The following is a 72,089-nucleotide window of genomic DNA, read 5'->3' on the forward strand; positions in this document are numbered from 1 at the left end:
TCCATATCTCTCATAGGGACATCTTGAACCAGGAGGAGTCGTATACTTCAGACAGGAAGTCCTATGTCAGACAGCTACACTCTTCAGACAGGAAGTCCTATGTCAGACAGATACATCTTCAGACAGGAAATCCTATGTCAGACAGATACATCTTCAGACAGGAAATCCTATGTCAGACAGATACATCTTCAGACAGGAAGTCCTAGGTCAGACAGATACATCTTCAGACAGGAAGTCCTATGTCAGACAGATACATCATCAGACAGGAAGTCCTGTGTCAGACAGATACATCTTCAGACAGGAAATCACATGTCAGACAGATACATCTTCAGACAGGAAATCCTATGTCAGATACACCTTCAGACAGGAAGTTCTAGGTCAGACAGATACATCTTCAGACAGGAAGTCCTATGTCAGACAGATACATCATCAGACAGGAAGTCACATGTCAGACAGATACATAATCAGACAGGAAGTCACATGTCAGACAGATACATCATCAGACAGGAAGTCACATGTCAGACAGATACATCATCAGACAGGAAGTCACATGTCAGAGTTACATCATCAGACAGGAAGTCACATGTCAGACAGAAGTATCAGACAGATACATCATCAGACAGGAAGTCACATGTCAGACAGATACATCTTCAGACAGGAAGTCACATGTCAGACAGATACATCTTCAGACAGGAAGTCACATGTCAGACAGATACATCTTCAGACAGGAAGTCCTATGTCAGACAGATACATCTTCAGACAGGAAGTCCTGTGTCAGACAGATACATCATCAGACACCGTGTCAGCTAGCAGTTACTGTCTTCCTCCAATGTATCATCATCGTCCATGTTGAGTAGCTGTTGCTCTATTGCCTGCTGTCTCAGCTCATTGGACCTCAACCTCTCCTGCAGCTCCAGCATACTGAAACCAACAGATACATATTTATACCTTTTCATTTCTCAATGTCTCTTGACTTTCTTGATTGGAATGGTGACCTCGATGAACAAAGATGTCATCAGGGTATGAATCTCCTAAAAAATGTCAGCTAGACAACAGGGCTGGTTAGACATAAAACTTGCCAGCACTGACCAAAACTTACCTGCCCACAAAATAACTTCATACTACATGTCTAAATTTTAACCCGACCGTCGGGCAGGTGAATTTGAGAATCTGGCAGTCTGTGTTGAAAATAACCCATCCCAGCGGGCGGGCAGGCAGGTATTTCGAATGCTGATTATATGGATGTTTTCAGAATATCTAGCAACTATAATCCCCTGAGTGAGTGAGTGAGTAAGTGAGGAAAGGTGGTCTTATCACAGCTTTATCAAAGCACTCTGTATGTGTAAACGATCTACTTCTAAGTTAGGCAGAGCAGTGGCTGAGAGCATGGGGCTAGACTGGGGGTAGAATGACACACACTTAGCCGGGCAACACATCGTAACCACCCAATCCTCATTTCAGTGGGCTCAAACAAGTGAGTCCTTTGCCCTCAGAGAAAAGCTTGTCAGATGTTCGCCATCATGGCTGCTTCGAATGATTTGCTATAGGTAGTCATGACAACAAGAACCTATGCTGCTGACTGTGTGTACTGACCATTGTTCTGGGTCTGGCCCCGTGGTGTCCGCCTCCGAGTCCTCGTCCCCACCGTCATGGTCGTACATCCCCACCACCGTCACAGGGTCTGCAACAGGGAGTGAACTTGAGGTATGGTGCGGTGAAAGTGAGCTCAATGCTGCATCCAAGAGCACTGAGCTTATACAGCAACATACATGCATGTGTGTGTGTGAGTGCGTGTGCGTCAGTGAGTGAATTTTAGTTCAGTATTCCAGCTATAGGGCGACAGTCCGTAAATAATCGAATCTGGACCAGACAATCCGGTGATCAATAGCATGGGCATCGATCTATGCTATTGGAATAAGATGACGTCAACCAAGTCAGCGAGCCTGACCACCCGATCCTGTTAGTTGTCTCTTACTAAAAGCATGGGCTACTGAAGATTCTTACCCGGAATTTGTCACGGGAGTATGTGTGCATGCATGTCTGTGGTGGATTTACTTGACTGGTTTCATAGTGCTAGCCCACTGACATACCATGCTGGAGTTTAACATTTATACACCACTCACACACTGTACATTGACTCCAGATTGTCTTGTACAAATGTACAAAAGTAAGTATCACCTTTAAAGCCCTTTGGTACGAGGTGACTGTGGATCAAACTACGAACCTTCCACTGTCTTGTCCAATGTTCTAACCACAAAGGAGGCGGTCTCTCTATTACGACTACAAGGCATTGATCTATGCAATTGGGATACAATGACATGTGTCAACCAAGTCAGACCACTTGATCCTGTTAGTCGCCTCTTGCGCTAGCATAGGCCACTTAAGACCAATTCTAACCTAGATCTTCACAGGCCATGTGGGTAGGGCCAGACAATCAAGTGACTCGTCTGCAAAATATCAAGCTAACTGACCAGTCACAGTCTTGTAACAGTTAATGTTAGGCTGGCCAGTCCATCCTATTCAAGTGCTGGTTTCTCAATGCTGCACTTGTTCTAGCTGTACCAACTAACAACTACATAGTCTTGTCAGATGTTCTAACCACAAGACAAAGGGGGCGGTCTCCCTCTTACGACTACAAGATATGCATTACAGTGGATATGATACCTTCTTTTGATGCAGTGTCCGATTGTTTTAGCCTCAATGAATAAAACAACCATTATTAAATAATTTTACTTCATCAACGCAATTTTGCAGATACTTGAAGCAAAATGCAATGGCGATAATTTGCAATCAAAATCGACCCTTCTGACAACTCACCATCATGAACAACAGGAAAGTCTCCCATCTGTTTTCGCCCTTTCTGCTGAATCACTGATGGCTTATTATTTCCTCGATAATTTTGGCCTGTGATGTTGGCATCATTTTCTGAAATATTATCAAAATTTAACGTCCGAACAGCTCCGTTAAAGGAATTCTGGGATGACACCATCTGTCCAGTCACTGCCTCCAAATACAGTCCTTGAAACACATTGGAGTCGGTGCCATTGGAATGTCCGGTTCCGTTCTGGAACTGTAAGGTATCAAACATAACCGAGGAACCATGAACAGCTTTAACTTGACGATAACCTTGAGATTCATCAGCTGGGACAGAATTGTTCACAAATGCATTTTCTGGAATCACTGTCATTTTCTGTGGTATGAGTTGATCGGCATGGTGTCCATTCATTGGCTGCATGACTTTACCACCAGATGGAAGCATTCTGTGACCGGTTTCAACCAGTGGTTGGTGAAGAAAACTCTTCCCAGATTGCATCTGGGCCAGTGCTGCCCTCTCGAACCCAGACACCCTTGCCTGGAGTCTTGCAATCTCTGACTCCTTGGGACATGGAAAGTCATATCTTAGCAATGTGCTTAAAACATCGACAGCAATATTGCAAATCAAACAATAGTTATCTCTGTTAATAATTCAAATAATGCTAACTCTGCCATAAATCCAATTTTGGGGCTGCCACAAAAAACTTAAGATTTTAAACAAAAGTCATCACATTCATCTATCCACAGTTATGACACTAACCTTATCTCACTTTCCAGTCTTTTGGTGTCATGAAAGTTTATAGCAAATGACTGCACGATAGATTCTGACCTATTATATGACTTATATGGGTCAACAAATTTGTTATGGTAAAATCAATATCAGATACATTCTGTACAGCACACAGCCTATCATATTACCTTGAGTATAATGGTCTCGTTGGCTGTATCGATGACCTCCTTCCTGGCGATAAGCTCATTTTGCAGACAATCCAGGTCGTCCTTGACCTTCTCCAGCGCCTCCTTGTTTTGGTCCTCCTGCTGCAAGAGCTGTTGCTGGGCAACCTTCAGCTGACCTTCAAGCTGTGTGTAGTTTGACTGGCGCTCCTGCTGGCTGTCATGGCAACTCGCCAACTACAACAACAGATATCAGTTTCCTTCAGTTAGCTTGTTGTTTACAACAACACTCACCCATATTCCATCCATACAATGGCAGCCACATATTCCATCCATACAATGGCAACCATATATTCTATCCATACAATGGCAGCCATATATTCCATCCATACAATGGCAGCCATATATTCCATCCATACAATGGCAACCATATATTCCATCCATACAATGGCAGCCATATATTCCATCCATACAATGGCAGCCATATATTCCATCCATACAATGGCAGCCATATATTCCATCCATACAATGGCAACCATATATTCTATCCATACAATGGCAGCCATATATTCCATCCATACAATGGCAGCCATATATTCCATCCATACAATGGCAACCATATATTCCATCCATACAATGGCAGCCATATATTCCATCCATACAATGGCAGCCATATATTCCATCCATACAATGGCAACCATATATTCCATCCATACAATGGCAGCCATATATTCCAACCATACAATTGCAACCATATATTCCAACCATACAATGGCAGCCATATATTCCATCCATACAATGGCAGCCATATATTCCATCCATACAATGGCAGCCATATATTCCATCCATACAATGGCAACCATATATTCCATCCATACAATGGCAGCCATATATTCCATCCATACAATGGCAACCATATATTCCATCCATACAATGGCAGCCATATATTCCATCCATACAATGGCAACCATATATTCCATCCATACAATGGCAGCCATATATTCCATCCATACAATGGCAACCATATATTCCATCCATACAATGGCAACCATATATTCCAACCATACAATGGCAACCATATATTCCATCCATACAATGGCAGCCATATATTCCATCCACACAATGGCAACCATATATTCCAACCATACAATGGCAGCCATATATTCCATCCATACAATGGCAACCATATATTCCATCCATACAATGGCAACCATATATTCCAACCATACAATGGCAACCATATATTCCAACCATACAATGGCAACCATATATTCCAACCATACAATGGCAACCATATATTCCAACCATACAATGGCAACCATATATTCCAACCATACAATGGCAACCATATATTCCAATCATACAATGGCAGCCATATATTCCAAACATACAATGGCAACCATATATTCCAACCATACAATGGCAACCATATATTCCAACCATACAATGGCAACCATATATTCCAACCATACAATGGCAACCATATATTCCAACCATACAATGGCAACCATATATTCCAACCATACAATGGCAGCCATATATTCCAACCATACAATGGCAGCCATATATTCCAACCATACAATGGCAGCCATATATTCCAACCATACAATGGCAACCATATATTCCAACCATACAATGGCAGCCATATATTCCAACCATACAATGGCAACCATATATTCCAATCATACAATGGCAACCATATATTCCAACCATACAATGGCAACCATATATTCCAACCATACAATGGCAACCATATATTCCAACCATACAATGGCAACCATATATTCCAACCATACAATGGCAGCCATATATTCCAACCATACAATGGCAGCCATATATTCCAACCATACAATGGCAGCCACATATTCCAACCATACAATGGCAATCATATATTCCAACCATACAATGGCAGCCATATATTCCAACCATACAATGGCAACCATATATTCCAACCATACAATGGCAGCCATATATTCCATCCATACAATGGCAACCATATATTCCAACCATACAATGGCAACCATATATTCCAACCATACAATGGCAACCATATATTCCAACCATACAATGGCAACCATATATTCCAACCATACAATGGCAACCATATATTCCATCCATACAATGGCAACCATATATTCCAACCATACAATGGCAACCATATATTTCAACCATACAATGGCAACCATATATTCCAACCATACAATGGCAACAATATATTCCAACCATACAATGGCAGCCATATATTCCAACCATACAATGGCAACCATATATTCCAACCATACAATGGCAACCATATATTCCAACCATACAATGGCAACCATATATTCCAATCATACAATGGCAGCCATATATTCCAACCATACAATGGCAACCATATATTCCAACCATACAATGGCAGCCTGACACTATGTCAGTATGGTCTTTGTTGCTTAATGATGCACTCAGCAATATTCCAGCTATATGGCAGCGGCCTGTAAATAGTCGAGTCTGAACCAAACAGTCCAGTGATCAACAGCATTAGCATCGATTATCGCAGTTGGTAGTAATTCTTTATCGAGTTACATTGAATCACATATATGATGTACGGAAATTACCGATGTTTTGCAAATGCAAATCGATGGAAGGGAGATAACTCTAAATCTGTTTTTCTGTCAGCAAAATCTAGCAATGGCTACCAAGTCAGACCACCTGATCCCGTTAGTTGCCTCTTGCGACAAGTATAGGCTACGGAAGACCAATTCTAACCCGGAACTTCACGGGCTATGTGGGTAGGGCCAGACAATCAAGTGACTCAGCCTCCTCTGCAAAATATCAGGCTAATTGACCAGTTACAGTCTTGTAACAGCTAATGTTACGCTGGCCAGTCCTGCTATTCGAATGCTGGTTTCTCAATGCTGCACTTATTCTAGCTGTACCCACTCACAACTACATTGGGGCACTGCTTACCATTATGTCCAAGAATCCTCAAGCAGAATCGACCGCCTCCGTGGTGTAGTGGTTAGAGTGTCCGCCCGGAGAGCGGAAGGTCGCGGGTTCGATCCCCGACCGCATCATACCAAAAGACGTTAAAATATGGTACTTGTTGGTCCCTGCCTGGCGCTCGGCATTAATGGGTACAACAAGGACTGGCCAGCTCGGAGTCAGTATAATGTGTCTGAGTGGGGTATTCATGCTTCACTGCGGCATGGTATCTCAGTGGGCTAGCACTATAAAACCAGCTTAAGTCTGGGCTAGTACAAGCAGCCGCACATACACATACACACGCATGCACGTCGTCATATGAGCGAAATATTCTCAAGCACGACGTTAAACCCAATTTCACCTCACCTCATCTCAAGCAGAATCCCATGTTGAGGTAAGACACAGGAGAGACAAACTAACAACTGACTGCATCACTGGAGACAAAGGCACCTACCTCTTCCTGGTGTTTCTGTTGTAAGGCTTCAATTTCCTCCTTCAATGTCTCAACTTCAGACATATATCTAGCCTCTGTTTGACTTTCCCGACCTTGACATTCCTTCAGCTGCTCCTCAAGACGTGTGACCTCTGAGTCTCTGTTCTGTGCTAGGAGGACAGCCTCTTCTAACTCCCGAGCAAATCGATCCTGTTCTCGGTGTGACTGGGCCAATTCTCGTCTTGTCTCCATAAACTCTCCATGTTGTTGCTGCAGCTGCTCCCTATGATACAGTGATAGAATTAGGTTAAACATAGCTGTTCTCTGTCCAGTCAGTGAGTTAGGTTTAACACAGCTGTGATAGAGGTTTACAGTGAGTGAGTGAGTACGGTTTTACGCTGCTTTTAGCAATGTTCCACCAATATCACGGAGGGGGACACCAGAAATAGGCTTCATGCATTGTACCCATGTGGGGAATCAACCCGTGTCTTCAGCGTGATGAGCGGATGCTTTAACCATTAGGCTACCCCACCGCCCTGATAGAGGTTTAGATATCAAACTAAAGTCAACCAAGTCACAGAGACCGACCATCTGATGTGCGTAGTTGCCACTAAACAAAGGTTTAACAGAGCTCCAGATAAGATTTAGCTCATGTGGGTACTGTACCCACTGTAATTTTTTGGAGTGGGTATTTTGAATGTTGAGTGGGTATTTTATTTTCCATTACCCACTGCTTTCAAATATGTGCATATTTCAGTCATTTTACTCGCCTAAGTATTATGTCATTGAGTAAGTTTACTAAGCAGGTATGTTCTGCCTTATGTCATACCTAATCAAAACCAACTTAAATATAATGGAAATGATTTCATAAAAAAATCACTCATCCTATACTGACAGTACAACACTAGTCCTATACTAACAGTACAACTTGATAGCAATTGATGTCTTTTTCATTACGCAAGCGATTTTTTTATAAATATATTTTGTACGCATTTGTTTTAAACTTTTTGAGCATCTAACATTTTAAATGCGTAATTGGTACACAACAATTATTTTTCAATGCGTAATTTGAAATTTTCTATGCGTATTTTACCCGGATACGCCGCTTATCTGGGCCTCTGGTTTAACTCAGTTTAACGCTGAATCACATGTGGCCAACAAAATGGCAGGACTTGACTTTCGTATGACACCCATAGTGTTCTGAAGACCATTCTCATCTAGAATTCCCCCTGGGCACTGTATGATGCCTGCAGTCCTACCTGGTGAGTCGTAGTTCCTGTGTGATGTCCACGTTCTCCTCCTTCTGATCTTCCAGACGGTGCTGCTGCCTCTCTGTCACCTAAAACAACAACACTCTGTTAAAGTGGGTGAGTGAGTGTGGTTTTACGCCACTTTTAGCAATACTCAGCAATTTTCGCAGCTTGGGACACCAGAAATGGGCTCCACACACTGTACCCATGTGGGGAATCCAACCCAGGTGTTTGCGTGACGAGCTTACGTTTTACCCACTAGGCAAACTCCCCAACCCCAACCCCCACCCCCTAGGATGTGCAGGATGACTTGCCTAATCAATTATTGTTGTTGGCTATTTAGTCTTCATTTATAAGGTATTTGTGATGATATTTCTGTTAGGGACTGTTCATAATTTATGGCTAGGGGATGATGAATTTAAGGGTGTGGGGTGGGGTGGAGGGGAGTGTGTGTGTGTGTGTGTGTGTGTGTGTGTGGGTGTTTGGGTGTTCACCCATTTTGTTCTGGGGAGGTAGCGGGGGTCATCAATTTATAACACATGTACAAGGGGGGTCATCAATTTTGTACATATAAATATTTTAAAATTATGCTTACAAAATATGGGAAGGGGAAGGGGGGTCATTGATTTTGTACATGACATGCAGGGGGGAGAGGGGGTTTGTCACTTACTTTGTACATACATTTTAGGGATGTGGGGGTCAGTCCCATTGTACATGCTTCTCCATAAAAATCATCAAACACCCCCCGCCATAAATTATGAACCGAACACAATCAGCTACTTAACCATTGTCACCTAACACAGGGACAACCTGCCACACTAAACTGTACGGGAGGTGGAGGAGAGGTACCTTCTGTAGTTCCTGCAGTTTAACTGTAGCGGCCTGCAGCTCCATGGTGTGTCGCTGCAGCAGCTGCTCCGACTGCTGGAACTGCAGCGTCTTCTCTCGCAGCTGAGACTGACTCTGCTGCAGTGCGTCGTCCAGGTTGGCAATCTGAGACAACACAGATACATCACCTCCATCACAATACTACTTCCTCATTACGTGTTTTCAATTTACACTATGCATCTGTCAAAGAAACATTTCATAAACCTTCAATGGAGTCGGGTAAGAGAATTTTACACTCCATGTAAAGTCAGGTTATGTGTCGTAGCCTAGCAGTTACGGTGTTGAAGGTGAACCTGGCCAGCCAGTATGTGAGAAATGTTAAACCATACTCCCTTGTGTTGTCACCCTAAGGACCCAACTGTATTTTGTCTGTGTTTTTTCATCAAGAATTTCACGGCACAAGATGTCTCTGCTCCTAACGAGTCTGCTACTGACCTGCCGCGTCCTCTCTTGTATCTCCGTCTGATATTTCTGGAGTGTTTCGTCCAGCTTCAGCATCCGCTGCTCCATCTCCGTGTGCGTCTCCTTGATTGTTTGGTCCAATCTCGTCACCTACAGGAAAACATAACGGTTCAAAATCACCTCTTCAGTTATCACCTACCTTGTGCATCCCATTCAATAAATTATACTGGACACTAACCCGTGCACCCTCTACATAACTGTTGCTCAACACAAACTTTAAACAATGCTGAAAAACCTACCTGGGCACCACTTACATTAAACACTACTCAACACCTACTAGTGCACCCCTTACATTAAACGTTGCCCGACACCTACCTGTGCACCCCTTACATTAAACGTTGCCCGACACCTACCTGTGCACCCCTTACATTAAACTTTGCCGGACACCTACCTGTGCCACCCTCTCGTTGAGCTCCACCTGTCTGGTGTCTAGCGACTCCTTCATCTCCTCATTCTCCTCACTCATCATCCCCAACTCCTCCTGGGTCTTCCTGAACACATGTCAGGGACAATTCATTAGACTGACATTAACTTTTATCTTACCTCACACATAAATGTCGCTTTCTGATTGGCTGAGCGCTCTTTTACTATTTTCAATATACCCCGCTTACAAGCGAGTAACATTTCAATGTACCCCGCTGTCAATGGCAACTCATTTGGTACTTCGTGGTAGTAATTCTTTATCTCGAATTACATTGAATCACATATATGATGTACGAAAATTACCGATGTTTTGCGAATGCAAATCGATGGAAGGGAGATAACAACTTATAATATACTTCTTCCAATAGACATTTGACTGTGTGAATTTTATGCCATATTCGTAGTAACAGGTTAAGCTCACTTAAGTTGTGTTACTGGAGTAGATGAAGTCACTGAGTTTGTACTTTTGTCTACAGTTTTAATAATGAAATAAGCAGTCTTAGATGTGATCTAAATATTCATCCTATGAAGTTTCATAGCTAATTTATTCATTTAAAAGAACTGACTTACATATGCGTTCATATTTATGGAGGAATAATTGTGAACGACACTTACTTCAAAGCATCCCTGAGGTCCTCCAACATGTCATCCTTAGCCTTGACCTCAAACTTTGACCTCTGGAGCTGGTCATCTACTTTGACCACCTCTGCTTTGCTCTCCTTCAGAGATCCCTGCACAAACAACTCAATTTGTAATCTTTCAGAGATCCCTGCACAAACAACACAATCTAGTTTTCCTTTAGAGATCCGACCACAAACAACACAATCTAGTTTTCCTTTAGAGATCCGACCACAAACAACACAATCTAGTATTCCTTCAATGATCCGACCACAAACAACACAATCTAGTTTTCCTTTAGAGATCCGACCACAAACAACACAATCTAGTTTTCCTTTAGAGATCCGACCACAAACAACACAATCTAGTATTCCTTTAGAGATCCGACCACAAACAACACAATCCAGTATTCCTTTAGAGATCCGACCACAAACAACACAATCTAGTATTCCTTCACAGATCCGACCACAAACAACACAATCTAGTATTCCTTCAGAGATCCGACCACAAACAACATAATCTAGTATTCCTTCAGAGATCCAACCACAAACAACACAATGTAGTATTCCTTCAGAGATCTGACCACAAACAACACAATGTAGTATTCCTTCAATGATCCGACCACAAACAAAACAAACTAGTATTCCTTCACAGATCCAACCACAAACAACACAATCTAGTATTCCTTAAGAGAGATCAGACCACAAACAACACAATCTAGTATTCCTTCAGAGATCCAACCACAAACAACACAATCTAGTATTCCTTAAGAGAGATCCGACCACAAACAACACAATCTAGTATTCCTTCAGAGATCCGACCACAAACAACACAATCTAGTATTCCTTCAGAGATCCGACCACAAACAACACAATCTAGTATTCCTTAAGAGATCCGACCCCAACCAACACAATCTAGTATTCCTTCAGAGATCCGACCCCAACCAACACAATCTAGTATTCCTTCAATGATCCGACCACAAACAACACAATGTAGTATTCCTTTAGAGATCAGACCACAAACAACACAATCTAGTATTCCTTCAGAGATCCGACCACAAACAACACAATCTAGTATTCCTTCAGAGATCCAACCACAAACAACACAATGTAGTATTCCTTCAATGATCCGACCACAAACAAAACAAACTAGTATTCCTTCAGAGATCCGACCACAAACAACACAATCTAGTATTCCTTAAGAGAGATCAGACCACAAACAACACAATCTAGTATTCCTTAAGAGATCCGACCACAAACAACACAATCCAGTATTCCTTAAGAGAGATCAGACCACAAACAACACAATCTAGTATTCCTTCAGAGATCCGACCACAAACAACACAATGTAGTATTCCTTCAGAGATCCGACCCCAACCAACACAATCTAGTATTCCTTCAGAGATCCGACCCCAACCAACACAATGTAGTATTCCTTCACAGATCCGACCACAAACAACACAATCTAGTATTCCTTCAATGATCCGACCACAAACAACACAATGTAGTATTCCTTCAGAGATCAGACCACAAACAACACAATCTAGTATTCCTTTAGAGATCCGACCACAAACAACACAATCTAGTATTCCTTCTGAGATCCAACCACAAACAACACAATGTAGTATTCCTTCAGAGATCAGACCACAAACAACACAATCTAGTATTCCTTCAATGATCCGACCACAAACAAAACAAACTAGTATTCCTTCAGAGATCCGACCACAAACAACACAATCCAGTATTCCTTAAGAGAGGTCAGACCACAAACAACACAATCTAGTAATCCTTCAGAGATCCGACCACAAACAACACAATCCAGTATTCCTTAAGAGAGATCTGACCACAAACAACACAATCTAGTATTCCTTCAGAGATCCGACCACAAACAACACAATCTAGTATTCCTTAAGAGATCAGACCACAAACAACACAATCTAGTATTCCTTCAGAGATCAGACCACAAACAACACAATCTAGTATTCCTTCAGAGATCCGACCCCAACCAACACAATCTAGTATTCCTTCAGAGATCCGACCACAAACAACACAATCTAGTATTCCTTCACAGATCCGACCACAAACAAAACAAACTAGTATTCCTTCACAGATCCGACCACAAACAACACAATCTAGTATTCCTTCACAGATCCGACCACAAACAACACAATGTAGTATTCCTTCAGAGATCGGACCACAAACAACACAATCTAGTATTCCTTCACAGATCAGACCCCAACCAACACAATCTAGTATTCCTTCAATGATCCGACCACAAACAACACAATGTAGTATTCCTTTAGAGATCAGACCACAAACAACACAATCTAGTATTCCTTCAATGATCCGACCACAAACAACACAATCTAGTATTCCTTAAGAGATCCGACCACAAACAACACAATCTAGTATTCCTTCAGAGATCCGACCACAAACAACACAATCTAGTATTCCTTCACAGATCCGACCACAAACAACACAATCTAGTATTCCTTCAATGATCCGACCACAAACAACACAATCTAGTATTCCTTCAGAGATCCGACCACAAACAACACAATCTAGTATTCCTTCAGAGATCCGACCCCAACCAACACAATCTAGTATTCCTTCAGAGATCCGACCACAAACAACACAATCAGGTAATCCTGAACAAACAATGTCAGAATACAATGTACAATGGCATGCAAGCAAATCATAAAGCCCGATGTCTGCACAAACAGGTGACCAACACCACCATGGCATTCTGGGTACCATTTATACACAGAATGCACACTGGATTGAGGGATATGACAACCAATCAGCTGACATTGTAACCACCAGCTCCTCATTTCCTTCAGCTCTTGTAACAAGTTCAGAGTTATGAGGACTATTATCAAAGGATATTTATACAGCGCACATATCCAAGGCAAGGCACTGTTTTTTTCCTTTGATCATTGGATGTCAATCTCAACGGCACATCATACTATCAATCTCAACTCCCCTGGGGGCATACAACTCTTGCAACCACTCGGCACACCAAGTTATTGCGGTTTTCCCATCCTAACGAGGTACCCATTCACAGCTGGATGGACTGGGACACATAGTCACAGTACTTTGTCCAAGTTTACCGCACATTGCTGTACCCACAACTAGGTGTTTGCACGTATTCATGTGGCCACCATCTGGTCATATACCAACGGATTCGTGGGTTCTTTTAAGAGCACAGGGTTGTGTACTATACACTAGGGGTTGTGACAACACTGAAAGAGTCTGCACACATAGTTGACTCCAATGTTTTTACACCCGGTCACAGGTGGACTCGATCCCGGCATCTCAAGCTCTCTGGATCACTAGCCTGGCGCCTTAGACAGCTCACCATGCCCCCCACTTCCATCTGCTATGAAGCTGCAGTTTACCTTCAGGCTGTTAATCTCCTCCTCCAGTTCCGTGACAAGCTGCATCTGTTGCTGGGCATCCTCGGACCTGCTGGTCATCTGGTCTTCCATGTCTGCCACTGAATGTACACCACCAACACTTTACATACACAGAGACCAGTGCAGGAGAACATCAACACACACAACAATAAACAAATATGGAACATCATTTTAAACAATTTGTAGACATTATCATACACATGTTAAAGAGGTTGGAAACCGTATGCGATGGGATGTGACAGTAGGAGTGCGTATTTATGTTACACAGTTATTTCCCTTTATCTTGCTTCTAATCATACTTCATGATATTTTGGCCACACAAGCATTTATCCTGAGGTAAACCTGTGCAAGAGTTATCTCCCTTTATCAATATAATTTGGGTATGCTGTTATAATTGGAGATAATGTTGATACCCTCTGGTAACCTTTTTTTTTATTTTTGAATATTAATCTAGTGTGAATTTACTATTTAAAAATTCATTTTATAAAAAAATCTTGATATTATGGAAACCTTTTTTTTCATTGATGAATCAATATTTTTGTTAAATTCCTGTTAATTAATGTGTCGAATCCTACATACTGCCATGAAAATTGATTTTCCAGCTTTATTTCATATCAATACTGAAATATCTTTGTGGACAAATGCCGGCCCAGCAGAATGCTTGGGAGTTATTATTATTATTATTATTGGATATGTTTATAGCGCACATATCCACGCACTAGTGCATGCTCAAGGCGCTGATTTTTCCCCCTCGATCATTGGATGTAGATCTCAACGGCACATCTTATTATCAATCTCAACTCCCTAGGGATCATACAACTCTTGCAGCCGCACGGGGCACCGAGTTATTGCGGCTTTCTCATCTTTACGAGGTGCCCATTCACAGCTGGGTGGATTGGGACACATAGTCACAGTACTTTGCCCAAGTTTACTGCACGTTGCTGTACCCACAACTAGGTGTTTGCATGTATTCATGTGGCCACCATCTGGCCATTTACCAATGGATTCGTGGGTTCTTTTAAGTACACAGGGTTGTTTACTGTAAACTCTGTGACAACACTGAAAGTGTCTAAACACAAAGTTAACTCCTAGGTTAATGCATAAGAGGTATCTCTGAAGAGCAGGAGGTATTACGAAATGGCCACAAACCTATTTCCATCTTCTGCTCCAGCTGCACCCGCAGATCGCGGTTGTCCTTCTCCAGCTTAGCACAACGTGTTACTGTCTGTTCCGTCTCTGTCTGAGTCTCTTGAAGCTGGTGTTCCAGCGAAGACAGATCACTTGTTAGATGGCGATTCTCTTCTTTCAACTCCCTACAGTGATGCGAAAATATGGAGGATTCACATAAGCATAAGATTAATATGACATCATTGGCATATTGTTACATTCTCTTTATCCAGATAGTAATGTTAACACTGAAGTTGTTTAGTGATTTGATACTGCCACTATATACACATAAACAGTAGTGGTGTTCCGATGATCGAAAATAATCGAAAATCGATCGAAAGAAGGACTAAAAATGATGATCGATTGTAAAAAACATATTTTCAATTAATCGGAATTTGGTTGTTTTAGTATAACACACATGAATGAATTAAGCTAACCATTAAATTTGACGAATATTCAAGAACAAACATGCGCTCAAGAACGTAACGCTACGCGCACTGTAAACTTTTAACCACTTTTATTGGATAATTACAATTCCAGTGTCTTTCTTGCATGTGTGCATTTCATTGCATGACAGTATTAGTTATAAAAACCATTAATTAGAAAAAGCGTGGGGAAATATCCTTATAATTGGTGATTTCATTATATTCAATACCATGACGTTTCAGAGCTAATTCCTGCTCCTTGAATGCTGAGTTAACAGAACATATGGAAAGTTTCTGGATAAACAAGATCCATGCCAACTTGTTTTGCTTTGGGGCTGTCTTGTTTTGTTTTTTTGTGGGGTGGGGTAAGGATGGGGGTGAGGGAGGCATTTAGGAGGGATTATTTTACACAGAATACATTTCGATTGAACCATACTGACCTGAGAGTCTGTGTCTGTTGTGTGACTTCTGCTGTCTTGGTCTCCATGTCGCTACACGCCTGGTGGAGCTTCCTCTCAGCCACCTCCAGTTCTGTCATGGACTGGGCCTTCTCTCTCAGCAGACGCTGCTCCAGGCTGGATATCTACACATAGAAACAACACATCTGACTACTAGTACAGCTGTAGTGATCCTGGGGATCCAATAAACTCCAACAATCACCCAAGTCTCAGCATCCGTCTGTTGAGTTCTCTCACACAGCCTCAAATGACAAGTCTCAGTGCCTGCCTTTTGAGGTCACCTAAGGCCTCCCATGCATCCTGCCAACACAACACACAGAGCTAAAGACACAAGTCCCAGTACCTGTCTCCTGAGATCGGCATGTGCCTCCCATCCACCCAGCAGAAGACACAATTCCCAGTACCTGTCTCTTGAGATCGGCATGTGCCTCCCATCCACCCAGCAGAAGACACAAGTCCCAGTACCTGTCTCCTGAGATCGGCATGTGCCTCCCATCCACCCAGCAGAAGACGCAAGTCCCAGTACCTGTCTCCTGAGATCGGCATGTGCCTCCCATCCACCCAGCAGAAGACACAAGTCCCAGTACCTGTCTCCTGAGATCGGCATGTGCCTCCCATCCACCCAGCAGAAGACACAAGTCCCAGTACCTGTCTCCTGAGATCAGCATGTGCCTCCCATCCACCCAGCAGAAGACACAAGTCCCAGTACCTGTCTCCTGAGATCAGCATGTGCCTCCCATCCACCCAGCAGAAGACACAAGTCCCAGTACCTGTCTCCTGAGATCAGCATGTGCCTCCCATCCATCCAGCAGAAGACACAAGTCCCAGTACCTGTCTCCTGAGATCAGCATGTGCCTTCCATCCACCCAGCAGAAGACACAAGTCCCAGTACCTGTCTCCTGAGATCAGCATGTGCCTCCCATCCATCCAGCAGAAGACACAAGTCCCAGTACCTGTCTCATGAGATCGGCATGTGCCTCCCATCCACCCAGCAAAAGACACAAGTCCCAGTACCTGTCTCCTGAGATCGGCATGTGCCTCCCATCCATCCAGCAGAAGACACAAGTCGCAGAAGACACAAGTCCCAGTACATGTCTCCTGAGATCGGCATGTGCCTCCCATCCACCCAGCAGAAGACACAAGTCCTGGTACCTGTCTCCTGAGATCAGCATGTGCCTCCCATCCACCCAGCAGAAGACACAAGTCCTGGTACCTGTCTCCTGAGATCGGCATGTGCCTCCCATCCACCCAGCAGAAGACACAAGTCCTGGTACCTGTCTCCTGAGATCGGCATGTGCCTCCCATCCACCCAGCAGAAGACACAAGTCAGTGGAGAGACCACAAGTCCCAGTACATGTCTCCTGAGATCGGCATGTGCCTCCCATCCACCCAGCAGAAGACACAAGTCCTGGTACCTGTCTCCTGAGATCGGCATGTGCCTCCCATCCACCCAGCAGAAGACACAAGTCCTGGTACCTGTCTCCTGAGATCGGCATGTGCCTCCCATCCACCCAGCAGAAGACACAAGTCCCAGTACCTGTCTCCTGAGATCGGCATGTGCCTCCCATCCACCCAGCAGAAAACACAAGTCCCAGTACCTGTCTCCTGAGATCGGCATGTGCCTCCCATCCACCCAGCAGAAAACACAAGTCCCAGTACCTGTCTCATGAGATCGGCATGTGCCTCCCATCCACCCAGCAGAAGACTCAAGTCCCAGTACCTGTCTCATGAGATCAGCATGTGCCTCCCATCCACCCAGCAGAAGACACAAGTCCCAGTACCTGTCTCATGAGATCAGCATGTCCCTCCCATCCACCCAGCAGAAGACACAAGTCCCAGTACCTGTCTCATGAGATCAGCATGTGCCTCCCATCCACCCAGCACAAGACACAAGTCCCAGTACCTGTCTCATGAGATCGGCATGTGCCCCCCATCCACCCAGCAGAAGACACAAGTCCTGGTACCTGTATCCTGAGATCGGCATGTGCCTCCCATCCACCCAGCAGAAGACGCAAGTCCCAGTACCTGTCTCCTGAGATCGGCATGTGCCTCCCATACACCCAGCAGAAGACACAAGTCTCAGTACCTGTCTCCTGAGATCGGCATGTGCCTCCCATCCACCCAGCAGAAGACACAAGATCGGCATGTGCCTCCCATACACCCAGCAGAAGACACAAGTCTCAGTACCTGTCTCCTGAGATCGGCATGTGCCTCCCATCCACCCAGCAGAAGACACAAGTCCCAGTACCTGTCTCCTGAGATCGGCATGTGCCTCCCATCCACCCAGCAGAAGACACAAGTCTCAGTACCTGTCTCCTGAGATCGGCATGTGCCTCCCATCCACCCAGTAGAAGACACAAGTCCCAGTACCTGTCTCCTGAGATCGGCATGTGCCTCCCATCCACCCAGCAGAAGACACAAGTCTCAGTACCTGTCTCCTGAGATCGGCATGTGCCTCCCATCCACCCAGCAGAAGACACAAGTCCCAGTCCTACCGGGAATTCCTGTATTTAAGGCCTAGGCTCAAATATGGAAAATCACTGTTCTAGTGATGACATATTTGAACCATATTTAAGCCCAGGGCTTAAATTAAAAAATATGAATGACCACATGGTTCAATTTAACTGCACTTCCATGCAGGGTTAAGGGTTAAGATGATAAATTTCTGTCTCAAACAACTGCCCTGTAACCGGTGTCCAAAATGTTCTGTGACATGTTAACCTTGCAGAGGCACTACTAAAGCTAAAAACGTCGAGGTTTGCCATGCGTTTGGAAAGGGGCATCACTCTAAACACCCAAGAATTAAATCCAAATTTAAGCCCATGTGCTTAAATATGGAAAAAAATCCTGTAGTTTAGCCAATGGGCTAAGTCTCGTGTTCGCCTAAATACGCGAATTCCCGGTAGCCTGTTGAGGTCAGTCTGGTCCTCCCATACACTCTACTACTGACATGTCCCAATACCTGTCTGTTTGTCTCACACATAGTCAAAAACACAAATCCGAGCACGTATATGTCAAGTATCTTTGCCTCCTATACACCCGTGATAAAGTCACTAATGACATGTACCTGTCTGCTGAGGTGAACCAGGGCTCACATTCTCCCCAATAAAGACACAAGTTGAGGTCAGTCTTGGCCTCCCATACACCCAGATAAAGACACTAACGACATGCCCCAGTACCTGTCTGCTGAGGTGAACCAGGGCTCCCATTCTCCCCAATAAAGACACAAGTTCCAGTACTTGTTTGTTGAAGCCAGCCTCAGACTCCCATACACCCAGATAAAGACACAAGTCCCAGTACGTGTCTGTTGAGGTCAGTTTTGGCCTCCGATACACCCAGATAAAGACACAGGTCCAACTACCTGTCTGTTGAGGCCAGCCTCAGCCTCCCATACACCCAGATAAAGACACAGGTCCAAGTACCTGTCTGTTGAGGCCAGCCTCAGCCTCCCATACATCCAGATAAAGACACAGGTCCAACTACCTGTCTGTTGAGGCCAGCCTCAGCCTCCCATACACCCAGATAAAGACACAGGTCCAACTACCTGTCTGTTGAGGTCAGTCTGAGTCTCCTCCAGCTCTGTGATCCTGTTGGAGCTCTGCTGCAGCATGGCCTGTCTCTCCATCAACATCCTGTCCATCTCACGGTTGGAGTCCAGCTTCTCTTCCAGCTCCATCCTCGTCTCCTTTAAGTCCTGTTCTGCCCGGGAAAGCTGGTCAACAAAAATAACCAAACTAAATACAGTTATCTACCTATATGAATAAGCTTCTATGATGGGTATTTTAGAAGTTGAGTTGATGAAGAATGATGACAATATTTATGGATATATAACTTCTTTTATTCTGTGAAGGGTGACGTTCCGACATAGATTCTAATGTCAGTGTCAAGCAAGACAACGACATTAGCATCTATGTCAAAACGTCACCCTCTACAGAATAAAAGAAGTTGTATATCCATAAAAATTGTCATCATTCTCTATATGAATAAGGTTTGTAAATGATCAAGCTTGGAGTCAGCAAGCCTCAGCACCCAAATCCCAATTACATCAGTTATCTCTTACAACAAGACCAATTGCTAGCCTCAGCACCCGATCCCAATTACATCAGTTATCTCTTACAACAAGACCAATTGCTAGCCTCAGCACCCAATCCCAATTACATCAGTTATCTCTTACAACAAGACCAATTGTGAAGACTGTGTAAGTTTGAATAGAGCCGACTGTCATAACTTAGTTGAATGCATGTCACTGTAACCTGATGGCACGGATGCTGTTCATAATATCAACCACTGGTTTGTCCCACCCAGACCCAATAATACACATGCAGGCCTGATATACAGTCAACCCCATTCAAGCTACGAAACACCTTTCATTGTAACTGATATGGGCTAGACAAACCACAGGCTGATTGCACAAGGCATGATATGTAAAACACATACTAATAATAGCAATAGTGATAGTCTGCTTATATGGGGCTCATAACCAGGCACATTGCCTGCTCACAGCGCGAACCCCGGTCATAGGGCACTGTCGTACTTTCCATACTTTTTCAACTCCCTGGGGAGAATACAGCCATGCTGCCTGTTAGGCGCAATGAACTAAATACATTGCCAGGACATCCTCACGGGTACCCATTTTACAGCTGCTAAAACCAGCGTTCGTTTGTGGCCACGGACCCCCTCTAAATATCACAATTTCTGCTTTGCTTAAATTTACTGCTAACTTCCATCTTAGTATAACTTCAAAGATATTTAATTGATTTTGTAAACCGAACACAGTATCAGAAACTAAAATAACGTCGTCAGCAAAAGGAGCATTAGGACTTCTTACAAGATCTGGGTACATTTGATTCCATGTTTCAGCTAAATTGATATCGTGATATAATTCACTAATGAAGAAGGAAAAATAGACTGGACTTTACAGCAACCTTGTCTTAAACCAAGTGGGCAATCGAAAACATCTTTTCGTAACCCCGTCTTTGCAACGCACACAAGATCGAACGTTAGAATACATTGATTTGAGAATGCTAACCATTTTCCTCGCCAGAACCTGCCTTGCGTAAACACCGCTATAATTTAAAACGATTGACTGAGTCGACGTCTTTTTAAAATCTACAAATGCTATGTGCTAACTTCTATGGTTTCTTTTGATTGTGATTTTGGACTAGTGCATACAGAGTGCAAATATAAGGATCAGGTAGAATATCCCTTTCTTAATCCTGCCTGGATTCAGGAATCTTATCACGCATATTCGCCCAGTTTGATAGTCTATTGTTCAATATCAACGCAACATTTCAAGATACTCATTAATGATGTACCCCGATAATTATCTGGATCGTTTCTGTCGCCCTTTATGAAGTGGATTTATTATAGAGCTTGACCAACTGCAGGGGAAAATTCCACATGTTCAAACAGCTTATTGAAACATTTCGTAAGGAAACTGCTTAATAATTGAATTTTAGAACACTTTTATCATTTCTATCATTATAAAGTCAGTCCAGCAGCCTTCCATTTTTAAGATGATTTATCGCTTCTAATATTCTGTTCAGCAATAGGACTGTCTAGTACAAGTTGATCTACTTCTTGCATAATAGTCATTATTTGAATCTACAGTGTTAATTTCATCGTCGAAAGTTGAGTCTAATATCATCATCGTACAGGTGTAATACTGTTGAAACAAATACATACTCATGATATTGCCTGAATTCAGTGCAATCGATTCTGCTTTTTAGCAGATATTTTTTATGGATATGAAAATGGTTTTGTCGCTTCTATTTTAGCCTCTCGGATAAGCTGTGAGATTTAATTAACACCCTGGCTTGGAATGAAACCTCTGCCAGAGCGGCACATACTTTGTTCCTGCAGGTCTGCCATCTGTGAGTTTTCCGAGCCTTCATAGAAATAAACAGGAACTGGCATGGATGAACATTTTCAACTTAAGTCATTCACTGAGGGAGGGTGTGAGGGTGTGAGATTGTATTGCTCGGAGTAATTCTTCACCTGTCGAGTCTGGCACTCGACGTGCGAATCATCACATATTCAGTAGATATCTATGCCCTGATTAGTGACTATTTATATTATCTAACCACATACCCTGAACTTGAATCATCTTTCCAATTTTCTGGGTCCCACCAACAACTGATCTGTTTGCTGTACCTGTGCCACCAACTCCTGTGACAGTGACTACAGAACGAAAATGAAATACATTCAATGTGCAGCAATGTGTTTACTATACAGGCAATAAACCGGTCAAAGTCATGGCAAGATGCTTTGCCATCACACACAGGGGCAGTCTTCTGTTCAGCTTCCCTGATCAGCCTCTTATGTTTTTGTTCTCTTCTTTTTATGAACAGTTATATCAAACCACAATACTGACCTAATACTTAACATACCTGTAGTTCGTTTGGCTCAAAAGCGGAACGATGAACTGCAATCTAACTCGCAAACTAATAAACCATAAAATGCTCAGTGAAACACTGATCATAATCAAAACATCAGACCAACTGATGTGATTTATATCCTAAAAATAAAAAAAGTTGTTTCACAACTTATCGTTAAAATATTGGCACAGTTACTATTTGTTAAGGGGGAGGAGTGCAAAGAAAGGGACAGCCAGGTGTTCGAGAAGCACGTGCACAAGTGCAGACAAAGTGATTGTTTGCTGTGCCGTCTCCATCCTTTCTATAGTTTGGCATGAAATGCATGTGGACCCGTTTTTTTGTAAATATCTCTTCATCCAATGACCCAATCGATCTCAAGCTGTGCAAGTGGATGTTTTGTCAGACAACCTAATCGCCGGGTATTTGCTAGAAATGAACACCTCTTCATACCTGTCACGTGCATAGCTGACCTACATTGACGAATCGATGTTGACCTTTATGACCCAACACTGCCGCTGTTACAGGTCATTGGCTCCCTCCCTCTGCAAGCAGTCTGCGTTCTGCTGTTTATTTTGTTGAAAGTTACGTAGACAGATTCTTTAATACAAATGCATAAAATCGGTGATTTACAATGTGATTAGGTTGTCTGACAAACCCCCACTTGCACAGTTTGAGATCGATGAAGAGATATTTACAAAATCGGGTCCACATGCATGTCATGCCAAACTATAACTCGCTTTACCATCTCTCATAGGGGCTGTTTCTTCACTGTTGTCAGGCTTCTGTTCCCTGTCGTGCGATCTTCCTGCAGTTTCTTTTCATGAAATCAGAAGACGGTTAAGTTTGTGCTATACACATCTAGCTTTACGAACGCGCAGTTGTTGACCAACGAATGTCAAAATATAGGTTGCTCTACCTTCATGTGTCGTGTCATAAATTATCATTTGCCCTGAACTATTATAGATAAGAATGAGGATGCTTGTGTTTTTAAGTTCTTGTGTTTTCTTTACCACTAATGTTAGCAGACAGAAGCAAATCATGGTCATGAAATATCATCGCGTCTTACTTTGTTGTTGAGAACTCTCCCTCGTTATTGGATTTTTCGGCGGAGCTTGAATGTCTATATTTGATATGCTGATGCTGGTCATTTTCACATCAATTTGTTTAAAAAGGTCTTCCATCATGTCTTTCACAACTTCTTGGTTCTTTTTCATATTCAAAGCCTCATCCTTCTCGGCATGTCCAAAGACAAATTTTAAATTTCCATTTTTCCATCCACGACAGACAAGCATTGTAATAACGCTTAGCTTTGTTATCAAATTGGCAAAGTGCTTTGCAGAGTTTAGTAGTCAGCTCCACGAAGCAGATTGGAGTACAGTTCCACGACGACGAATGCGTCTTTGGCAAAGCATCGTTCAGGTGGACTCTTATCACATTCTCATTGCGCATGAAAAATGTCACTGCCAAAGCAAGAAAAACACAGCTTGAGAATGTATGGTTTCTACCTTATCTTGAAACAGTTCATCACATAAACAAATATATCATATGCCGTTATGTTTAGCGTAACTATACTATCCCAAAAGAGAAACGCATGGGCGGTTTGTATTTCGTATTTCTATTAACTACCTATTGTGTTCAAACAATCATCAAAACATGATTTTACACAATTGCAATAGTAAAAAATCGACTTTACCTGAAAATGTTGATTTTGATGAGATTTCTTACAAGGATTAAAAACGCTTCGCCACAACACAAAAAAAAAATAACCTTCCATTTTAAATTGTGCAGCAAAGAGCATGCACTATCTGGCTATAAAAATCCAGATTACTTTCGGAAATCGGCATTCGTTTTGAAACAATTTCCAGGTCAAATCACTACGCCACGTCTTGACGCTGCGACACGGATCATCGCCATTTAAAGAATGCTTGCTGGAGATTACCAATCTTCTGTTGCCATGCGTCTGATTGTTAGTCTGAGCACGATATCACGGCTTGCAGCTCGTTACAACCAAACAAGTATAACAAATGACAGTCCCCGTACAGGCAGACCTCGAGTCACCACTGCAGCTCAAGATCGATACATCCGGGTACTACATTTGCGTGATCGAACTGCCACGGGTGACAGCACAGCAGCCAGGGTGCTGAACTTCGGAGGCCCCGACGTCGGGACCGTGCTACGTCGTCACCATGGCGCTCAACGTCTCCGTTTTCTAAAATTATCCACTTGGTTGTATAGACATTAACCCCTTCTAAACTGATGTAAAATGTCATGCACTAAAGTCCATTTGTGGACGAGTTATACATGTTTGAAAATATAACATTTTCGCAACAGATTTATCGTATATGCGTTTCTTTTTTGGGATAGTATATATTGTTTTCTTCCTATGTTTTGAAATTTGATTTTAAAACAAAACTTTCTGTACTGTGTATATCGCTTTAGAATTCGGAATAAATATCTTGCGAGACTAGCGACCTCAATGCATTATATCAAATACTCACATATGGTTTGCACACCAACTTCATCTGTCGTCATTTGAATTTCCACTGTAGTGATATTACCTTTAAAGGAAGTTTCAATTTCAAATATGTAATTACAAACGCGGGTTATAAAAGCATTTACTGGACATTTAGTATGTCATTGTGGTTATCCATGATATAGATCCTTAGTCCGAATGGATGAATGTCAGTAAAATCTCAATAACCAGATCAAGGACAAATACCCACTGAACAAAACTGAAATGCTTCCTTAATCTATGTCCATTCTTTACACTTCAAAATAATTATTGCGACACCAATAATTTGAACCGCCATGTCGTATACGTGCAACAAAGAACTAGGGGAGGTGACTCTCTTTCATAGGTGAAAGGCCAACACGTGCATGAACCTCACGTGCCTCGGGAATCGGTCAGCTATCTTGCCCTACACAGATTGGCAGGGAGACTAAAACCTCAATAAACATATGAGCCCTAGACTAACAACTAGTCTCTGAAATGAAAATATTTTACTGAAAAAAGTTCATAGTAAAAAAAATATATATATTATGTATTATGAAAAGGAGCCCTGAGACTTTCTTCATTCATTTTCAGAAGCTGAGTAAATCTAAACTGCCACATTTTCTAGGCTTGTGTGGCCTTTCTTGGATATATTTGCTTCAGGGTCTGTACGACAGACTAATATCAGCCCGTATAACGACTGATCCCACGAATACAATACCCTGTATAGTCATGCATTATATCATAAATATAAATTTGTATGATTATTTTGAACATTCGCAACATTGGCGTATTTTCAATATGCCGACACTTCCGATCCCGTGACCCAGGATGGCGTCACTTCCGGTCGCGCGATCCAAGATGGCATCACTTCCGGTAAGGGGTGGTTCCGATTTGGGTACTTCCCGTTCCGGTGTGTGCATGCGCATGGTGATGACGTCACGTCCGGTTCCGGTATGCGTGCGCATCCCGACGACGTCACCTCCAGACCAAGCTGGACGCCCTGTTCAAGATGGCGGCCCATCCTGGGAGCTCCAGGGACTACATCGAAGTGATTGGAGGGAAAGGTTTTGAAGCAGGTTTGGCATATAATCAACCGCCAATTTGACGACCATTTTGGTAGGCTTACAGATGTGGCTGTTGTCGTTGGTGGCGGTGGTGGGGCTACCGTTTCTGGTGCCGCTGCTTCTGCTCATCTGTGTACCATCCTGGGCACTGGAGATACGTCCTTTTGGCTGCCTTCCCATAACTTAGTCACGTTTTCAAATAGGTTCGGTAGGATAGGTTTCCATAGAGGGAGTAATTTGCAACTGATTGTGTCCCACAGAAACACGCACTTCTCGAAATAGGGAATGCATCGTGTCGTTTGCCGTGGACATGATAAGTGGCTCATTGCCATCATAAGTCACATCCGTGCCATCTGTATTCTTGATTTGAACCAGGTGTAGCGCCAACACTGACTCAAATCGATGTAAGCGCTGAGAGGCTTAGCAATGTTATATTGGAGGAGACTGTGACCTAAGGTACGCCAATGGTACAACAGCCTATAATGTCACGTTTCAGTGTATCTATTGTGCTACAGTATTGAAGGACACTTACACCAGGCGTTTGACTGTGTGAGTTGGTGCTTGAGCTTAGTTTTACGCCACACTCAGCAACATTCCAGCTATATGGCGGCAGTCTGTAAATAATCGAGTCTGGACCAGGTAATCCAGTGACAAACAGCATGAGCATCAATCTAAAAAAATTGGATACGATGGAATGTGTCAATCAATTCAGCGAGCCTGACCACCCGATCCCATGAGTCGCCTCTTATGACAAGTATGGGTTACTGAAGACCAATTCAAACCCGCATCTTCACGGGTATCAGACGTTTGCCCCATTGTAGCAAGTGCCCTGTGAAAACAAAGATGGCCATCCACGCCTGTCAGTGTTTAACACACCTGTGGTCACTACCACTGTGAGTCAATCTCACCAAACACAGCGATCCTTTTCAGGACCATCCATCTCTCTCAAAAGAAAGTTGCGACCAATGCAAACAGTAACGATAACGATAGGTCAATATTTGTATTTTATTTGACCAAAGATGCAGGAAGTAACACTGACTCAAATCGATGTAGGCATTGACAAGGTTAGCAATGTTTAAATGGAGGGGATCCATCACCGAAGGTGGCACAAGAGGATTGTAATGAACCCACTGACCTTCTTGGACCAAAGTCATCACAGGGGGGACAGGAAAGAGATCCAGTTGAGCCTTGGAACATTTGCAGGTATCCTGGTGCATCATCTTGACAACAGGTCTTCACCGTACCGTGTGTGGTGTTGAACTGAAACCCTTTCCATCAGGACGGTCCTTTATGGTGCTTCTCGACCCCAGCAACTACAAGTGGTGGTGGTTGGTGGTGTACCACGATCAAAGCACGTTGCTCTTCTCTTGCATTCTTCTTCAGCCACCAGTCGTCTGTAGTTGTCATTCATTTCTTCCTCAGGACAAAACAGGCACAAGTATTCACAAGGGACTTTGGCATGCTTCTGGTGTTCTCGCGCCACAGCAATAACAGATCACCCTATCACCTCGTCCATCATAGAAATAGCCAGCCATGGCCAAGTCACAAGGCGATTGGGCCATCCGTTTAGGCCATGTTCGAAACGACCTCGCACGTTGATAAAACTTGACATACTCGGGGTGAGTAGGATTCTTCAAGTTGTTTTCAGGTTGTGTCCACGAGGATGACAGAGGAGAAGGAATATCCCCAGAGGGTCTCCATGGGGATATATCCACATTCAACTACTTGTGCCTGGTCTCTTGAGACACCCATTCCGTATCGGGGACATCGAATGCACTCATGCTGATACGTCTGAACTGTCTGACGAGTTGAAGCCAAATGACGCCTTTTTTCAAACCGATGCTTTACGTTTCTTGGTGAATCCAACGGCCTGTTTCCGTTTTCTTTTGCGCTAGTGATCCTGGTGGGTGCTGTCGCAAGGTGGCGAGTAAGGCTTGTTTCCCATGATGTTTCAAACTGTCCTCCACACTTTGGTGTCCTAAACTGATATCTTGTACCAATCCCAACACCACCCGTTTTGGCAGTTGGCCTCCAATCAGTTGATCTTTGTGGAAATCGTGTCCTTCTCCTGGAATGTCGTTGGCTGTGACTTGGACTCGGGTTAAAGGATATTTGGCTGTGACTCCTGGTGACATGTGTTTCACGTGCTGTTCCCGTATGGCAGGATCAATGTTGATTTGGCGCACGTAAAACTCTGCTTTGGTCAGTTCAAATCGGCATTCGGCATCTCCAGCACTCAGCAAGTCAGTATCATTGTCCCGTACCAGCACCGCATCATTCGCGGAGGACTTCGCGGAGGGCAACGTGTTGCTGTCCAAGGACACCACCAAAGTTTATCACATGGTCTACACCAAACGTCGAGTCCAGTACGACCCACAAGGCGCCCCTGTGGAAACTCTCTCCTATGGCTATAAAGAGTGACCTAGGAACAAATACCCATGGACTTTTGTTGTACCCCTTGGCATCCTCTGTCAATGTACTGTTGATCTTATGATGTTTAAACGATACCATGTGATTGCCTTGTTCATCCATAAAATGTTATTGCATTGTTCACCCATAAAATGTTATTTCAAATGAAATGTGTTGAGTCGTCTCTCTTCAGGGGCCAGACCTGGTGGAGTCCATAGTCACCCTAATCTATATTTTACCCTGTTAGGCTCAGACCTGGTCGATGTCATGGTCACCCGGTCATGTGTCATTGTTATCAATGCACATGTGCTGTAATAAAAGGTAGGAGAAGGGAGGGCCGAGTGGCGCAGTGGAAGTGTGCTGGGCTCATAACCCAGAGGCCCGTGGATCAATACCACGCTCTGCTAACTACAATTTATTTATTTTCTTTCTATTTTGCGAATACAGCCCTGATGTTGCTCTTTATGGTTGATGTCAACCATTGTTGAGAAAAAACCCATAGGAAAAACCTATGGGAAAAAACTTGTAGGAAAAACCCATGGGTAAAACCCATGACGGCACACACTCTATGACGTCAACCTGGCTTCGCAGGCAAAGAACCTGGCGTCTGACATGTCCAATCTCCACAACAACATGATGGCTTAAAACCAGTTGTACAAGACAAACTACATGGATCTCCAGGACCGGATCCGTGTGATGGAACAAAAGTTGCCATTGATCATCTGCAAGCTGTCGGGTATTAGTCCTAAAAAGAGAGGCACTGTATGGGTTGATACGTCGCTTCTGTGAGATGACTGAGGAAGACTATTACTGGAAATAATGTTATGTACAGCTCCTCTCCGACAGCGCCAACAACTCTGTTCGCTTGGTGCTCATAGGTATGAATGATGCGCATGCCGAAGAAAATGCAGGGAAGACATTCCTCAGCAAGGTGTTACACATCGTGTTCAAGTTAAGGAATGGTCGTCCTATTGCCTTGAGCAATGATGTACTGTACATCAAGCTGCTGGACAAACTTCAGGTGAAACTCTGGACTCACCCGCCCAGCTATGATGTTCGACGTGCAACCTGCACTTTACCTTTGTTCTCCAAAGATGCCGAGGTCACAGACATAATGCCAAAGCCTGTCAGTCGATGCCTCCCAAGGCCAATCCTGCCACGACTTCTCCAAAGATGAAGCAGAAGAAGGAGGCACCCACAAAGGTCTCCACCAAGAAGGCGCCACCTCCCAAGAATACCCCTGCCACGACTTCTCCAAAGAAGAAGCCAACAAAATAGACATCCACCAAGGCCCAATCCACCAGAGCAATCACCAAGGCACCCCAAAAGCCTAGGAGTCTCAAAGCACCCAGGACTCCCAAGAAACTGTTGGAGATTGCTGATTTGTGGGAGAACTATCAACAAGCCAGCCGTGCTATTGAAGAGAGCGAGAAGGGTCATGGGACCAGTCAAAGTGTTCTTGTTAGCGGGGGAAATAAACGTTTGAAAAAAATGTCAACCTATCGTTGTTATTGTTGTTGGCATTGAAATGTAGCATTCTTTTGAGAGAGATGGGTGGCCCTGTTAAGGGCCGTTGTAGAGTGAGGGTGTACCTCAACAAAAGGTGTCCACAGCTGACACATACATTGACACGGGTGAATACCCAGCTTTGTTTTTAACGGACACTTACTACCATGTGTCAGCTGTCGAATATAGGTGTCCTTGAGGTTGGTGGCGCAGTAAACACAGCAAAAGTGCCATTGTACTCTATGGTGCCCTTGGCATACACGGGTAAACCTCCTCTGCATTGAGTACACTGCCATGCCGGCAAGGGTGGCGATGGTGAGGGTGGTGGTGTCTCCAAAGAAATCAATTGTACGTCCCAGTTTTCTGCCTTGGTGTTGGTTGTAACACTGCTCCGGTCACACCTCTCATGGCACGCATGAACTACACACTTCTCTAGGCACGCAATCGTCCTCTCACCATCTTCCCTCCCTCTCCCTCTCTCCTTCCCCGATCGCCCGTCCGCTCGCCATCTTGCATTGTGTCTACGCTAGCGAGATCCCACGAGATCCCGCGACATCCCACCGGATGGGCCGCCATCTTGAAGAGGGCGTCCATCTTGGCCTGGAGGTGACGTCATCGGGATGCGCACGCATACCGGAACCGGACGTGACGTCATCGCGATGCGCGTGCACACACCGGAACCGGAAGTACCGGGACCACACACCGGAGCCGGAACCACCAGTACCGGAACCACACATTACCGGAATCTTGGATCGCCCGACCGAAAGTGACGCCATCTTGGGTCACGGGGCCGGAAGTGCTGCCATTTTGAAAAGACGCCAGGGTGGCGCTGTACACTACTTTCGCACCATACATTGATTTTTAAATGCACGTGCTACGATCAAAGGTGAGCATAACATGCAACTCCATGTACAGCGACCTAAGACAAGATTACGACGAAATGAAGACCGTCTCCGTGGTGTAGTGGTTAGAGCGTCCGCCCAGAGAGCGGAAGGTCCCGGGTTCGATCCCCGACCGCGTCATACCAAAAGACGTTAAAATATGGTACTTGTTGGTCCCTGCCTGGCGCTCGGCATTAATGAGTACAGCAATGACTGGTCGGCTCGGAGTCAGTATAATGTGTCTGAGTGGGGTATTCATGCTTCACTGCGGCATGGTATCTCAGTGGGCTAGCACTATAAAACCAGCTGGGCTAGTACAAGTCTGGGCTAGTACAAGCAGCCGCACATACACATACACACGCATGCACGTCGTCATATGAGCGAAATATTCTCAAGCACGACGTTAAACCCAATTTCACCTCACCTCACCTCATGACGAACTGAAATTAGAAAACAAAACTCTCCGCTCCTGTCTGGATGGCCTCGAATCTGCCGCCGGAACAACATCATAATACATGGGCTACAAGGGACTCAAAATGAAAACTGGTCTGATACAGAGCACTTGGGAGAGACCTTTTAGAAAATAATGTTAAAATGAAAATGATCAATGTGTCAAGATTGAACATGTCAAACGCTTAAGAAGTAAAACCAACGTGAAACTTATCATTGTGAAATTTAGTTTTTTTAAAGATAAGGAAGCGGTTATGCATTGTGCTAAAGAAAATATTGACATAGGTGGCCTTAGACTTTCTAATGACTACACTCCCAGAGTTCGGCAGATAAGAAGTAAACTTATTCCGGTGATGGTGCAGGAACGTATGACAAACTTGTCACCCAGGACAAGGTGTATATGTACGATGAGGACAGTCCCCTTGGCATCAAGCAGATAGGCACCCGTCGACCCAGAAATTCACAGGACACAGCTAATTCACAGAGATCGGGACCAGGTGACAAGTCTTCTGGATAGGGCCTCGGCCGTGGTAGGCGCAATGTTTATGACCCACTATCTAACTGCCACGTCGAGCAGGTACGTGTCAACATAAACCATGTAACGGAGAAGCTTAGTGTGTGTGCTTGGAACATTCGACTCCACTCATTAGTGAACGATGCTGCTTTTAAATTGTTTTGCTGTAATTATGATGTAATAGGCTTAGTGGAAACAATGCAGTGTAGTAATGATCATATTATGAACTTGATTCCGGGTTGCGTTTGTTTTGCTTTTCCGGCAAGAAGACAGCATAATATCGGCAGGTACTCAGGTGGGGTCACCCTGTATGTGAGACGCTGCTACTCCAGACTTTTTGAAAGATTACATGATGAGTGGTATAATTGTGTTTTCGTTCACCTACAATCATCTGATTATGATGTTCTGTCAGTTATCCTAGGCTTGTTTACATTTTGCCTCATAGATCACCGCTATACAGCTCATTGGAGCAGAATGACATTGATGACCTTGACTCGAAACTCGTGCATTTCATGTGAAATTGACAACACTGAGAGCATGTTTTTTACTTAGTGATTTTAATGCACGTGTTGGTCGGAATGATGACTTTATTTTAGATGAAGATGGCGATGTTGACCGTTTTGATCTTGGAGATGTTTATAATTTAGATTTAATTTCACAGAAAAGAGAAACGCAGGATGAAGAAACAAATCATTTTGGACTATTATTATTGGACTTATGTAAACTATGGGGAATCCATTTTGTTAACGGCCTAAGACGAAACGATAACATTGGTTCCTTTACTTGTATTAGCAATATAGGAACAAGTTTAGTGGACTATGTAATTGCGTCTTCATCTATCTTTGATTTGATAACAATGTTTACATTTCTCGCGGACTGAATCGGATCGGTGACGTCATCGGGATGCGCACGCATACCGGAACCGGACGTGACGTCATCGCGATGCGCGTGCACACACCGGAACCGGAAGTACCGGGACCACACACCGGAGCCGGAACCACCAGTACCGGAACCACACATTACCGGAATCTTGGATCGCCCGACCGAAAGTGACGCCATCTTGGGTCACGGGGCCGGAAGTGCTGCCATTTTGAAAAGACGCCAGGGTGGCGCTGTACACTACTTTCGCACCATACATTGATTTTTAAATGCACGTGCTACGATCAAAGGTGAGCATAACATGCAACTCCATGTACAGCGACCTAAGACAAGATTACGACGAAATGAAGACCGTCTCCGTGGTGTAGTGGTTAGAGCGTCCGCCCAGAGAGCGGAAGGTCCCGGGTTCGATCCCCGACCGCGTCATACCAAAAGACGTTAAAATATGGTACTTGTTGGTCCCTGCCTGGCGCTCGGCATTAATGAGTACAGCAATGACTGGTCGGCTCGGAGTCAGTATAATGTGTCTGAGTGGGGTATTCATGCTTCACTGCGGCATGGTATCTCAGTGGGCTAGCACTATAAAACCAGCTGGGCTAGTACAAGTCTGGGCTAGTACAAGCAGCCGCACATACACATACACACGCATGCACGTCGTCATATGAGCGAAATATTCTCAAGCACGACGTTAAACCCAATTTCACCTCACCTCACCTCATGACGAACTGAAATTAGAAAACAAAACTCTCCGCTCCTGTCTGGATGGCCTCGAATCTGCCGCCGGAACAACATCATAATACATGGGCTACAAGGGACTCAAAATGAAAACTGGTCTGATACAGAGCACTTGGGGAGAGACCTTTTAGAAAATAATGTTAAAATGAAAATGATCAATGTGTCAAGATTGAACATGTCAAACGCTTAAGAAGTAAAACCAACGTGAAACTTATCATTGTGAAATTTAGTTTTTTTAAAGATAAGGAAGCGGTTATGCATTGTGCTAAAGAAAATATTGACATAGGTGGCCTTAGACTTTCTAATGACTACACTCCCAGAGTTCGGCAGATAAGAAGTAAACTTATTCCGGTGATGGTGCAGGAACGTATGACAAACTTGTCACCCAGGACAAGGTGTATATGTACGATGAGGACAGTCCCTTGGCATCAAGCAGATAGAGCACCCACGTCGACCCAGAAATTCACAGGACACAGCTAATTCACAGAGATCGGGACCAGGTGACAAGTCTTCTGGATAGGGCCTCGGCCGTGGTAGGCGCAATGTTTATGACCCACTATCTAACTGCCACGTCGAGCAGGTACGTGTCAACATAAACCATGTAACGGAGAAGCTTAGTGTGTGTGCTTGGAACATTCGACTCCACTCATTAGTGAACGATGCTGCTTTTAAATTGTTTTGCTGTAATTATGATGTAATAGGCTTAGTGGAAACAATGCAGTGTAGTAATGATCATATTATGAACTTGATTCGGGTTGCGTTTGTTTTGCTTTTTCCGGCAAGAAGACAGCATAATATCGGCAGGTACTCAGGTGGGGTCACCCTGTATGTGAGACGCTGCTACTCCAGACTTTTTGAAAGATTACATGATGAGTGGTATAATTGTGTTTTCGTTCACCTACAATCATCTGATTATGATGTTCTGTCAGTTATCCTAGGCTTGTTTACATTTTGCCTCATAGATCACCGCTATACAGCTCATTGGAGCAGAATGACATTGATGACCTTGACTCGAAACTCGTGCATTTCATGTGAAATTGACAACACTGAGAGCATGTTTTTACTTAGTGATTTTAATGCACGTGTTGGTCGGAATGATGACTTTATTTTAGATGAAGATGGCGATGTTGACCGTTTTGATCTTGGAGATGTTTATAATTTAGATTTAATTTCACAGAAAAGAGAAACGCAGGATGAAGAAACAAATCATTTTGGACTATTATTATTGGACTTATGTAAACTATGGGGAATCCATTTTGTTAACGGCCTAAGACGAAACGATAACATTGGTTCCTTTACTTGTATTAGCAATATAGGAACAAGTTTAGTGGACCATGTAATTGCGTCTTCATCTATCTTTGATTTGATAACAATGTTTACATTTCTCGCGGACTGAATCGGATCATCTCACCATATCATGTGACCTACAGCTAACTGTACCTGAGCATGAAAGCTCTGATTGTGTTGTTGATGTTGGCATTGAACCTGTAGTAAAATACAAGTGGTGTGATAGTGGTCAGAAGTTGTTTATCGAAAGGTTGAACTCAGCCTCTGCTCAAGATATCATTGGTTCCTTTTTGTGAAGTCTTTAAATATGCAACAATATTGCAACAATATACCAGTTGAATCTTGATTTGCTTATTTCAAAGATTTGCTAAATCCTCAACTTGAGAATGTTATTTCTGAGTTTACAGATTGTGTGACTGATTTCATTACCAACCATGATTCTGTCGAGTGTATTGATTGTAATAACTCTTGCATTTTGTCAGATCGCATTACATTGAAGTTTGGTAAAGCGCCAGGTCCAGACGGGATACCCTCTGAGTTCTTTAGAAGGGGGCTTTGTGTCACTCCTTATTTAGAAATTTTATTTAATTTAATTTTAGATAAAGGGCAGTTCCCGGATTCGTGGAGTATTGGTATGATTCTACCGCTCTTTAAGAAGAGGGACAATTCAGATCCAAATAACTATGGAGGTATTTCTCTTCTGAAGATGTTGAGCAAGGTTTTTACATCCATTTTGGAGTCAAGGTTAAGAATTTAGACAGATACTAATTTTATCATTCACGAGTCTCAGGCTGGCTTCAGGAGTAAATATTCCACTGTAGATAATAGTTTTGTGCTTCAATCTTTGTGTCAAAAATATCTTCGAACGTATTTGTGCCGCCTTCATAGATTTTCGTAAGGCGTTTGATTTTGTAGACAGGCAGAAGTTATTGTATGTGTTACATAATAAGGGTGTTGTTTGTAAAATGTATAATCTCCTGTAAGTAATGTATGGTAAGGTCAAGGCATGTATAGTAATGAATAGGTGTAAAACGGAATCGTTTTCAACATCTTGCGGCGTTCGTCAAGGCTGTATGTTAAGCCCTGGTTTATGCACTCTATTCATTAACGAGTTGGGTACAGAATTTAGAAATAGTACTTTAAGAGGTATATTTGTCACTGAAGAAATTGAAGATATTCTCTTGTTGTTATTTGCTGATGACGTAGTGTTGGTAGACGATTCAGTTAATGGCTCACAACAAAAAATAGATTTCTTACATAATTTGTTTGAAGTGGGGTTTAGAGGTTAACTTAGATAAATCAAATATAATAGTTTTTCGAAATGGAGGGTGTTTAAAGAGCGTAGAGAAGTGGTATTATTCCGGTAAAGAGGTTAAAATAGTCACCTACTACACATATCTTGGTATTGTATTTTCCTCAAGATTAGGTTGGTCTAAAGCTTGTGAAAGTCTTTCAGATCAAGCTAGGAAGGCTTTGTTCCCAGTTTATCAGTTAATTACAGTTTATTCTTTACTCCCATTTGTTGTGGTCTAGAAAATATTTGATACCAAAATAATGCGTATAATATTAAATGGTTCGGAAATATGGGGTTTCACGTATAGAGGAGATATTGAGAATGTCCAAAGTTTATTTTTAAAACGTGTTTTTCTCAATTGACTCCGACTCGTGTTGTATGGGAGATATCCAGTTTGTGTAACTTTCTTCAGTCGCTGTGTCGGGTATTCGTGTAGGCTTCTTTGTATGCAACCAGGTCGTGATCATAAAGCGTGCTACGAAATGCTAAAGTTGTATGATAGTAATGGTAAAGCAAACTGGGTAACAGGGGTTCCTATGTTATTGTTTCCGATGGGATTTTATTATGTTTGGATATCCCAGGATTTTTGCAATTATGATATATTTATGCACACCTTATCGACACGATGTAAGGATATACAGTTCCAGGATTGCCATGGTAAGCTATCGGGAAGAAGTGATTTCTCCTTTTATACTAGCTTTAAATCTTTGGTAGACACTGAACGATATGTTGTAGAAATGTTTAGTCATAAAGATTTATTACGAGTATTTTGTAAATTTAGATTTCAGAAACACAAATTAAATATTTGTAAATTAAGGTACGGTAATAATATTGATACCGACCAACTGTTCGGCTCTAATTGTTGTATAATTTTCTCCTTCATTGGATCTGACTAACTTTACATTCACGCACTTCCTTCAATTTTCCATGGTTTCAGCAAACACGGAGTTGTTCATGAGTTTATATAGGTTCTTTTCAAAATCGCTGGTTGCTTTTTTTCTCAGATCTGTATTCAGTTTGATATACTGCTCCATCCAGGGAACTTTGATCGAATGTTAGCACTCGGTGTATTTTTTTTAGTTTCATCCCCAGCGATAGATACAACTGCAGGTTACGATAATACAGGATGTATTTTCCTTATCCATCAAGTTGGGCACGAGTTTTCCCATGTCAGCCAATTCATGTTTTCCTAACAACTCCATTTGTTCGACATCCAGTCAATCATTCGGGGGCGAGTTGATTACTGTTGTGGGCATATTGGAGTTCCTCGGGATACCCCAAGTCCACTTCGGGGATGTACCCTTTGTTCGCATCTTTAGAGACGCTTGTGACATCAATCTCACGATCCGGCCACTCAAACTTTGCCGTGGGTCAACTCTGGCTCATGGCCCAGTCATGCAGATTGTTAGCGTCAAGATAGAGTGAATGGTTGGCTGGTTTACTCGATTAATAGCCTTTCACGTATTTATTGTTGGCTTTAGCATATCGTTTAGCAGCCACTGAAATTCCACCTGGCATGCCTTTCTCAATAAACAGGTGCTTATCATAATGCGTCAACAGTACTAAGGTCACATCAGCCTTTTTTAACAAGGCATCCCAAGAGAGATCGGGGCTGGTGTAGTACAACGCCGAGTCTAGGCCGTACTGTTTCAAACAGGTCTTTCTGAAGATTTCGAATACATCGGAGAGCAGGTGTACATCTGATTTCAAGTAGAGATTGTGGTAGTTTCTACCACACCTGGAGAGCGTGGTCGTAATCATCCTGCGACACGTTCGAATCGGCCAAGCTGCTGTAGAAGGACTGGATGGGAGGCAATCGTGTTTCGTCGAACCTGGGCCAATCGTCCATGTATTCGTTGGGATAGATGCCCTTCCTCAGCAATAAAGATCGAGTAATAAAGTTTCCCTGATTGTTTTATCTTCGTGTTTCAGCCACGTCGTGGCCTCGATAGATCACGGGAGCCTTCGTTTTCCCACTGTATCGGACGACCACGTATAAAACCCACAAGCTTAGTAGGTTTGCGTTTTGTACGTGAAACTTTGTTCGGTCTCGGCAGGTGTGACGTACTCAACCTGTTTGATGAAAGCCTCGAAATCGGTGTATATGACGTAGGGCACAGGCATTCGAAGTTTTCGATTGATAAATGTGAAACTATTTTTATTTTGACGGGGCATCTTGACCCTCATCGCATTCTGTCCAAGCCCTCAGCAGTCCTCTCTATGCACTTCTAACAGATCTGAGCGACTCTAGACGTGTAGACATCGTTGGCAGAAGTGGGTTTTCTCTTTATGCCTTTTAGAATCGGCTGGAAACGTGTGTGCTCTCACCACCATTCTTAAACAGTTACCCCTTGGTTTTTATATTCTTGAAATAGGGAGGTAAGTCAATGTACGATCCGCTTTTGAATGGTTTGTTCGCTATATCCAAATAAACTGTATCAATGCTCCCCACCCAGTACCCCTGTACGTCCATCGTTCCAAAGATTCTTGTACTTTTTGTAACAACACACTGGTGGTCGAATCTATCGTGAGTTGGTATTTGACACTTTTCAAATCGTCGATCTTGCTAACTATAAGGGGTTTAACGCTGTAGACATCGAAATTAGTCTGGAGGGTCATCCACCAGCTGCTAGAGCAATGTTTATGCTAAGGAAGGTTTGGTCAATTTATATAGCTTTTTTATCGCCTAAAAAAATGAATAATGATAGAAAAATTAAGGCCTATTGCTGTAAACGGATAACTGCTCGGAGTATTGATTTTTTTTCAAAAATAGCATCTAAATGATCACTGATAGCAATTTTTCATGAAATCACTAATGATAATTCTGAAACGTTGTGGATGAACCTAGAATCTGTTGGGATGTTTTCGAAAATACACTAACACGAACGTCGAAGTTAGATAGTGTATACAAAATCACGTTTCGTGAAGGCCTACTACATCACGAATATTAGATATTCAGCTGCGACAAATGCATCACTGAATTCGTCATACATTTTAGAATCAATTTACAACTGGTCTTTGTCACCAATATCAAGTGTCTAGATGAACTCAAACGAACGATTTTGGGTGTGAAAACGAATGCTTTACTCGAAAGACAGCACCTGTTTGGAATGTAAAGAAAGAAAAATTCAGACTTTACTCCAATTTTCAGACACCCATTCGCCTATTCGTAACATACATAGATTCAATAAGTGCATGGAAATGGCATCGTAGTAAGAAATAGCAAATTAAAAAAAAGATACAATACAGTAATGTGGTTTGTTTATACAGTACGAAATTGTCACAGTTTCTGTTCAGGGTGATGCTATGATTGACACAAAATCACGGAGAACGACAACGGTAATGATCGGTATTTCATGGCTTCTTCTCTTACTTACAATGAAAATGATAAAACATTTAGCAATACACTGATAATCAGAATCATTCTAATTAATTACATTACATATTTATGTACAAATGATCCCTGAATAAAGGTTAACAGAGTTTTGAACAACAAGATAACCCCATGTTACTAGTTAACAGTCGGTAAACTGTACTTAATGACTGGTTAAAAAGATAACCGAGTTCTGAACAAGCGGACCCAGACCATCGTACTACTGCGCCCCCGCCGGCACTACGTACGTATATATAGAAGGTGGGAAAGGGAAATCAACATTAACTAATTGAAGGACAGCACAGCTGTCCCATGTATATTTAATTCTAGAAAATATATCTTGAACCGATCTCTAACACATACAGCGACACCACCGGAATATCAATCACGGTTGTGGCGACATTTTGCTTCCTTGCAAAGCAGAAATAATTAGGCAAGTTAGTACTATAGTTTCTATAAAGCTTATCCCCTTTGATCATGAAATATCAGATTTGATCTACGTGACTGTGCCTCGATGCTGTCAGTTTAAATTTTTAAAATCAAACAGTTTTTCTTTCAAATCCTCATTTCTGCCTTAAGGCCACTAATTTATCATAAATGTCTTTAGAAAATGTATCAAACTTTAAGTTCACAGAAGTTATCTCATCCTGAATTGTTTTCAACGTCTTTTCACAATGGCAGCCATACTAATCAGATCGGACTGTGCCTATTCACTCCCACCCGGTATACATTCGCCCGTCACGTTTTTTGTTGATAATCTTGTTTGCACTCCGCTCTTCATGGAGTCACTATCATAGTACCGACCACCTGTTCTGGGTCCACTATTGGTTTCAACGTCACCCGACAAGACAATAAGCATAAAAGTGTACACAAACAATTGCGCATCTATCTTGATACTCGGCGTTAGCGTTATACCTAGTGCCCTCCAGCCACGTTTTGTTCAATCTCAGACGAAACGTTCCTATTTTGGCCCTCCAAATATCAGTTGAAACTCCCATGGTACGCACGCATATATCAGCCACGTCCTGACACCAAATACTAGGCAGTATGCAATTTCTTGACTTATGTCAAATATTTCTTGGACGCCTCACACACAGCTGTCAACACTGCTGGTCACGTGACGGATATCCCCCGACGGATTGACAGTGTTTTTTTGTTTTTTTAATTTATGTGATTACTTAAGGATCGTATGGCAGAATCTTGAAATACGACCATAGTCATCAGCACTACAAAACGAGTATTTTTTAGATTTGCATTTATTTATTGAGGGCCTAAGGAACCGTATAATATAATAAATTGGGGTTTGGATAAATTCCTTGAAACATTGGGGGTATTGCGAGACTTTTGTCCATGGGCATATATCAAACTTTTGTAATGAGGCAGTGTTATACTTGTGCAGTAAAACCTTTTATTACCAACGTGGTCAACGTATGGGTAGTTGCATACTAATCTCGTACCTCACACGAGTGTCGTATCATGTTGACCTGTGTCGTAACGACTTGACCTGAGATTCTAACGATTTGATTGGATAACCGATGACTTCTCAATTAGGTCACATTCTGACGTAACTATTGTTTCATTCATAGCAAACACCGTGAATTCATTCGTATATGTATTGTGGGACTGTAAACATTGCGAACGTTGCCGTGTCGCTGTTTAATTTTGAGTCGAACTGAAACATTATATCCGTCGAAAAACATAAACGCAATGTTTCCACCAGTGATGTTAGCCGAGTGAAGCAACTGCAAACCAAGAAACGGTGTGCCACGGAGTAATTTACTGTAGGTGTGAGTGAGTTTTAGTTTTACACCGCACTCAGCACTATTCCAGCTATATAAATAATCGAGTCTGGACCAGACAATCCAGTGATCAACAGCATGAGCATCAATATGCGCAACTGGGAACCGATGACATGTGTCAACCAAGTCAGCAAGCCTGACCACCCGATCCCGTTAGTCGCCTCTTACGACAAGCATAGTCTCCTTTTGTGGCAAGCATGGGTTGCTGAAGACCTATTCTACCCTAGACCTTCACGGGTCTAACAGTAGGAGGCTGTACGAGGCGATCACAACTGACATGCGTCGTGACGTTGGTTACCAAGCCAAGCAGACAGACAAGAATGGCGTAATGACGTCAATACGGTATGACGTCATGCACAAAGGGTACTAGAGTACTATATTCTTCGACAACCTCTTTATGAAACCGGTTTCGGTTTGAAACCATAAAATAATAAAAACACGCTACTTTGTCAATTTAATGCATGTAAAACGTGGGTAATAGATAACATACCACACTCGCTTTCGCTCGGTCAGATACCATAGGAAGGACACTCGTTTTCTATAATTCGTATGTAATGAGACCTCGTGTAGTATTCTCTATTTATCATCCAAAACTGGCTCCCACAGTAGATATCACTTGAGTGAGATCAAGTGATATCTACAAGCGATATCTACATTGTAATCATCGCAACAATTGAATTGTCATAATGCTATTACACCATCAGTAATGGCCTCGCAATGCTTTGACATCGCTAAGAACACAGCTGACAATGCTATGACGTCACAAAGTTGATGACCTCAAAATGCTACGTCATAAAGGTGATGACGTCATAATGCTATGTCCTCACTGAGATCACTGCTCAAGGAGCCTAATGACAGTTTTGTGTTCAGATAAATTTATTCTTTTACTGATAACTGATTTGGGATGATAAAATATAATCTCACCCTCAAGTATTCTAATATCAAATATATCAACACTCACTGATTAAACACTGTAACTTATCAGTAGACACTTTGATGAGATTCTCTATGTGTCTGAATATTAAGTAAGGTATAGTGGTGTACTACCTTTAAACAGCGTTGGAATAGACTGGAACTCTCTAATCCAAGGAGGTTGCCTCCTCTGACGTCCTGACGACTTACCTTCATCAACTTCAGCTTGTGATGTTGAAGGTGTAGATGATGGTGCGTCTTGCAAGTGTCTGTCCCTTGAAGGCGGCTTGTGTTTGGTTTTCTTGAGCGGCATCTTCCTATTTAGAAATGTTATTATCATTGCTAAATTTTAGCCTGGGAATTGCAGATCCAGGAGCGGACCCAGGATTTTGGAGGATGGTGGGGGTGCACATAAGTGAAGTCCAAAGGTTAGGGGGAAAATAAATGCTCCCCAGGGAAACTTTTTTTGGGGAAAAGGGGTGGATGGGGTTGCGTTCTGTCATATAAAGGCCTTTAACACAGATGGTCGGGACCAGGATAATAGAGTGAGTTTATGCAGAGGCCGGTTATTCAATTGAACGAGCAATGTGTTGTACACTTGCTTGTGTGTCGCAGATTGTAGCCCCTGATATATCTGGAATATTGCTGAGTGTGGCGTAAAACTACACCCACAGATAGTAACAAATACTTCCCTGTCAGTAGGGGATAACTAGGTCAGGAGGTGTATATTAATATTTCTTCTTTGACGAATACGTTCAACCGTACACGAAACTACACGGGGTAAATTACAATGAACTTGACAATGTGTATGAATTTAACAGGTACCATACTCCACAAACACTTGTATTTGTGTCTCAAAAGCCTATTTACTTCACAAAGACATGCATTGCAACACTGCAAGCTATATCTATGGGTGGGTAGCCTGCAAATATGTTACACACTTATACGTATCAGTTTTGGATTAGATATGCTTCATTTGGTACTGAACAACATTGTAGGTGTTATAGAGGGTCTTAATGACATACCTGTCGTCTATACTCCTTGCACTTGTACCCACCAACACTTTCTGTGTCTGGTCTTTATGACATACCTGTCGTCTATGCTCCTTGCACTTGTACCCACCAACCTCTCCTGTGTCTGGTCTCTATGACCCGAGTAGTGACGTCACTGACAACCTGGTTCCCGGGTTACGCTGCCCTGGCGCGTCTCTTCAGCCACTGATAACACAACCTGAGTTTAATTTCTGTATTCAAAGGGACATAACTGGTGCTAGCTTTAGCGACTTGTTTCCTGGTTCATGGATCCAGGCCGCTTTAAAGTTAATTTCGGTTATATAACTACAGGTAAACAGTACGTGTAATTGTCAAGTACCTCCAAAATGACATGTAGCTATTCTGTCTACATAGATCCAATGGGGTACAAGGCTGTGAGTGAGTGAGCGAGTTACAATATATAGTCACATTGGCAATATTCAGCCATATATCGTGTCTTTCAAAGTTATAAATTCATAAAGTTATAAATTAAACTTCAAGAATGTTGAGAATCTGCTTAAGTCTTCAAAGAGGACTACATGCCTGTTGGACCTACTTCCTACCAAACTGCATTTGGATCATGTGGACATCTTGCCGCCGGCCATTACTAACATAATAAACACTAGCTTGTCTTCAGGTGTTTTTCCCGGATGTTCTCAAGAAGGCAGTTATCAGACCTCTTATAAAGCAGAATAACCAATCGAAATTCATTAAGCCATTACAGACCTGTATCTAATCTTACTTTTCTTTCAAAGGGAGAAGGCAGCACATGTAATATTGAGAGAACATCTGGTGAACAACAAACAGCTGGATAACTTTCAGTCTGCTTATCGGACCAACCACAGTACCGAGACAGCATTATTGCGGGTACTGAATGAACTGAGGACCAAGTTTGACAAGGGTCATATGGCGTCTCTGACATTATTGGATCTCTCACCGACGTTTGACACAGTGGATCATCAACAGCTTCATCAACAACGCTTTAAGGATGAGATGAACATTCTTGGTGTTCTTCTTGCCTGGATCCAATCCTATCTTGACAGCCGACGTCAGCATGCTATGATGGGAGACAAACAATCGTGCTGTGTCAACCTTACATGTGGAGTACCACAGGGATCGGTTCTCGGTCTGTTACTCTTTGTGATATATACAAATCAACTTGGTGGGATCATAAAACGGCATATTCTCGGTCATAAGTCCTGGATAGTTTTAAGTTTAACAAGTTGCTGAATCCCTTCAGAAAACAAGTGTATGTGCATCAGAGATAAAATCTTGGATGACATGTAGCAAACTGAAACCTAACGATGGAAAAACTGAGGCTTTGTTGGTGGGCTCTAAGCAACAGCTTCAGATGTCAAATGACAAGAATTTAAAACTTGTGATTGGTAACTCTGTTATAGACCATCAAGTTGACAATTTGTGCAAGACCGTTTTTTATAATCTCAGATGTATCAGTCAAAAACTCGTCATCTGATATCACTTGATGCAGCCATGACATTAGTGCAGTGTTTTGTACTCTCGAGGTAGGATTATGGGAACAGTTTGCTTCTAGGCATCAGTAAAGAATCTCTGGAGACTTCAAAAAGTCCAAAATGTAGCGACAAGAATCGTGACACGTGCCCGAAAGTAATCTCACATTACGTCGAAACTGAATTCATTACACTGGCTTCCGGTTGAGGCGAGAAAAGTTTTTAAAGTACTCTGTATCACATTCAAGAGTCTAAAAGGCATGTCACCAGAATATCTTTTTGAACTGTCAACCCCATACAAACCAACCAGACAACTGCAATCTGGAAGCAGATTCTTTTGAAAACTTCTTCTTATAGGCTGGCCTCTTATGGAAAGCGTTCCTTCAGTGGTTGTGCTCCATCAATGTGGAATGAACTGCCGCTAACCTTAAAACTGTCCCCATCTTTTGGTGCGTTCAAATCACATCTTAAAACGCATCTCCTTTCACTGCACTATTAACTCTAATATTATTATCTTTATTTTGTAGCGCTTTGAGCACCTACTTAGTGGTTGGATTTAGCGCAATATAAATTTCCCATTATTATTATTTTTACGGATTAAAGATGAAAATGCAGCAGAGAGGGTTCGGGTGATCCTTGCACAGTCAGGCTGGTAAGGCTCATCATCACCTCAGGGCCCTCGCCCCCTCTCTACACGCAGCTCAGACAGCGAATGGGGCTTCTCCCAGGAAACACTGCCTAGTCGAACTTACCATGAACTTTCCGGAGAATATGAAGGCTCCCCAAAACTGCAGCCTTCTGCATTACCCAGAGTGTCAGAAGAGCTGTGTTCACGGTGGAGAACCCGGGCACTCTCCTGACCTGCGCCAAGAGATCAGGAGGTACCAAACCAAGGGCACCGAGAACAATGGGGAGCCTGACGACAGTGTACTTTGGATGCAAGCGGGACATTTCAAAGGCAAGGTCTGCATATTTATCATGCTTTTCCTGAGTCTTGTCAATCACATTCCTGTCAAACGGGACAGAAAATTCAATGATTTAAATAAATTCATTTGCTTTATCAAAAAGGACAAGATCAGGTTTGTTGGCCGAAATTCTTCTGAGGCTGTATATGGGCCTATTCCAGAGAAGTTTGAAAGCATCATTTTCCATAACGCCCTGGACATGTTCAGAGTCGTACCATGGATGGACCTCGGAGTCAAAGCCACAAGCATGGCGGAGACGGTAGTAAAAGCAGCGAGCCATGCCATCATGTCTCTTAAGATATGCCGTTTGTGCCAAGGAAGGGCATCCACTGACAAGGTGTTGGACAGTCTCTGTAAATTCATTACACTGTCGGCATTTCATGTTAATATTTTCTTTAAGAATCACATTTTGGCGATTACGAGTGGGAAGTGACTGGTCCTGAGCAGCAGAAAGGAAGCCCTCAGTTTCACATTTAAGGCCAGCGGACTTCATCCAAGCGAAGGAGTCGGTGGGATTGCTATTCTGTTCCACACACTGCATGTACACGCGATGCAATGGCTTCTCAGAAAGCTTCTCCACAAAAGACCGACTCTGGGCAGACTTGGTGAAGAACTTCACCTGGTTTACTCCCATCACTGTACCGTGCAGCACTGCATCGCCATTAACAAAATCAACCTGAAATTTCAGATTCTGTCCAACAACCTTGGCACGCTTCAAATAGCTGTGGAATTCCTTGCCTTCATCATGAGTCTTCACATGCATCACCAGAGGATCATCCGATAAATAAATAAGTGCAAAAGTACACAATAAAATTCTATCTTGAAGAGCCTCCACATTAATCAAACCCCGACCTCCAGAATTGATTTGCATATATAAACGATTGAGAGAGGAACGAGGGTGGTGGGCTCTGTTATCAGACATGATGCTTCTGGTCAGACGGTCAAGACTCTGGATGTCTTGTTTTGTCCAGTCAACTATTCCAAAGGAATAGGAAAGGACTGGCACAGCAAAAGCATTGGTGGCTTTGACCTTGTTTCGAGCATTTATCTCTGTCTCGAACTTGCATTCCAAGAGAGGTGTAGGCCTGATCTTCCACAAGATGCTCAAGATGCCCCCTGTACCTTGACTGATCCAGCATGAGTTACCTTGCCACGTGTCAATGAAGAGCCCAAATGTCATGCCAATATCATTAGAAAAGGACTTGACAATGAGAACCTGCTTTTTCAAATTGGTTTCTCCTTTGGCAAGGAGCTCGATGTCACCCATGTAAAGGAGATGAGTAAGAGGTGTTGGGGATCTGTGCTGAAGAGGTCCGGGATGGTAACCATCCTCTCTATTGAGCAGAAAGCTTAAAGGATTTAGAGACAAACAAAAAAGTAATGGACTGAAGGAGTCCCCCTGGAAAATTCCCCTTCTGATTGGAATAGATTCCGAAGTCTGCACCTGCCCTTGCGAGTACATCTCAAGTTGAGTTAACTCATTAAAGGCTTGAGTAAATCAAGTAGTCGCTCCGGGAGGTCAATAAAATGTAGAGACTTCAAAATCCATTCGTGAGGGACAGAGTCGTATGCTTTTTAGTAGTCAATCAAGCACATTCAGAGGTTGCGGTGGTATGTTTTAGCCTCTCCCAAAATCATTTTTTTGTACAAGTTTATCCTTACAACCTCAACATGCCTTTCTCGGTCCCTTCTGCTCTCTGTAAATTATATCATTGGAAGAGCAGTAAGATGACACGAGACTTGTTAAACATCCTGTGAAGATTTTATACTTGTATTCAAACATGTGACAGGGCGGAAGATTTGGGGATCAGTCAAGTCTCCTGTTTTGGGAGGGAATATTGTGCGACGTTTGCAGAAGCATGGAGGAACATCACCTGTGTCAACAAGAGAACTCTAACAGTGTAGTAATGGTGTTTGGACACAGGGGAACAGTTTCCAGTACCGGTTTCGAATGCAATCTGGCCCTGGAGCTGTATTAGATTTGGACTTTTTTTGGTGACACTTTTCAGGCAATCTGGTGAGATGTAACAGACAAACGACCTAGTTACTTTCTCATGCATTGCACGCTCATAATCACGGACCCATGGTGCCTCCAGGTTACAGTCGCCGGGTACAGACCACAACTGCTTCCAGAACCTTTTTATTGGCATCCATTGGAGGCCGTTTATCATGCTCACCATCACCATTTGTTTTAAGTTGCCTATAGAAGTGTTTTTCATTATTTCTAAAAAGTTTATTTTGTTTGATGAATGTATTTTTGTTCCCCATTTTTTCTTTCTTTCAGTCCAAACCTTTATTTTGGCCTTCAGGGAATCGACAATTTGGAGAAGTATGTTTTCTTTCATTGTTTTGTATTTCAGTTCTAATTTTCTCCAAATTGCATTTTGTCGTTTACACATGGGATTCCGTGATGATCTTAACTTCAGGCAAAGCTCTATCCAAGAAATGTATTTTCTAGTTTCCGTCAGTTTTACTAGAAACCGTTTTTTCTTTGGTGTATTGTTTTTCGTATTAGATGATTTTTCTTTGGAAACTGTGGGAAGTTCCTCCAAGGTGCGAGCTGCAGCATAGACACAGCAATTACCTTCATGTAACGAACAGTCCACAGAAAGTTTCATAGAAATAATGTGATTTAATACATTACTTTCATTTTTGGGAAATGATCCAGTTGTTTGTTTGATTGGCCTCCGTTTTTCAAAAGGTATATCAGATATTTCATCATAAATGCGCTGCAGCAACTTATTGAAATGTACGATATACCCTATCATCAACAGTAGTACTGCCATGCCTAGCATCGTATTTATTTCTCTCTTACATAATGTGAACTATCACAGGGTTGACATGGTAACGATAATTTGGCATACCATTTATCGTCTTAGTCGATTAGAAGTTAAATCAGTTTTGACGTGAGCATGTTAAGAGAAAAGAAGCTGTAAAACAAATATTAATGTCATCGAACGTATAGCCCTTTGTAAAAGTGCGTTTCAAGCTACCCACATACAAAAAACATTCGTGATAGATATCTGCTAATCCATGGCACAATTCCAACCATATCATGAGCATGTGTTTGTGAATCATAATCAAATAGTGAGTCCATGTCGCGTCAACAACACATGGAAACGCACGAGAATTGCAATACGGGCCCCTAAACCACTGATGCTCCATGACCTGGAGACACATGTGATTGAGTGTATGTAGGGACGGGTAGAAGACAAAAGACAAAATGGATACTCGTGCTGTTATACTGTTGAATTATAAGTAAACATTCTTGTCATGGGATAAATGTATACTTTCCAGTTTCAATCAAATGTACATTCGAAGGATATCGAAATCTAGGTTAAGCTATTTGAATCATATTTACATTTAAAGACCCAAACAATGGTCTGTTGTCCAACTATTTTGTGTTCCATATCTTGTCCCAATCTGTATCCAGAGACCATACAATAGTCTATATGGTCTCTGTTGTATCATAGTCACAGAACGATATTATTTCCCCCTTCCGCCCAGCCCTTACTGTAATGCTTACGCCCTAAATGAAGCAAATCTAAATATTCCCAGGCTCAGCGTCTGTTATAATCTGCAGGGAAACTCACTGCAGAGTTCGAGTTACAGAGTAAACATACCAAACACCCGTGGCTGGCGGGGACCAACATCTTCAGTAACATGTACATCTGCCAACGCTTAATTCGCAAGTGGTGAGGCAATACGCTAATGAGGCTAAGGGTCCTGTACCATGTTAGTGAAATATCTACGATGCCCTTTTTTAAGTCTATAATCTAAGCATGTCTAGATGTGTATGGCTTTAAGTCACTGCTTGAAGAAAAGAATTTTATTTGGTAAATATTAGTATTTCACTGACTCAGTCACATTGGAAAACACATAGCAGCCTATGCTTCATTGTGACTATGATTAAGCCATCACTGTAAAACACAAGGGTTATTTCCGTTGAGTTTACTGACAGGCTTTTGGTATCAATAATTTGAAACAGATATATAAATAATAACTGTTTGCAATCTTTACCCAATTTAGTTTTCCATTTATTTAGCAATTTTCAGTTTCTATATTTTTCTGGAAATTTTGTACGGAGGGACATTTAATTAACAGTTTCACCCAATAACAGTAAAGTATAATATATAATACGTTTCGGTACTTTGATAGATTAATAAGTTCACATTATATTCCATGATATTATTATATAATGTATGACAAATCAGACAGCAAAAAGCATAAATTAAAAACGCACGAGGAACATTAATGATGTCAGGTAGTAAGCTTTTAATAATTACGAAAAACTGCTTAGTTATCCAACTTTATGAACTAATTGCAATCACTACAGTTTTTTTATAATCTACCCAAGAGATGGAATCAAAAAAGGTGTACAGTATATTCCGTTGGGTAACTGAAATTTGAGAAAACGTCCGTATGGGACAAAATCAGTATTCTGAATAAAAAAGAGGCCATCCCAAGTAGTGGTGTAACGATTCATCGATAGTATCGATGTTTGCATAGTCAACTATGCGATACGAATGCATCAATACAAAACGCATTTGGGCAATACATCAGGATATTAACATCGCAAGGGTCCGTGATACATCGATGTATCGCCACAAGAGACGATATATCCCAATAGTACTTAAGTACTACCTAAAGTTGTAAGGAGTATTGTATTAGGAATAGGAACGGAGTCTCTTTGAAATTCTTTCAAATTCAAGGATTTGGTGTAGAAGTGATAGAGTGTGAAAATTTTTCAGACTCTGTGAACTGTAAAATACTTGTATTCAAGCAATTGAAATATGTTTTAGTAGTTTGACAAATAACACCATTTATTCACAAATATGAATGATGTCTTGTCCTTGTTAAAAAAGAGAACAAAGATAAGATACAATTTAGAGTGAGTGAGTGAGTTATTATTTAACGTCACATCGGCAATATTCCAGCCATATCGTGACGAGAACATATGTGACATTGAAATGGAATAGATGTATATTATAAAAAACCTGTCGACAAGGGACAGTAAAACAACTAGAATATCACAATTACAACTAAAACTAGGGTGGAAAATTAAAACTAATAGCACTATTTGGACAATACAATATAAAAACAGCCTATAGATCGCCAACAACAGAAGGTAGATCACCATACCAGGGACCATGGGGACTTACAGTAATTACAGTACTGCATGGACCCTAGCTGGATTTATATCATCCCTTCAACCGCTGGCGATTGAAATCAAATTTAGCCAAAATTAAAATGACAAGAATACTACATTTAAAACAGCTGGTAAATTTAAATTTCCTTTCAATGTTTCAGGACTTACGTACCCTCTCAGGAGGACAATTATTTTACGCTACCTTATCCCCCCTTTGAGGGAGATACAATTTAGATATCAGCCTTAAGATTGTTTTTCAGTGATTCTGAATTCTGATGTAAATATTACATTGAGTTGTATTGTGAATGAATTGGTGCAGAAACACAACTTCCCAAAGGAAACTTCAGTTTCAAATTTATGTTGAGGCGTGCTGAACATGTTTGAATGTACCTTCTTCAACATGAAATGCTGAATTTTTTTAGATCAACAGCTCTTTAAGTGTGTGTGTGAATGTAACACAGGTTTTAATTAATACATAACTACTTTAAGTCACGATATGGCTGAAATACTGCCACTGTGACTATAAACTTTAACTCACTCACTCACTCATGATATATAGTCTCGTCTCATTAAATTGGTATCAGGATATATCGTCTCTCCACTTAGGCTACGAAACACAGCTCTAATACCAAGTATGTGCATATTTACACATTTACAACAGTAATTTACATCATTGATACTATGTAATCATCTTTTTTGAAAGTTTAGATAATGAAATGTGTGTATGATCATGATAACTCATACAAGTGTGCACTAAAATTAGGGACCTACCGGTTCATGTCTGTGTGAACACACCTGTCTGTGTTTTATTGCAATAAGCAGTCTCTCCTTGTATGTCATATATAAGAAGTGTACCTAAGGTCAGTTATTTATAACTATAATGTAATTTCCATTTCAAAAAGTATAAACGGTATTACCTACTGATCAGAAAGGCTGATCAGTACCCCACCGCCACCACCCCACCCTAGGCCTACCCCGTCCAACACCCTCCCCCTCTCACACACATGCACACACACACTCCCTAACATACATATCGCTCTGGCCCATACACCCAATATTTGAACCTTTTAAACAGACATCATGTGTATGTCAAGAAAGGCAGGCACGTTAATAGTGGTGCTCAGTCATGGGTATCACTTCCCCCATGTGTTTCTAATGATCTTCGTGCATTATGGTGTGGTCCGACGCTCTAACCCGATGTGACAGTTACATTACAGAACAATTGAAATACATTTAAAGTAGTGTTAATCTTGTAACACTATATTTACCCATTACCAACCATTTACGCGTGTACTAAATATATGACAAACCTAACCCAGGTCATACGAGATTTCAAAGGTATTAAAATGCATGTCATACAATCACAGCATTTACATATGTTACACATGCTAGAAAACACAAGAAAACAATGGCCAGATTTACACACCTGTGAAATACATGTAAATACAGAGTTGATTGTTCGTTTATTTTAACACCCCTTTAAACGTGTGTAAATCTGACGGCCAGATGATACGTAGATTTCAAACGTTGTTCATATGGCCGCCGGATGAAACGTGTGCTTCCTGACGTTATTAAATTTGGCTAATGCAGTCATTTGTGTGGTGTGTGGTAATTATATTATTCTGTGTCAAAGTCCAAATTTCACCTTCTGCAAGCCCATCTCAACCATCTATACGTGTCACCGAAGTTTTGTATTTAGTCTTTATTTCAAACCTGATGCCTTTAGAATTATTTGTGGATAATTAACTCTTGTTTTTATATACATACATAAGAAAGAAATGCCGTATGTACGACACTCGAGGGGACGTTCAGACACTTAAACTTGCTTCAGGTCTTCGTAGTTTTCAATTCTGTCACACCAGTAAGTGAGTGAGTGAGTTAAAATTTGACGTCACTTCGGCAATATTTCAGCCATATAGTGAGGAGAAATGTTTTGCATACTGTATGTCTGTATGTAGTAGCGTAATTGATATACATAGATAAACTTTATAACAGTACTTTACTAGAATTGGTAAAAGGGATATGAATGTGTAAATGTCAGGATGAACACAGTAGTAGCTCTTGATATACTTATTTCTCAACATATAATGGGTTGGACATATACAAAGAAAGTGGTACTCGTCTTCAATTACATTCAGATTACACATTTAATATATCATATGTTCTTTCATTAAGCCTAAAATACCTACCAGATTCTAATGTTTTGGGGACTTGTTTGAAGTTTTAGAAGTTGCTGGTATAGAGATGACACGCCTTTATGGATGATCAACTTCTTTATTTTAACAATAGCGACGTTTCGGTATAGATTCTTATATCGTTATCAAGCATGTAGGGGAATGACGTGGTACATCAGTTTATATACAAGATAAGATAAAGAGATAACAATAACAAAGGTGGGGAAACAAAACATCAAAGAAAGTTACATGATGAGCTACAATGACATGATGATGAGCTGAAGATAACAAAATGAGATGAGTTGGATTACCATGACAATTAGAGAATGTAAGTTAATTAGGCAGAAGCCAAAGTGGTGGTGGTGGGAGGGGGGGGGATTAATTAGTGAGAGGCCAGTGGTGAGGAATGTGAGTATGAAGGTTGATGAGAAGCCAGAGTGGGTTGAGTGGTTAATTATTTGTGGATTAGGTGGTTGTAAGCTGAGGGGATGTAATAGCCTTGATCTCTGTTAATAGAGATTATATTGGCAAATCATGAGATGAACAGCGGAATTGCGCAATGCTTATTCTGAATATTCTTCCGTTTAACACAGACAGGTACTGTTCTTTGTGGATAGCTTGTTTAATACTTTTATAGTAAAACATTTGCTAGAAAGAGATAAGTTTTCATTCCAGTTTTGCATGTACATATCTTTAAGTCGTTGTTAAACAGCGGGAATAAAGAGTGAGATTTTATATGCTGTTCATACCATGCATTACCAAATCCAATAGAAAATAATAATTCTTTAATGTTTGTGACCCAATTCCTTTTCCCATTTCTATCATAAATAATCATGATATTATAACATTTTTGGGGCAATCTGTTTGGAGCCATACTCAATAATTTTAACCAATACTTAACAATTTTTATATTTGCTTCAATACACAAGGGAAATCTACCACACGCGCCATATACTGCTGAAGTATACTGAGTCAAAAAAGAAACTTCACATTCTTTCTCCAGGGCACTATAAAAGAACAAGAGATGGTAAGATGGTTAAATTGTTATTATTTCATTGCTGAGATCTGTGTGATGTACTCGATACACTGACAGTGCCATAATCAGTTCCATTAGGCTACACCGCCGTTCTAAGACATGGGTATACAGAATGTCAAGTCACAAGAATAAAATGAGAAATTTCTCAGTTCAATATCGTGTATGGCCGCCTCGCGCATTCACCACTACCAAACACCGTCTCCTCATCGACTGCCTGATGCTTGTGAACACGTGGTTGGGGATTCTGCGCCATTGCTCTTGCAAGGCAGTGCCAAGTTCCTGCAAATTCTGAGGTTGGTTCTTAAGACCACGAAGCCTTCTCCCAAGTGCATCCCAAACGTGCTCTATTGGATTAAGGTCAGGGGACCTCGATGGCCAGTCCATGGCGTTGATTCCAGCGTTTTGAAGGAAATTTCGTGACATCATCGCGGTATGCGGCCGAGCATTATCATGCTGGAACTGTAGACCTGGGCCATGATCCGCCATGAAAGGAACGAGTTCAGGGGTGAGCACCTGGTCGCGGTAAGCAGCAACTGTGAGGTTTCCACGGATGATCAGAAGTCGGGAACGGTTGTTCCCACAGAAAGCACCCACACCATGCAACTTCCGCCCCCGAATCTGTCGACTTCCTATACACAACGGCGATGAAACGGCGTCAATATTGGCCCAAGATATGGACGTCGAGAATGGAGATTGGCAGCCCGCAACCGATTTCGAATGGTCTGTGAGGACAGTCGACCTCTAAACATCTCAGCCCTGGTTCGTGTAGCCGGCAGAAATCTGTCACGTAGGTGACGTAGGACGATTTGACGGTCTTCTGCTCGTGACGTCACACGTGGACGACCCGACCTTGGGCGATCAGAAGTGGTGCCAGTTTGTTGTAGACGACCTCGCAAGTCATACACAGTACGACGTCTGCATCCCATTGCTCTTGCGACGTCAATAACTGATTTTCCCGCTTGCAACATGCCAACGGCACGTTGCCTTTGCACATTTGACAATCGTGGCATTTCAAGTACCGTTAGAACTGTTGTTTAAAAGTGTTTTTTCGATTCTTTAGGCCAATGCAAACACGTGCATATGAAGAAAACATCGATGCGAAGATCACGTGATCGACTGCACGTGCAAAACCTAATTTGGCACTAACGTCATTTGCACGACGACTGGATGGGTTTGATTTGGTTTTGCTAACGTTTCTCTAGAGTCGAAAGATAGGGATCCCATTTCGGATACATAGATGTATCATCAGAGAAATATTGTTCATTATTTTTCAAATTACATTTAGTGAAGTTTCTTTTTTGACTCAGTATACATGTATTATTTTTTACCCCAAGATATTTTTTACAAGCTAATAAATGAACTTTTTCTATGGCACAGGACGCTTTGGTTCCCCAGAACTCAGTGCCATACAAATGGATAGGGTATATTTTAGCATAAAAAATCTTGAAAGAAGTGTTGAATCATAAGTCACCAAGTGATTTAAAGTCTTTAAATTCAGTAATAAAGAATCTAAACGACGGACGCCCGCATTGCAGGTACAATTGGGGGATTTGTCTTGGCGTGATTAAGTTCCTGTAACATAAAAATGTTATGTACTCAGTAGGCGATGAACTCTACCGTCGTACGCGATGCATGACCTCTCAAGTCGGTAAAGCTGTGTGCATAATAATGCCCGAAGCTCAGCCCAAGATAGTATCCTCGAGAGATGCACGGTTGAAAATGCAAGCAAATATGTATGTACAAATGTCTACGACCTCCCAATTATGAGGACACAATCAAACGCGTGCCAGTTTTGACATTATGTTAATGATTTGGATGTGCCGTGAAACAAACAGCTTGACGATTCCTTCTATTAATTAATTGCACAGCACCAATATTCTACCAATACGATACCGAACTGTTGTGCTAGCCATTAAAAGTAATTAGACTTTTTACCAGATCAAGCAAATGATCAAATAAATTTCAAAAGAAATATACTGGGCACATAAAGAAGCTGTGCATACAAAAATCATTAGAAATCCTAAAGATTTATCAAACCTGTAGACACACAAGGGATTTACACTCAGAGATAAAGTGACATGTATCCAACATGCATGCACGTGCCACGTTCCGTGATCAGTGGGTTCGTCCTTGAGACGTGCAATACGTTGTTGCACATTTGCTTTCCGGAAAAGAGAAACAGAGCAAATGAATGCCACACAATACTGTCACTTTGGAAAACTCAGCCTAACTACTTGCCATCGTTCAAAACTTAAACGTTTATTGAAACGCATAGCATACCAAGGCTCCACGTCTGCACAACGTCATGAGGCCATTGGGATGGTCCATGGGAATGTCTCAACGACAAGTGGTGAACATTTCCACTACCACCAGAACACCATTTCTGCACTGGGGTAGAGACGCTACCCAGAACACAAATGACATCATCGATCGGCCACGTTCTGGACGTCCACGTGCTTAACAACGCCAAGACAGGACAGATGGATAAGGGTGACCCATCTTCGAAACAGGTTTCAGACCTGCAGTGATGACTACCTGAACCATACCAGGACTTTGCCGTATCCACCCCAACACAGTTCGACAACGTTTACGTCATCACTGGATCATACCACGACGTCCCGCCATACGGCCTATCCTGACACAACGATGTCGACAAGCTCGCCGAATGTGGTGCCAAAAATCATATCCGCAGACCCTTGTTTTGGTGTAAAAATGTTGTTTTACAGATGAGTCCAGGTTTAACATTTCCCATAGTGATGGACGTCAACGTGCCTATAGACGCGTGGGAGAACGTTATGCACAGGCCTGTGTCTTGGAGGAATCGCTTTGGTGGTGGTTCCGTGATGATTTGGGGTGGAATAACAACACGCCAAAGAACTCCTTTGAAGGTGATTGTTCAGGGCAACTTAACTGGGTGTGGGCTACAGGGATCAGGATTTTTCGACCTGTGGCAATTCCTTTTTCTGCAACGTCATGGCCCTGGGTTAACATTCCAACTTAGGGACAATGCCCGCCCTCATACGGCAAGGGTTGCTATGGATTTCTTGCAACACCACAACGTTGACTTACCTGCCTTGGCCTGCAAATTCACCGGATCTCTTCCCGATAGAGCATGTTTGGGACGAGATAGATCGACGTCTACGCCGTCTTCCCTCATCCGCCAGATAACGTCCTTGACCTTGCAACAGAACTTGAGAGAATCTGGCGTGACATCCCACAAGCCTTCCTTGCACTTGCTGTTCTTTCAGTACTGATGATGGTGGACATACCCGTTATTGATCTTGTGACATGGTCGTTTTGACTATCCCGCTTAATGGACTCGTGACGTCATTGTGATTGACTTTTCAATTGAAATTCTCCCGATCTAAGAAAAACTTCATGATCCCTCCATGAAAGTTTTCATGTACCTTTGACATTGTTATTGCCCATCAACTGGGATAATATTTTGACAATGCACAGTTTCTATGTGCCTAGTATATAAATCTTCACCATACTTCGTGTCTGTGCCATTGCTATGACTTGGGTCTCTCTTTGTGAACAAACTGGCTTAATCAGGTCAAGTTGGACTTCTCCGTTGAGCGGACACTAGTGTCAGTGTGGACTTACTAAAAATGAGTGACATCTTTTCCAAAGTATTAGGCTTGATTAAATTATACTAGTGGAGGGTGAGTTGTTATATCATGACTGTGAAATAAACGTGTGTTACAATAGACACTTAAGTTACCTTAACTGAAATTATGAGGTTGTAATTAGGCACCTCACGCCTACACTGGTACTTCCACTGACAACCATGGGTGTTTCCAGCTTTTAGATTGTGTGATTATCTTAATGATTGTGTAACACGCACAGCAGTAAGTTGATACTGTCTGTGTGTCTATAATTGACGATTGTGTCGGAAACACAGGTAGGAGTCCTTATGGGATAGCGACGCTGCATGAAATACTTCCTCATATATATCACAAGTTATGATTTATTACCCAATAAAGACAGTGATCACAATATTCACCAGTTACAACAATGTTGGTAAAAGCTACCAAGAGAGACCAAAGCTGGGAGTCAGGATTGAAACTGTTCTGAAATGAGAGAGGCAGCTGCTGGTCTTCTATTAACTCATATAGATCTCTTATGGAACATTCTGGAGGCTCTGTTGGATTGTGAATACACAATGCCATTTAGAAAGTGGTCAAATGTAACATATGTTATATTACAAGGATTACACACTCTTCGTAAAAGTGGGGCGATGGGGTAGCCTAGTGGTTAAAGTGTTCACTCGTCACGCCGGAGAACCAGGTTCGATTCCCCACATGGGTACACCGTGTCAAGCTAATTTCTGGTGTCCCCGCCGTGATGCTGAATATTGCCGAAAGCGACGTAAAACCAACTCACTCACTCTTCGTAAAAGTACCCAGATTCTAGTACTTTTGTGTGCCATCCGGGATTTGAACCCAGACCCTCAAATTAGGCACAAAATCGCCAGCACACAAAGTCAGCCGCCTAACCCGCTCCAGCCACTTGAGAGAGCAGTCAATATTCGACTCAGGGATCATTTCTCTGCCTTTTCACTTTTGGATAAATTCCAGTCCCTTACAAGATCAAATCCATAGCACCGAGTCAGCTCTCCTCAGAGTCTCCAACGACTTACTTACAGCTGTTGATGAAGGCAAAACTAGCTACTCTTATCTTGCTTGACCTCTCTTCTACCTTCGATACAATCGACCTCCAACTCCTTCTGGAAGACTCAGGGGCAATTTGGAGTCAGGTGCCCCTCATCTGGTTACAATCTTATCTGAAAGCAGAAGTCTGACTTTCCTGTTAGATAACATCAAATCCACAAACCTCCTTGGTCCACTGTGAATTGTACCCCAGGGATCAGTACTTAGTCCGCTTCTTTTCATAGCATACGACCGATCTTGCAGACGTAATTGACAAACATGGCATTGCCATCATTCGTTTGCAGATGACGCAACTTCAAGAAAACCTCAAATCCAAGGACTTTCACACTGGTCTTCATAAAATAACAGACTGTACTAAAGAATGTTAAGTCATGGATGACAAACAACTTGCTAAAGGATTAAATGATGACAAAACTGAGGAGATTGTTGTTCGATCCAGGCAATGCAAAACAAATTACCACCAAGCTGTTCTGGTAGCAGATGCAGAGATACAAGCACTGGACTCTATTAAAGACCTTGAAGTTACACTTGACTCACACACCAGGCGATGAACCTCATGTAAATCAACTCCTGCAGAATATGCTTCTTTCATCTACGAGCCATTGGCAGAATACGCCATCATCAGTCGTGATGCCTACGATCCGGTCAGGGACTTGTTATATCAAGAATTGATTACTGCAATAGCCTCCTTTTTGTATTTCTCAGAAGCTGCTATCAAAGTTGCAAAATGTTCCAAATACAGCCTCCGGAATCATAAGCGAACTTCAAAGCCACACAACACAATGGCGAGAAGCCTCCACTGGCTGCCTGTAAATCAAAGAATTGACTTTAAAATATTGTGTTTCGTCTACAAGTAACCAATGGAACATAGGCCCAACATACCTGGAAAGAACTTCTTACATGCACTCCAAAGAGGGCAGACAGCTCCGTTCTCAGAATCTGAACCTACTCTCTGTGCCTCAGTTTCAGAGCTGCAAACTTTTGGAAGGAAATCCTTTTGTCTCTGCTCTGCCCTCTACTCTGGAGACTCTACCCTATCACCCATTAAATCAGCTTGGTTGGCTTTAATTCCCTTAAAACAGAGCTTCTCAAGACTCATCTGTTTTCACTGCATTATGACTAGCAACTAGATCCCCTTATTGTATATATGTATATTATCCTAACTCACTTTGTTAGCGCTTTGAGGCATGGGCCTTTTGCATGGAATTTCAACCAATTCAATTCAGGCACATTATAAGTTCCACATTTATGTTTTACAAATTAAATATAATATGCAGCAGAGAGGGTTCGAGGTGATCCTGGCACAGTCAGGCCGGTAAGGCTCATCATCAGCTCAGGGCCTTGCCCCTCTGCACGCAGCCCAGACAGCAGATGGGACTTCTCCCCTTAAGAAGCGCTGCCTAGTCAGACCCACCAAGAACTTTCAGGAGAATATGAGAGGCTCCCCAACACTTTTATTTATTGAGGGGCCCTAAGGAACCGTATAATATAATAAATTGGGGTTTGGATAAATTCAGCAGAAACATTAGAGTGTTGAGACTTTGTCCATGGGCATATATCAAACTTTGTAATGAGGCAGTGTTAACTTGTGCAGTAAAACCTTTGTACCAACGTGGTCAACGTATGGGTAGTTGCCTTAGCAATCTCATTACCTCACACGAAGAGTGTCGTATCATATTGACCCTGTGTCGTAACGACTTGACCTGAGATTCTAACGATTTGATTGGATAACCGATGACTTCTCAATTAGGTCACATTCTGACGTAACTATTGTTTCATTCATAGCAAACACCGTGAATTCATTCGTATATGTATTGTGGGACTGTAAAGCATTGCGAACGTTGCCGTGTCGCTGTTTAATTTTTGAGTCAAGACTGAAACATTATATCCGTCGAAAAACATAAACATAATGTTTCCACCAGTGATGTTAGCCGAGTGAAGCAACTGCAAACCAGAAACGGTGTGCCACGGGTAATTTACTGTAGCAGGTGTGAGTGGTTTTAGTTTTACACCGCGCTCCAGCACTATTCCAGCTATATAATAATCGAGTCTGGACCAGACAATCCAGTGATCAACAGCATGAGCATCAATATGCGCAACTGGGAACCGATGACATGTGTCAACCAAGTCAACAAGCCTGACCACTTAGATACGTTAGTCTTTCATACGACGAGCGCCAGTCTCCTTTAGCAGCAAGCATGGTTGCTGAAGACCTATTCTACACTGGGCCCTTCACAGGTTCTAACAGTAGGAGAGCTGTACGAAGGCGTCTGGCTGACATGCGTCGTGACGTTGGTTGCAAGCCAGCGGGCGAACTGAATGGCGTATGGCGTCAGGCCACGGTATGACGTCATGCACAAAGAGGTACTAAGTACTATATTCTTCGACAACCTCTTTATGAAACCGGTTTCGGTTTGAAACCATAAAATAATAAAAACACGCTACTTTGTCAATTTAATGCATGTAAATGGGTAATAGATAACATACCACACTCGCTTTCGCTCGGTCCAGATATAGGAAGGACACTCGTTTTCTATAATTCGTGTAATGAGACCTCGTGTAGTATTCTCTATTTATCATCCAAACTGGCTCCACAGTAGATATCGCGAGGTGAGATCAAGTGATATCTACAAGCGATATCTACATTGTAATCATCGCAACAATTGAATTGTCATAATGCTATTACACCATCAGTAATGGCCTCGCAATCTTTGACATCGCTAAAATTTACAGCTGACAATGCTATGACGTCACAAAGTTAGGCCTCAAATCTTGTCCATAAGGTGGTGGCGTGTAATGCCATGTCCTCACTGGGGTCTGCTCAGGAGCCTAATGATAGTTTGTGTTCAGATAAATTTATTCTTTACTGATATTAACTGATTTGGGATGATAAAATATAATCTCACCCTCAAGTATTCTAATATCAAATATCAACACTCACTGATTAAACACTGTAACTTATCAGTGAACACTTTGGTGAGATTCTCTATGTGTCTGAATATTAAGTAGGTATGGTGTACTACCTTTAAACAGCGTTGGAATGGGCTAAGACTCTCTAATCCAAAGGAGGTTGCCTCCTCCTGACGTCCTGACGACTTTACCTTCATCAACTTCAGCTTGTGATGTTGAAGGTGTAGATGATGGTGCGTCTTGCAAGTGTCTGTCCTTAGAAGGCGGCTTGTGTTTGGTTTTCTTGAGCGGCGGCATCTTCCTATTTAAATGTTATTATCATTGCTAAATTGCAACCTGGGAATTGCAGATCCAGGAGCGGACCAGGATTTTGGAGGATGGTGGGGGTGCACATAAGTGAGATCAGGTTGGGGAAAATAAATGCTCCCAGAACTTTGGAAAGAAGGGGTGGATGGGGGTTGCGTTCTGTCATATAAAGGCCTTTAACACAGATGGTCAGGACAGGATAATAGAGTGAGTTTATGCAGGGCCGGTTATTCAATTGAACGAGCAATGTGTTGTACACTTGCTTGTGTGTCTGAATTAGCAGCCCCTGATATATCTGGAATATTGCTGAGTGTGGCGTAAAACTACACCCACAGATAGTAACAAATACTTCCCTGTCAGTAGGGGATAACTAGGTCAGGAGTGTATATTAATATTTCTTCTTTGACGAATACGTTCAACCGTACACGAAACACACGGGGTAAAAATTACAATGAACTTGACAATGTGTGGACAGCACTGCAAAATATATCTATGGGTGGGTAGCCTGCAAATATATTACACACTTATACGTATCAGTTTTGGATTAGATATGCTTCATTTGGTACTGAACAACATTGTGAGGTGTTATAGAGGGTCTTAATGACATACCTGTCGTCTATACTCCTTGCACTTGTACCCTGCTTACTTTCTGTGTCTGGTCTTTATGACATACCTGTCGTCTTAACTCCTTGCACTTGTACCCACCAACCTCTCCTGTGCGGTCTCTAGGCCAGTAGTGACGTCACTGACAACCTGGTTCCCGGGTTACGCTGCCCTGGCGCATCTCTTCAGCCACTGATAACACAACCTGAGTTTAATTTCTGTATTCCAAAGGGACATAACTGGTGCTAGCTTTAGCGACTTGTTTCTGGTTCATGGATCAGGCCGCTTTAAAGTTAATTTCGGTTATATAACTACAGATGAAACGGTACGTGTAGAATTGTCAAATTACCTCAAAATGACATGTAGCTATTCTGTCTACATATAGATCAATGGGGTACAAGGCTGTGATTAATTGAGCGAGTTACAATATATAGTCACATTGGCAATATTCAGCCATATATCGTGTCTTTCAAAGTTATAAATTCATAAAGTTATAAATTAAACTTCAAGAATGTTGAGAATCTGTAAGTCTTCAAAGAGGGACTACACATTATATTGGACCTACTTCCTACCAAGCTGCATTTGGATCATGTGGACATCTTGCCGCCGACCGTACTAACATAATAAACACTGGCTTGATATTCAGGTGTTTCCCGGATGTTCTCAAAGAGGCAGTTATCAGACCTCATAAGCAGAATAACCTTAATCGAAATTCATTAAGCCATTACAGACCTGTATCTAATCTTACTTTTCTTTCAAAGGGAGAAGGCAGCACATGTAATATTGAGAGAGAACATCTGGTGAACAACAAACAGCTGGATAACGAAGTCTGCTTATCGGATAACCACGGTACCGAGACAGCATTATTGCGGGTACTGAATGAACTGAGACCAAGTTTGACAAAGGGTCATATGGCGTCTCTGACATTATTGGATCTCTCACCGACGTTTGACACAGTGGATCATCAACAGCTATCAACGCTTTGGGATGAGATGAACATTCTTGGTGTTCTTCTTGCCTGGATCAATCCTATCTTGACAGCCGACGTCAGCATGCTATGATGGGGAACAAACAATCGTGCTGTGTCAACCTTACATGTAAGGTACCACAGGGATCGGTTCTCGGTCCTGTTACTCTTTGTGATATATACAAATCCAACCGTTGGGATCATAAAGCAGCATTCTCGGTCATAAGTCCTGGATAGTTTAAGTTTAACAAGTTGCTGAATCCCCTTCAGAAAACAAGTGTATGTGCATCAGAGATAAAATCTTGGATGACATGTAGCAAACTAATTACAACGATGGAAAAACTGAGGCTTTGTTGGTGGGCTCTAACCTTGGCTTCAGATGTCAAATGACAAAATTTAAAACTTGTGATTAAGTAGCTTTCTGTTATAGACCATCAAGTTGACAATTTGTGCCAAAGTTAGTTTTTATAATCTCAGATGTATCAGTCAAAAACTCGTCATCTGATATCACTTGATGCAGCCATGACATTAGTGCAGTGTTTTGTACTCTCGAGGTAGGATTATAGAACAGTTTGCTAGGCATCAATGTAAAAGAATCTCTGGAGCCTTTCAAAAGTCCAAAATGTAGCGACAAGAATCATTGACACGTGCCCGAAGTAATCTCACATTCGCCGAAGCGAGATTCATTACACTGGCTTCGGTTGAAGAAGATTTTAAAGAGTACTCTGTATCATTCAAGAGTCTAAAAGGCATGTCACCAAGAATATCTTTTTGAACTGTCAACCCCATACAAATAGCCAGACAACTGCAATCTGGAAGCAGATTCTTTTGAGAAAACTTCTTCTTATAGGCTGGCCTCTTATGGAAAACGTTCCTTCAGTGGTTGTGCTCCATCAATGGCCAGAATGAACTGCCGCTAACCTTAAAACTGTCCCCATCTTTTGGTGCGTTTAATCACATCTTAAAACGCCGCATCTCCTTTCACTGCACTATTAACTCTAATATTATTATCTTTTGTTTTGTAGCGCTGAGCACCTACTTAGTAGTTGGATTTAGCGCAATATAAGTACCATTATTATGTTTACGGATTAAAGATGAAAATGCAGCAGAACAGGGTTAGGGTGATCCTTGCACAGTCAGGCTGGTAAGGCTCATCATCACCTCAGGGCCCTCGCCCCCTCTACACACCAGCTCAGACAGCGAATGGGGCTTCTCCCAGAAAAACACTGCCTAGATCGAACTTACCATGAACTTTCCGGGAGAATATGAAGGCTCCCCTGCACTGCAGCCTTCTGCATACCCAGAGTGTCAGAAGGATAGAGAACAGTGCACTGGCCTGACGCTCAAGAATCAGGAATTACCAAATGGGGCACCGAGAACAATGGGGACCTGACGACAGTGTACTTGGGATGCAACCTTGGGACATTTCAAAGAGCGAGGTCCACATACGTATCATGCTTTTCCTGAGTCTTTGTCAATCGCCATTCCTCTCAATGAGGACAGAAATTCAATGATTTAAATAAATTCATTGGCTTTATCAAAAGGACAAAGATCAGGTTTGTTGGCGAAAATTCTTCTGAAGAGGCTATTATATGGGCCTATACCAGAGAAGTTTGAAAGCATCATTTTTCATGACGCCCTGGACATGTTCAGGGGTCATACCATGGATTGACATCGGAGTCGAAGCCACAAGCATAGCGAAGACAGTAGTAAAAGCATCGAGCCATACCATCATGTCTCTTAAGATATGCCGTTTGTGCCAGGAAGGGCATCCGCTAACAAGGTGTTGGACAGTCTCTGTAAAATTCATGCACAGTGTCATTCATATTGGAATTTTCTTTAAGATACGCATTTTGGCGATTACGAATGGGGAGTGACTGGTCCTGAGCAGCAGAAAGGGAAGCCCTCAGTTTCACATTTAAGGCCAGCGGACTTCATCAAGCGAGGAGTCGGTGGGATTGCTATTCTGTTCCACACACTGCATGTACACGCGATGCAATGGCTATAAACTTCTCCACAAAGGCCGACTCTGGGCAGACTTGGTGAAGAACTTCCACCTGGTTACTCTATCACTGTACCGTGCAGCACTGCATCGCCATTAACAAAATCAACCTGAAATTTCGAATTCTGTCCAACAACCTTGGCACAATTCAAAATAGCTGTGGAATTCCTTGCCTTTCATCATGAGTCTTCACATACATCACCAGAGGATCATCCGAGAAATAAATATGTGCAAAAAGTACAATGAAATTTTTGATAAAGAGAGCCTCCTCATTAATCAAACCCCGACCTCACGAATTGATTGGCATATATAAACAATTGAGAGAGAACGAGGGTGGTGGGCTCTATTATCGGACATGATCCTTCTGGTCAGGCGGTCAGACTCTGGATGTCTTGTTCTGTCCAATCAACTACTCCAAAGGAATAGGAAGGACTAACTTTGTAAAAGCATTGGTGGCTTTTGACCTTGTTTCGGCATTTATCTCTGTCTCGAACTTACATTCCAAGAGAGGTGTAGGCCTGATCTTCCACAAGATGCTCAAGATGCCCCCTATTGCCTTGACTGATCCAGCATGAGTGCCTTGCCACGTGTCAGTTAGAAGAGCCCAAATGTCATGCCAATATCATTAGAAAAGGACTTGACAATGAGAACCTGCTTTCAAGTGGTTTCTCCTTTGGCAAGGAGCTCGATGTCACCCATGTAAAGGAGATGAGTAAGAGGTGTTGAGGATCTGTGCTGAAGAGGTCGGGATGGTAACCATCCTCTCTATTGAGCAGAAAGCTTAAAAGGATTTGAGACAAACAAAAAGTAATGGACTGAAGAGGTCCCCTGGAAAATTCCCCTTCATTGGAATATAGATTCCGAAGTCTGCACCTGCTTACTTGCGAAGTACATCTCCAAGTTGAGTTAACTCATTAAAAGGCTTGGAAGTAAAATCAAGTAATTAAGCTCGGGGAGGTCAATAAAATGTAGAGACTTCAAAATCCATTCTCGTGAGGGACAGAGTCATTATGCTTTTAGTAGTCAATCAAAGCACATTCAAGAGGTTGCGGTGGTATGTTTTAGCTTTTCTCCCAAAATCATTTTTTGTACAAGTTTATCCTTACAACCTCAACATGCACCTTTCTCGGTCCCTTTCTGCTCTCTGTAAATTATATGCATTGGAAGAGCAGTAAGATGACACGAGACTTGTTAAACATCCTGTAGAAGATTTTATACTTGTATTCAAACATGTGACAGAGGCGGAAGATTTGGGGGATCAGTCAAGTCTCCCTGTTTTGGGAGAGGAATATTGTGTCGCGACGTTTGCAGAAGCATGGAGGAACATCACCTGTGTCAACAAAGAGAACTCCTAACAGTGTAGTAATGGTGTTTTGGACACAGGAGAACAGTTTCAATACCGGTTTCGAATGCAATCTGGCCCTGGAGCTGTATTAGATTTGGACTTTTAATTTGACACTTTTCAGGCAATCTGGTGAGATGTAACAGACAAACGACCTAGTTACTTTCTCATGCATTGCGACACGCTCTTAATCCACGGACCCATAGGTGCCTCCAGGTTACAGTCGCCGAGGTACAGACCACAACTGCTTCAAGAACCTTTTTATTGGCATCCATTGGAGGCGGGTTTATATATCTCACCATCACCATTTGTTTTTAAGTTGCCTATAGAAGTGTTTTTCATTATTTCCTAAAAGAAGTTTATTTTGTTTTGATAAAGATGTATTTTTTGTTCCCCATTTTTTTTTCTTTCTTTCAGTCAAACCTTTTATTTTTTGGCCTTCAGGAATCGACAATTTGGAAGTATGAACAATCTTTCATTGTTTTGTATTTCAGTTCTAATTTTCTCCAAATTGCATTTTGTCGTTTTACACATAGAGTTCGTGATGATCTTAACTTCAGGCAAAGCTCTATCCAAAGAAATGTATTTTCTAGTTTCCGTCGAGGAAGTTTTTATAGAAACCGTTTTTCTTTGGTGTATTGTTTTCGTATTAGATGATTTTCTTTGGAAACTGTGGGAAAGTTCCTCCAAGGAAGTGCGAGCTGCAGCAGCATGAGACACAGCAATTACCTTCATGCTGTAACGAACAGTCCACAGAAAGTTTCATAGAAATAATGTGATTTAATACATTACTTTCATTTTGGGAAATGATCCAGTTGTTTGTTTGATTGGCCTCCGTTTTTTTTCAAAGGTATATCAGATATTTTCATCATAAATGCGCTGCAGCAACTTATTAAGAAATGTACGAAATTATACCCTATCATCAACAGTAGTACTGCCATTGCCTAGCATCGTATTTATTTCTCTCTTACATAATGTGAACTATCACCAGGGTTGACAGCATGGTAACGATAATTTGGCATACCATTTATCGTCTTAATCGATTAAGTTAAATCAGTTTTGGCGTAGGCATGTTAAGAGAAAAGCTGTAAAACAAATATTAATGTCATCGAACATTATAGCCCTTTGTAGGAGTGCGTTTCAAACTACCCACATACAAAAAACATTCGTGATAGATATCTGCTAATCCATGGCACAATTCCAACCATATCATGAGCATGTGTTTGTGAATCATAATCAAATGGTGAGTCAATGTCGCGTCAACAACACATGGAAACGCACGAAGAATTACAATACAGGCCCCCTAAACCACTGATGCTCCATGACCTGGAGACACATGTGATTGAGTGTATGTAGGGACGAATTGCAGAAGACAAAAAGACAAAATGGATACTCGTGTATTTATACTGTTGAATTATAAGTAAACATTCTTGTCGTGGGATAAATGTATACTTTCCAGTTTCAATCAAATGTACATTCGAAGGATATCATGAAATCTAGGTTAAGCTATTTGAATCATATTTTACATTTAAAGGAGCCAAACAATGGTCTGTTGTCCAACTATTTTGTGTTCCATATCTTGTCCCAATCTGTATCCAAGAGAGACCATACAATAGTCTATATGGTCTCTGTTGTATCCTCGAGTCACAGAACGATATTATGTCCCCCTACAGCCCAGCCCTTGCTGTAATGCTTACGCCTAAAATGGAAGCAAATCTAAATATCCCCAGGCTCAGCGTCTGTTGTTATAATCTGCAGGGAAACTCACTGCAGAGTTCAGGAGATACAAGTAAACATACCAGCACCCGTGGCTGGCGAGGACCAGCATCTTCAGTAACATGTGTACATCTGCCAGCAGCTTAATTCATAAAGTGGTGAGGCAATACATGTAATGGGAAGCTAAGGGTCCTGTACCATGTTAGTGAAATATCTACGATAACCCTTTTAAGTCTATAATCTAAGCATGTCTAGATGTGTGTATGGCTTTTAAGTCTTTCTTTAGAAGAAAAGAATTTTTATTTGGTAAATGTTAGTAACAAGCTGGACTCAGTCACATTGGAAAACACCTAGCAGCCTATGCTTCATTGTGACTATGATTAAGCCATCACTGTAAAAACTACAAAGGGTTATTTCCGTTGAGGTTGCAGGCAGGCTTTTAGTATCAATAATTTGAAACGAAGATATATATAATAACTGTTTGCAATCTTTGCAATTTAGTTTTCCATTTTATTTAGCAATTTTCAGTTTCCTATATTTTTCTGGAAATTTTGTACGGAGGGACATTTAAGTAACAGTTTCACCCAATAACTGAGTAAAATTATAATATATAATACGTTTTCGGTACTTTGATAGATTAATAAGTTCACATTATAATTCCATGATATTATTATATAATGTATGACAAAATCAGACAACAAAAAGCATAAATTAAAACGCACGAGGAACATTAATGATGTCAGGTAGTAAGCTTTTAATAATTACGAATTGTAACTGTATGAACTTGTTGGACTGAACGTCAGGCGGACATAATCTACCCAAGAGTCGGAATCAAAAAGGTGTACGAGATATATTCCGTTGGGTAACTGAAATTTGAGAAAACGTCCGTATGGGACAAAATCAGTATTCTGAATAAAGAGATGCATCCCAAGTGGTGAGGTGTAACGATTCATCGATAGTATCGATGTTTGCATAGTCAACTATGCGATACGAATGCATCAATACAAAACGCATTTGGAGAAATACATCAGGATATTATGCCTCGCGCGGGTCCGTGATACATCGATGTATCATACACAGAGGGCGATATATCCCAATAGTACTTAAAGTACTACCTAAAGTTGTAAGAATTATTATTGTATTAGGAATAGGAGCGGAGTCTCTTTGAAATTCTTTCCAATTCCGAAGATTTAGTTAGTAGAAGTGATAGAGTGTGAAAATTTTCAGACTCTGTGAACTGTATAAAAATACTTGTATTCAAGCAATTGAAATATGTTTTAGTAGTTTGAGCCAAATAACACCATTTATTCACAAATATGAATGATGTCTTGTCCTTGTTAAAAAAGAGAACAAAGATAAGATACAATTTAGAGTGGTGAGTGAGTTATTATTTAACGTCACATCGGCAATATTCCAACCATATCGTGACGAGAACATATGTGACATTAGGAAATGGTTATAGATGTATATTATTAAAACCCCATCGACAAGGGACAGTAAAACAACTAGAATATCACAATTACAACTAAAACTAGGGTGGAAAGAATTAAAACTAATAGCACTATTTGGACAATACAATATAAAACGAAACAGCCTATAGATCGCCAACAACAGAAGGTAGATCACCATACCAGGGACCATAGGGACTTACAGTAATTACAGTACTGCATGGACCCTAGCTGGATTTATATCATCCCTTTCTTTCCGCTGAGCGATTAAAGTTCAAATTAGCAAAATTAAAAATGACAAGAATACTACATTTAAAACAGCTGGTAAGAATTTAAAATTTCCTTTTCAATGTTCAGGACTTACGTACCTGCCCTCTCAGAGGACAATTATTTTACGCTTTACCTTATCCCCTTTGAGGGAGATACAATTTAGATATCAGCCTTAAGATTGCTCTTTTCAGTGATTCTGAATTCTGATGTAAATATTACATTGAGGTTGTATTGTGAATGAATTGGTGCAGAAACACAACTTCCCAAAAGGAAACTTCAGTTTCAAATTTATGTTGAGGCGTGCTGAACATGTTTGAATGTACCTTCTTCCACATGAAATGCTGAATTTTTGGATCAACAGCTCTTTAAGTGTGTGTGTGAATGTAACCAGGTTTTAATTAATACATAACTACTTTAAGTCACGATATGGCTGAAATACTGCCATGTGACTATAAACTTTAACCTTTCGCTCACTCATGATATATAGTCTCGTCTCATTAAATTGGTATCAGGATATATCGTCTCTCCATAGGCTACGAAACACAGCTCTAATACCAGAAAGTATGTGCATATTTACACACATTTACAACAGTAATTTACATCATTGATACTATGTAATCATCTTTTGAAAGTTTAGATAATGAAATGTGTGTATGATCATGATAACTCTCATACAAGTGTGCACTAAAATTAGGGACCTACCGGTTCATGTCTGTGTGAACCACACCTGTCTGTGCATTCTTGCAATAAGCAGTCTCTCCTTGTATGTCATATATAAGAAGTGTACCTAGAGTCAGTTATTTATAACTATAGTGTAATTTCCATTTCAAAAGTATAAACAGTATTACCTACCTACTGATCAGAAAGGCTGATCAGTGCCCCTCCACCACCACCCCACCACTAGGCCCTACCCCGTCCAACACCCTCCCCTCTCACACACATGCACACACACACTCCTAACATACATATCGCTCTGGCCCATACACCCAATATTTGAACCTTTTAAACAGACATCATGTGTATGTCCAAGAAAGGCAGGCACGTTAATAGTGGTGCTCAGTCATGGGTATCACTTCCCCGTAATGTTTCTAATGATCTTCGTGCATTATGGTGTGGTCCGACGCTCTAACCCGATGTGACAGTTACATTACAGAACAATTGAAATACATTTAAAGTAGTGTTAATCTTGTAACACTATATATTTACCCATTACCAACCATTTACGCGGGTACTAAATATATGACAAACCCTAACCCGGTAGGTCATACGAGATTTCAAAGGTATTAAAATGCATGTCATACAATCAGCATTTACATATGTTACACATGCTAGAAAACACAAGAAAACAATGGCCAGATTTACACACCTGTGAAATACATGTAAATACAGAGTTGATTGTTCGTTTATTTTAACACCTTTGTGTGTAAATCTGACGGCCAGATGATACGTAGATTTCAAACGTTGTTCATATGGCCGCCGGATGAAATGTGTGCTTCCTGACGTTATTAAATTTGGCTAATGCAGTCATTTGTGTGGTGTGTGGTAATTATATTATTCTGTGTCAAAGTCCAAAATTTCATTCCCTTCTGCAAGCCCATCTCAACCATCTATACGTGTCACCGAAGTTTTGTATTTAGTCTTTATTTCAAACCTGATGCCTTTAAATTATTTGTGGATAATTAACTCTTGTTTTTATATACATACATAAGAAAAGAAATGCCCGTATGTACGACACTCGAGAGGACGTTCAGACACTTAAACTTGCTTCAGGTCTTCGTAGTTTTTCAATTCTGTCACACCAGTAAGTGAGTGAGTGAGTTAAAATTTGACGTCACTTCGGCAATAT

General features: G+C 41.8%; 2 protein-coding genes across 2 annotated transcripts; both read right to left on the reverse strand.

The window, feature by feature from the left end:
• Positions 1 to 606: 606 nt before the first annotated feature.
• LOC124253061 (coiled-coil domain-containing protein 18-like) lies at positions 607 to 19,915 on the reverse strand. Its single transcript, XM_046686782.1, has 14 exons — positions 19,753 to 19,915; positions 16,191 to 16,333; positions 15,308 to 15,471; positions 14,141 to 14,238; positions 10,741 to 10,856; positions 10,094 to 10,193; positions 9,676 to 9,792; positions 9,202 to 9,345; positions 8,362 to 8,441; positions 7,124 to 7,385; positions 3,733 to 3,945; positions 2,818 to 3,376; positions 1,594 to 1,681; positions 607 to 921 (listed from the first exon to the last, which is right to left on the reverse strand). The coding sequence occupies exons 1-14, from the start codon at positions 19,882 to 19,884 to the stop codon at positions 807 to 809; spliced, it is 2,331 nt and encodes a 776-aa protein (XP_046542738.1). The 5' UTR covers positions 19,885 to 19,915; the 3' UTR covers positions 607 to 806.
• A 3,354-nt stretch (positions 19,916 to 23,269) lies between these two features.
• LOC124253066 lies at positions 23,270 to 43,341 on the reverse strand. Its single transcript, XM_046686793.1, has 4 exons — positions 43,208 to 43,341; positions 42,393 to 42,499; positions 25,084 to 25,143; positions 23,270 to 24,045 (listed from the first exon to the last, which is right to left on the reverse strand). Exons 2-4 carry the CDS (start codon positions 42,493 to 42,495, stop codon positions 23,810 to 23,812), a joined length of 399 nt encoding a protein of 132 aa, XP_046542749.1. The 5' UTR covers positions 42,496 to 42,499; positions 43,208 to 43,341; the 3' UTR covers positions 23,270 to 23,809.
• Between the last annotated feature and the right edge of the window lie 28,748 nt (positions 43,342 to 72,089).

Source organism: Haliotis rubra, unplaced genomic scaffold (genome assembly GCF_003918875.1).
Source record: "Haliotis rubra isolate DU_JTF1 unplaced genomic scaffold, ASM391887v1 Scf530, whole genome shotgun sequence".
Lineage (NCBI taxonomy): Eukaryota > Metazoa > Mollusca > Gastropoda > Lepetellida > Haliotidae > Haliotis > Haliotis rubra.

Coding starts and splice junctions, on each gene's coding strand:
- LOC124253061 (XM_046686782.1), bottom strand. CDS start 19,884: ATGGAGCTGGAAGAGAAGCTGGACTCCAACCGTGAGATGGACAGGATG. Junction 10,194..10,740: donor GACCTCAGGGATGCTTTGAA/GTAAGTGTCGTT, acceptor ACATGTGTTCAG/GAAGACCCAGGAGGAGTTGG. Junction 1,682..2,817: donor CTTTCCTGTTGTTCATGATG/GTGAGTTGTCAG, acceptor TCCCTGTTGCAG/ACCCTGTGACGGTGGTGGGG.
- LOC124253066 (XM_046686793.1), bottom strand. CDS start 42,495: ATGCCGCTCAAGAAAACCAAACACAAGCCGCCTTCAAGGGACAGACAC. Junction 25,144..42,392: donor ACAAGCTGAAGTTGATGAAG/GTAAGTCGTCAG, acceptor CTTCCTTTAAAG/GTAATATCACTACAGTGGAA. Junction 24,046..25,083: donor AGTTGGTGTGCAAACCATAT/GTGAGTATTTGA, acceptor TTGCTTTGGCAG/TGACATTTTTCATGCGCAAT.